The sequence below is a fragment of the Hibiscus syriacus genome, unplaced genomic scaffold (genome assembly GCF_006381635.1).
Source record: "Hibiscus syriacus cultivar Baekdansim isolate YM2019G1 unplaced genomic scaffold, ASM638163v2 tig00110063_pilon, whole genome shotgun sequence".
In the NCBI taxonomy this organism is placed as follows: Eukaryota; Viridiplantae; Streptophyta; class Magnoliopsida; order Malvales; family Malvaceae; genus Hibiscus; species Hibiscus syriacus.
This window is the reverse complement of record NW_024062583.1, coordinates 204373-276461: the sequence shown is the minus strand read 5'-3', so window position 1 is coordinate 276461 and position 72089 is coordinate 204373. Positions and strand designations below refer to the sequence as shown.

Here is a 72089-nt window from a genome sequence, read left to right as displayed (position 1 = left end):
TCTATAGGGTATCAGTACATCCCTTAACTGGTGTATTGATACACTCCCTATGTATCGATACCCAAATTACATTCAAAATTTTTCATTTCAAGGGGTATCGATACACTCCTGAAGTTATCGGTACCCTTTGAATATCTTCTTGAATTTTACTCTTGAGGTGTCGGTACCTGTTGAATGGGTATCGATACCCCCTAACCCAGAAATCACATTTTTAGCATGAAAATCACTTCATTCTAGCTTAATTATGTCATTTTTCAACCCCTTCATATCATTAACTCACCTACCCATGCTTAACTTATTTTCTACTCATTCAATACATTCTTAACTTCAAAATCCAATCCTCTACATAAAATTCAAGAATCACACTCAAATTTCAACATGTTCTAATCTAATTCTAACACTTCATACTCCTTAATTAGATTGATAACAAGTCAAATCCAACTTCTAATTCTAATTATAAATTCTATTTCAAGATTTCATTCAATAACTCCTAATTTTTAATCTCTCCTAACTCCATCATCTTTTGATTTTAAGATAACTTAAGCTTTCCTTAAGCTTAATTATCATCTAATGATCAAAACCAAACTTAGATTTCAACTAATAACCAGCTAATGATAAATCTCACCTTTGCTTTGAGCCTTCACGTGTGAAGAAAAGAGGAGAAGAAGAGAACTCTGGAAGCCTTTATTTTCCTTCCCCATCACTCCACGTGGCTTAATATATACTTAACCAAATTTAATTATTTACTTGCCAAATACCATTTTGTCCTTCAAGTCCATCTTCTTTGCAATTAAATCCTATACCAAATTTACAATATAAGCCCCTAAACTATTTAATTATTCTACTTTAGTCACCAAATTCTAAATTTTTACAATTTAGTCATTAACCCGATATTGAGGATGTTACAACATGGCCAGCCTAAAATGGCCATTTCAGAAGAGAAAAGACATTCACTAGTCTCTTTTGGAGGGAGCTAATGAAGTAATTGAGAACTAAAACCCTGTTTAGTACTGCTTACCATCCAAAAACAGATGGACAAACAGAGAGGATCAATCAATGTCTAAAACAGAGAGGATCAATCAATGTCTAGAACAGTATCTGAGAAAACTTTATTTTTTTCAACCTAAGCGTGGGTTAAATGGTTGCCTCATGTTGAATGGTGGTACAATACCACCTACCACACCACCCTAAAATTCACCCCTTTCAAGCTCTATATTGGCTTATTAAGAAGAATATTGGCTTATAAAGTCAAACAGTTTAGGAATAAGACTATTCATTTGGTCAAAGTTCTATGGAGAAATCACAAGATAGAGGAAGCAACGTGGGAACATGGAGAGGATATGTGGAATCAGTACCCCCATTTATTTGTGCAATAAAAATTCGAGGATGAATTTTAATAAGGGGAAGATTTGTAACATCCTTAATACCGGGTTAGTGATTAAAGTGTAAGATTTTAAAATTTGATGACCATGTTAAATAAGTTGAAAAGTGAAGGAATTAATTGAAAGATGTTGGTGAACAATGAATTATATGAATGAAGAGTAAAAGGGTAAAGGGGTCATTGAGCAAGGGGTAATAATTAAATAATTAAATAATAATTAATGGGTATTATAATACCCATGTGAATCATAATTTGGGGAAACATAGTTTCCAGAATTATCTTCTTCATATTCTTTTCTTCTCCAACGTGAAGCCACAAGCCAATGCAAGCTTGATTTATTTTAGCTAATCCTTAAAATTCAAGAGTGGGTTTTGATCCTTAGGTGATACTTAAGCTAAAGAAAAGCTTAAATTGTATTATAATCAAAAGATGAAGAAGTTATGAAAGATTAAAGAGAATGGGTTTCAAAGTGAAATTTTGAATAAGAGTGTTTAAATGAATTTGGAGGTTGAATTTGACTTGTCATCTATGAGAATAAGAAGTTATATGTGTTAGAATTAAGTTTGGATAAAATGGAAAATGAGGTAAGATTCTTAGTTTTAAGAATTTGGATGAACTATGGGAGATTATAAGGTGTTAGAATGTTGGAAATTAGTTATAATGGTTATAGATGAGTTTAATAGAATAATAAGGATTTTATACATGAAGTATTGATGAATTTTGGGTGAAAATAGTCTTTCTGGACAGGTGCATCGATACACTATGAATGGGTACCGATGCACTAAGACCAATTTTGAAGGTGCATCGATACATTAAGGGGTGCATCGATGCATGGGAATTTTGAACCTAATTTGTGTACCGATGCACCCATAGTGCATCGGTACACCCCTAAAGGAAAAATTGAATATTGATTCATTAAATTTGTTTAAGCTATTAGTATCAAGTTATAAGGTTTAGGCTTTTGATAATCGTCTCAGAAATTATGTTTATGTAGATATCGAGCCTAAACGAGTTCCGGAACAAGTGACAAGTAAGATTGATCGAGGGAAAAACAAGGAGACATAGGTGAGTGCATATGCATAGCATGATTATATAAATATATTCAGTTCTAGACTTGTTATAAGTCTAGATTTAATACTTTGATATATTATTCATTTCATATTATGAAACATGATATGAGTTTATACCATATGCATTATGTGACATGAATATGCAGGAAAAGTTATATGAGCTATGTGATAAAGGTATGGAAATGATATGTCTACGCGATATAAACTATGTGAATTATGAAAGCATATGTTATGTAGATGAGAACTATATGTATAGTTGGCATGCCAAGAGTAGAGGGTCTACGTGGTCCTTCGGGGCAAATTCTACGTGGTCCTTCGGGACATATATGTATGTTCTTTGGAACATGTATGAGATCTTTTGAGACACCTACTTGATCCTTGGTATATGTATATGATTTTTAAGGAATTTCTATGTGGTCCTTATGGACAAATTTTATATGGAACTACGATGCAATTCTACGTGGCAATTCGGTGCAAATTTATACGAGTTGTGGTGACAGTATTTGTGCACAACCTTATAATACTCACATACCTCAGGTTCTCAGTATTGTATCATGGGCTATTGAACTTATTATATGAATTCATGATGGTTAATTTGATCAGATTATAGGTAAGATGCATGATTATGCAATTTGCATGGATTGGATATATGATTTCATAATATTGCATTTCATTATGACATTTTCATTATATTTTATTGTCATTATTATTATGCCTCACTAATTCGATGACTTAGCATGTGAGTGTTTCACACATAGGATCAGAGAAGATAGACAAGCAAGGTTAGACAATTGGGACAACATTACTCCTACAACTATCAGATCAGAAGAAACTTAAACAATATATCTTATTATGTGAAAATAGGTTGGCATGTAAACAAAGTCGATAAATTAAGTATTTATGCTTTGATCGAGTTTTGTAATGTTTTAAATGCATTTATGTAAATGTAACTGTATAGCGATGAAAGGTTAAATTTTTACGAGTTTTATGTACGTTTTACAAAAGTACTGTAGCAGTGCATCGATACACTGTAGTAGTGCATCGGTACACTGTAGCACCATTCATGGTACTATTCATTACTCTTCAAAGGTATTGTTCATACTGTATAGTACTGTTCATAACATATAGTAATGTTCATAAATACGTGTTTTCCTTAAATTTTTATAATGAAACATAATTTATAGTATATTATTGTATTTTCTTAATATGAGTTCAAATGTTTTGTTATTTCATAAGAATATTGTTTTAAAAAGTCAATGTGATATTTCAGACTCGTATCCGGGTCAGATACGGGTTGGGGTGTTACATTTAATGATATCAAAGCTACGGTTTAGCCGATTCTAGGCTTAAATCGAAGTCTAGAGTGTCTTTATAGGTGTAAATGCCAACATAGATGTGAAAACTTTTGATCTGACAAGAGTAACAAGTATGTTGTTTTGCTAATAGAGTTATATGGTTGTATTTTATTAGATGTCCGAACATGATAGCTCTCAAAGTGAAGCGGAGATGATCGGCCCGCTGAAAGCAGTAATTCACCTGCCCTGACCAGGCAAGGTGAAGAACATACACCTTCTGGAGTGCCTGTAGATGATTAAGATGTGTTCTTTAGAACATTAGATGCAATATTGACGTGTTTCCAACCTTCTACTCCATCAACTCCCAGAGTAAATGTAGCAAAGGAGTTGAGAGGATTAGGAGCTCCCGAATTTAAAGGAGAAGTTGAAGAAGGTCCGGTTGCGGCGGATATTTGGTTAAATGATTTAAAAATCATACTAGATGGTCTCCACTGCTCTGAAGTGGAGAAACTGGACAGAGTTGTGTCTTTACTTAGAGGATAAGCCAGAATATGATGGACGAATGTCACCATGAGAATGTCAAGTGATCAAGTAACTTGGTATCTGTTCTTGGAAGAGTTTAAGCATAAATACATTGAAGATCAGTTTATCCAAAAATGAAGCAGAGTTTATGAATTTGAAACAGATGAATCACTCCGTATATGAATATGAATGTGAATTTAATAAGCTGAGTCGGTTTGCTTCGGAGCTTGTCACTACAGAAAAAGATGCTTGTGAATGGTTTGTGGAGGGCTTGCGCCCTAGATTGAAAGAGATGCTGATAGTACTGAACTTGTCATCATTCCAGGAGGTGATTAATCGTGCTAAAGCTCTTGAGAGATCTCAGAACGAGAGATTTCAGGACTCAAGAGGTCAAATATCTAAGAGGACAGGTGCTTCTTCAAGTACAACACCATCAAAAAGAGGAAGAGATTTGGGATTCCGACCTCAAGCTAGATCAGAATCAATTACATCATCTACTAGAGGAGCAAGTCATATGAGAGCTTGACAGACGCAATCCGTGGGATCCGGTACTGGGAGAGCCACTCAAAGTCAAGCGAGACAATGTCAGCATTGTGGGAAAATCATTTTGGAACATGTCGAATGGCTTCTGGAGTCTGTTTTCGATGCGGAGATGCCGAACATTTTATCCGGGATTGTCCATTAATGGTTGTTGAGCATGCACCATCTGAAAGAAATGTTTCTACTTCCCAAAGAGGACAAGGAAGAGGTAGATGGAGGAATCAATTTGAATCCTATGCACAACTTGAAATTCGCTCCACTGTACGGGTATACAATTTAAAGACAAGTGACGACCGTGATGATCCCGATATTATAGCAGGTACTTTCCAGCAGCATGATAAATTAGTATTGGTGCTGATTGATCTTGGTTCTAATTATTCTTATATTACCAGTAAATTAGTAAAGGAATTGATAATCCCTTTAGAAGCTACGAGTAATGAGGTAATAGTAACTAATCCTTTAGGGCATAGTGCTCGGGCAAACAAGGTCTATAAGGGGTGTCCCCTAAAGATTCAGGTAATTGAATTCCCTGCTAATCTGATGGAACTACCTTTTGATGAATTTGAAGTAATTCTGGGAATGGATTGGTTATTTTATTATTGTGGGAATGTGGATTGTTGATTGAAAAAGGTAGCCCTAAAGAGTTCAGAAGGGATAGAAGTAAATGTAATTAGTGAAAGGTCTAATCCTTTAGCAAATGTAATATCGACAATGGCATGAAAGAAGTTGATGCTACAAGGATATCAAGGTTTTCTTGCAAATGTAGTAGATACAAGAGTTAAAGAGAAAGGGTTAGATGAGATTCCGATAGTCAGAGAATTCCCTGATGTGTTCCTTGTTGAGTTGCCAAGATTACCTCCAGATAGAGAGGTAAAATTTCAAATTCAAGTAATGCCGGGAACAACTCTTATTGCAATGACACCTTATCGTATGGCTCTGAAAGAATTGTAGGAATTGAAGAAGCAATTGCAAGAGTTGCTAGAGAAGGGATTTATTCGACCAAGTATGTCACCTTGGGGAGCTCCAGTGTTATTTGTTAAGAAGAATGATGGTTCAATGTGCCTCTGCATTGACTATCGACAGCTCAATAAGGTGACAATCAAGAACAAGTATCCCCTTCCCCAAATTGATGACTTGTTCAATCAGATAAAAGGAGCTTCGATATTTTCAAAGATTGACTTACGTTCTGGTTATCATCAATTGAAGATTCAAGAGAAAGATATTCCGAAGACAACTTTTTGAACTAGATATGAACATTATGAGTTCATCGTAATGCCATTTGGAGTAACAAATGCACCTGTTGCTTTTATGGACCTTATGAATAGGATTTTTCAGCCCTATTTAGACCAATTTGTAGTTGTCTTTATTGATGACATACTGATGTACTCGAAATCACATGAAGAGCATAGCGCATATCTGATGATAGTATTGCAAATTCTCAGGGTACATTGTAGCAGTGCATCGATACACAATTTATATTCGTTGTTTTTACACATCAGTACACTGTAGCACCATTCACGGTATGTTCATGGTACTATACATACCGTATAGTGTTGTTCATAAATACATTTTTGCCTTAAATTTTTATAATGAAACATAATTTAATAGTATATTATTGTATTTTCTTAATATGAGTTCAAATGTTTTGTTATTTCATAAGAATATTTTTTAAAATATCAATGTGACATCTCAGACTCGTATCCGAGTCGGGTACGGGTTGGGGGTGTTGCACTATATGGATACAAACCTCCTACAATGGTATGTCACACAGACTAACAAGTACATACTGTAAGTGAATTTATGAACAGCAGATAAGAAATAAGACAACTAGTTAAGCAACAGTTGGAACATACTAGTAATCGAATGAAGTAACAAGCATACAAGAACATATCAGAGAGAGTTTTCAAAGTGGGGGATAAAGTTTTCCTCAAACTGCTACCTTACAGAAAAAAAAAACTTCCCTTGTCTTGCGCAAAAATATGAAATTAGCAGCCAAGTATTATGGTTCATACAAGATTGCAGAAAGAATTGGAGAAGTTGCACACCGTCTAGACTTACCAACGACATCACGACTGCACCCAGTATTCCATGTTAGTCTCCTACAGAAACATATTGGTGAATCAACAACATCTACAATCGATCCTCCTGCAATAGATGAAGACAGTCAGTTCAGTATCGAACCTTCGAAGATATTGGGAAGAAGAATTGTTAGTCAAAATAACAAATCGATCACTTAGCTGCTAGTTCGATGGGAAAATATGGATGAAATGAACGATACATGGGAAGATTTCTTCATTCTCAAAGGTCAATTTCCCACATTTGATCCTTGGGGACAAGGATCGTCTCAAGGGGCGGGTATGTCATAGTAGGAGAAGAAGGATGAGGAATCAAAGAAGAATTAGGGATGAAAAGGCAATGGTTAGGGATTGAAAGAATGAATTGGGGATTGAATCAGCCGGCACGTGAGAAGCATGGAGAAATTTAACCTTCAGCTGACCCAGAAGCTATGTGAGTCAGCCCAGACTTGGAAGCCCATTACCTGCTGAAGAGAAACATAATCAGTTAGCAAGGACAATCACATGGCAATCTTAGATTCTCAGTACTATTGTAAACAAATAAAACCAGTACCATGTATAGAATCAACTATGCATATTTTAAATGAAAATCAAATTCCTCATCTCTTCCTCTCTTACACCTACGTTCTTTCCTCTCTATTCTTCTCTATTCTCTTGCATGATATAACAGAATCAAGTTGAATACGGTGTGTTCCGAATTTGATCTTTGTGGCTTTCTTTGGATCAAACTGTTGCTTGCTTACTAATGAATTCTTCAAGATTTGTTTATTAGCTGGAGTTATTAGAATTAGACGAGGGATCATGAAATTTATTTAACTTCCAAAAACAAAGTACTAATTGTTTTTTTATGGAATCAAGTACTAACCGTTCTAAATAAGCTTCTTTGTGATCATAATCTTTTGTCATTTAAAGAATCAAGTATTTTTTTTGCCCATTTCAGAATCTTTCCTTTTTTTCTCTGCAATAATTGTCTTTATTTAGTGAGTAATCATTCTTTTATTATTTTTCTGAATTGGATGGTGCAGCACAGTCCTTCAAGTACTTTCAATTCCCCATTCTGGTGCTCCAGTTTGGAACAACAACTCATCATTCACGGTTGAACCCAGAGGTATTTTTCCCTTTGTTTATTACTATGAGAAGATTCATGACCTATTGATTGTCATATTCTTAGTCATGACTTTTAAATTGAGAAATCTTCCATAATCAGCATCAGCATTCCCCGCACTTTTGGTGTGCTTATGTTATTCCTATTTGATCATATGGTCACAATCACTGATATAGTACGTCCGTTGAGGTTTTCAGTTAGGATTTTTGTCAATCAATTAGAAAACAAGAAGACCATGTTGAAACTCTTTGTGGTCATAAATTTTTATTGAGTACATGGTATTAATTAGATGGATCCTACACTTCTTCTTTGACAGGTCCAATCCTCCTCGAGGACTATCATCTTGTGCAAAAGCTAGCCAACTTTGACAGAGAGCGGATTCCAGAACGTGTTGTCCATGCTAGGGGAGCCAGTGCAAAGGGTTTCTTTGAGGTAACCCATGACATTTCTCACCTTACATGTGCTGATTTTCTGCGATCCCCTGGAGTTCAGACCCCTGTAATTGTACGTTTCTGAACTGTCATCCATGAGCGTGGAAGTCCTGAAACCCTGAGGGATCCTCGTGGTTTTGCGGTGAAGTTTTACACCCTAGAGGTAAGAGTTCACCCGCCACCTCCTTTCTGTTACTAATATATTTCATTTTATAATTGTCTTCATTGGGTTTAAAGCTTAGTTCGTGAATACGGTCCAGAGTTTATCTTGCATTACTTCGTTGAAATATGATCTGTTTTCCAACCTGCTTATCTGTTATAATTCTAAACTTTTCATATGATAACAGGGTAACTTTGATCTTGTTGGAAACAACTTCCCAGTCTTTTTTATTCGTGATGGAATGAAATTTTCTGATATGGTCCATGCACTTAAGCCCAACCCTAAGTCTCACATCCAGGAGAATTGGAGGATCCTTGATTTCTTCTCACACCATCCAGAGAGCTTGCACATGTTCACTTTCCTCTTTGATGACTTGGGTGATAGACGTATGGAAGGTTCTGGTATAAACACCTATACTCTGATCAACAAGGCTGGGAAAGTACACTATGTGAAATTCCACTGGAAGCCCACTTGTGGGGTCAAATGCTTATTAGAAGAAGAGGCAATCAAGGTTGGAGAATCTAAAGCCATGCCACTCAGGATCTCTATGACTCCATTGCAGCTGGCAACTATCCTGAGTGGAAGCTTTTCATCCAGACAATAGATCCCGATCACGAAGATAAATTTGACTTTGACCCGCTTGATGTGACCAAGACCTGGCCGGAGGACATATTGCCCCTACAGCCTGATGGTCGCTTGGTGTTGAATAAAAAATTGACAATTTCTCTGCTGAAAATGAACAGCTTGCATTTTTCCCTGCCATTGTGGTTCCTGGAATCTACTATTCAGATGATAAGTTGCTCCAGACACATAGGCTTGGACCAAACTATCTGCAACTCCCAGCTAATGCCCCCAAGTGTGTTCATCACAACAATCACCTTGCTGGTTTTATGAATTTTATGTACATGGATGAAGAGGTACTTTACTTTTTTTTTTTAATTAATATCTCTTAGCAAATAATGGATTCCTGAACGTGCAAATGTTGAATTATATATAGTAATATATATGTGTGTTTACTAGATCGACATAGGTTTTTAACTTGCATTCTGTCATGATGACCAGTGCTCTTATCAGATTCTATTGTACTGTTTTACAGGTCAATTACTTTCCTTCAAGGTATGATCCTGTCCGTCATGCTGAGAGGTTCCCCGTCCCTCCTGCTCTTTGCACTGGAAGGCGTGAGAAGGTCAGTTCATCTTTCTGTCTTATTCTGACTGATTTTCAAAGTGGTGTTTGTGATTTCAGCCAAATTTAGTAGTGCAGTTCATTTTTTCATTCAATTGCATGAGCTTATATGTACTATTTTCTGCAATCCAATCCCCCGATACCATTGGCATGACTTTGACTTTTAAATTTTGATATTAAACCTGTACGTAAAGCAGCATTAATAGTAATTATTAATTTTCTTTTGTCCAATAAGCAATAATAACATAGTCTGTTTGTCTGGTTTCTAGGCGTAGGGAAGAGGATAGGGGAATAAATATACTTGTATTTAACTTTCAAGCTTTGCGTTCTCTCTTAACTTTTAGTTCAATATTATCTACAAATTTCTGTAACTTTTTTGTGTGGAAGTAATGGATTTGCCAAGTATTTTTTCACAGTGTATTATTGAGAAGGAGAACAACTTCAAACAGCCTGGAGAGAGATTCCGATCATGGGAACCAGACAGGTTACAAGTGGGCTTCTCTCAACTATTCTAAATGTAAAATAAATGAAATGAATAAAGATGCCTCAAATGTTTTTTCCGTGCTCTGTCTTGCTGCAACCATGCAAGAGAGATTCATCTGCCGCTGGGTCGATGCCTTGTCTGATCCACGTGTCACTTATGAAATCCGCAGTATATGGATCTCATATTGGTCTCAGGTTGATCACTCTTTCCTATCAATACTTGTCAAATTATATAACCATATGAGTTTATAGACCTATTCTTTGGATTTTAGCTTACTGATAATATTATTTTTGACAGGCATATGATACAGGCTGATAAATCCTTGGGTGAGAAGCTAGCATCTCATTTAAATGTTAAACCGAGATGTGAAAGGACCATCGACCTGTATACTTTGAAGTTGCTGGGGTGAACAAGGACTGAATACGGAGAGGCCGTCTGGTTGTATGGAAGCATAAACTTATTGTTGTTCCTTTTTCTTGCATCGTATCGTGTGTGTTTAAGTTTAATAAATGCCGTTAACATGACTAACATATGTTTTCGGAGTAGTCGGAGCTTGGGGAATGTCTGCTTTGTCTCCGTGTCTAGTATGTTCAACCTTCCTACTTACCAACTTGCTAGTAATAGTTTGCCTCAGTCGCGTGTTAATGCCAAGTGAAAATATGTTCAGAAAAAAGATTATGGCAATTGGCGATATCATATTTGGAGAATTAAAAAACAGCACTTATTTCTTTCATTCTAGTTTCAACGGTCAAGCATACTTCCCATTTATTGGCTTTGTTGTTATACGACTGATTGAAGCTGCTGTTTATTGGCAAGGTTGATAAAAGCAGCACTTTTTTTAAGATCAAAGATTAAAATTTCTTGAATAGCTTAATTGAACTACCAACATACCTAATTCTAAGCCTTAAATATTTTTTAGGGTGAAGTATACAAACCATTGATTATAGGATTTGTTTATTTATCTTTCGATTATTAAAGGTTTTAAATTGATTTCTTTTTTGAATCTTGATTATTAAAAATTATAAAATGATCATTTGACTATTTATTGTGTTTTATCTTTTTTAATAAAAAAAATTGATTAATTTTAGTTGAATGTTAATTCGTTGGTTGAGATATGATAAAATTTGATCTTAGAATTTCATACGACTATCATATCTCAATCAACATGCTAACGTTCAGCTCAAACTGTCAACAATTTTTTAGTGAAAAATGATAAGTTTCGAACATAATGAATAGTCGGATGATCATTTGTACTTTCTAATAATCAGGATTTGAAAAAAGCAACGTCCTATAATTAAAGATCATTTTATAACTTTTAATAATCGAGTGATTCAATAAAATAATATCTAATAGACAACGACTATTTGTATACTTTAACTTATTTTTTATTGGTAAGAGAAAAAGTAGATAGTAGTTTACTTCGACCAAAACGGTTTTGTTCAATTATTATAAATTTATATTAAAGGAAAATTCTACAGTGTTCGACGAGCGGCGATGAGCACCAATAATGATGAGCATCGATATATTAAATTGTAAAACGATAAAACTATAAGGTACTCAATGTATAACTATATTTTAGTTAAAAATATAATTGTAATTTTAAATAAATCATAATTTTAATTATTTTTTAAAATATTTTTTGTATAATTAGTTTAAATAGTAACCCATAATTACATGTAACATCCCATAATCTGGGCTAGTGACTAAAATAAAAGTTTTGAAACTTTGAGGACTGATTTTGAAATATTAGAAAGTTCAAGGATTAAAATGGGGAATATTTTGTACAGGATTGTTCAGTAAATATTTAATGAAGCAAGGATAAAATGGTCATTTGACCTATAAATGAATTAAAAATAAGATGGAGAGGAGATATATACACGTGGGAATGAAAGAAAAGGGAAAAAGAAAGATCCAGAGAACTCTATCTTCTTCTTCAGCCGTGGAACTTACAAGCAAATGTAAGATTTCTTGTTAGCTGATTTTTAGTTGAAATTAAGTTTGGTTTTTGATCATTAGATGATACTTAAGCTTAAGAAGAAAAGCTTAAGTTATCTTAAAACTATAAGATGAAGAAGATAATAAGGATTAAAGATAAGGGGTTTTTAAGTGAAATTTTGGAAAAGAGTTAGTAATTGAAGTTGTAAGTTAAATTTCACTTGTCATCAGTCAAAATAAGAAATTCAAAGTGCTTGAAACGAATTTAGAAAATGTTGATAAATTGGTAAGATTTTTGGTTTTCAAATTTAAGATAGAATATTGGATATTAAGATGAGTTAAGTGGTATAAGTTGGTTAAAATAAGTGTAGTTAAGTTTAAAGGGCTAAAATGAGGTTATATAAGAGGAATTAAGTAAGTTTGGGTGAATTTTTGGGTAATAAAATTGATTTATGGGCTATGGGTATCGGTACTACTTCATCAGGTACCAATACCTCAAGAGTAAAAATAAGGAAGGCGTTCATGAGGTATCGATACCCGAAGAACAGTATCGATACCAAGGTGTACCGATATCTTAAGGACAGTATCGATACCATATTTGAAACGGGTATTACAGAATACAATATGGGTATTGATACCTAAGCATGGTACCGATACCTCAACTAAGGAAGTATCGATACCCTACTGGAGTACCGATAATACTTTAAGAAGTAAATGAAATTTAGTCTTTCTTCTAGTCCAAGAAATTATGGATTTAATTATGATACTTGGAATGTTGATATGTATATTAAATGTATGATTATGTAGATATCAATCAAAGCAAGTCCAAACCAGTCGACAAGTATTAGGCATCGAGGAAAAGATAAGAGAACAATATTGACTAGTGAGGCCAAGTGAGTGCATACTAGTTAGTATATGATGTTTAGAGGGAATAAGACTTGCGACGAGTCTATTTCCTACATTATAGTGCATGAATTCATAAGTATAAACATGTGTTTATATGAGTATATGTGATATATGTTATTGTATATGTTATATAATTTGTATGTATTCATGTTATGTGATAATAAACCATGTGACTATGTGTGAAGTGGAGTAAAACATATAATTATATTAATATCAAAGATAAGTTATGTGATATGATATATGTGAAAAGTAATATGAAATGACTTGGAAAGTTAATATAAGTTATGCGAAAGTGATCTATGTGTCTATATGTGATATGTGATTTATGTGACAATGAGTTATAAGAAAATAAATGCAGTGATTACATGATCAGAAGAGATAAGTCATAAGATGTGAATGATATGATAAGAAGTTGTGAGCCTATGTGATATGAACAAGTGACTATGTGATAAGTATAAAGATAATGCCCATGTTATGTGTTATGAGAGGTAGAGGTATAGTTTTCACATGTGTACATGAGCTAACAAAGAGATAACAATAAACATATTTACATGTGATGTATATGCTTTTGTGATAAGAATTGTATTATATGATTTATATGATGATGTGTGTATTGTTTGATTAAATCAGTCATATTGATTAAAAATGTTAGGTACAAGAGGATATGATTAAAAGATATAAATGATAATAATATTGACAGTGAAATAAGGTTAGTGATGGAAATGATGTGTGATGTGTACATTATATATATAATGTTATATCATTTTGTGTGTCATCATGTGATGATATGTTTATACATGTTTAAGTAGTTAGAGTTTCCTTTATAAGTTTATTGTCTCACTAAGTCTTCGACTTAGCATGTGAATGTTTCAAACATAGGTTTTGAGAAGATTGAGCAAGGAAGAGTGAGACAGGTCAGCTCTCCTTTACAAAGTTCAAATCATAAAAGAATTTTGAATTTTGTGTAGTTCGTTATTTGAAAGTAGTTGGCATGTAATTAATGTTCTGAATTATATACGCCCTGATAAGTTTTGAAGATATTTTATTTGTAATAATAGGAATTATGGAATTTTATTGAATAAAAGTGGAAATTTTTCATGTTGGTATACAAGTATAAGTTTTGAAAAGTCAATGTAACACCTCGGACTTGAATCTGGGTTGGATACGGGTTAGGTTAGTTCATTCAATGATATTCGAGCTAAGGTTTAGCTGATTATAGGCTTAAACTGAAGTTAAATAAGTTTAGAAATATGTACATGCCAACACAAAGTGACAAATTTTCTGATCTGATTGTGTAAGGAGTATGATGTCTTGCTAATAGAATAAGATTAGTATGATATAGTATAAATTTGATTATAAGAATTTTTGAAGTGAATCGATAGGTTATAAACTTGATGGTGGTAGCAATTCACCTGCCCTGGCCAGGCAGGATGAAGAGCGAACACCTAGGAAGTGTTTTGGAAAAAAAAAACCTAGGTTGTTTTCAGAAGTTGAAAATATTAGAATATTGTTATAGGGTCCTCCACTATTCCAAAGTAGAGAAAGTAAATAAAGTAGTTTAGTTGTTATGCGGTCGAGCTAAAGTATAGTGAATAGATGTTATCATGAGAATGATAGAAATTTAGTGACGTGGAAACTGTTTCGGAAGATTTAAGAATAGGTATATAGGCTATCAGTTTATAAGACAAAGAAAGTTAGAATGTTTGAGTTTGAAATAAGGGAATATTATGGTGTATGAGTAAAAGTATGGGTTTGAAAAGTTGAGTCAGATTCAACTGAGGAAAATTTCGACCGAAAAAATATGTATATGATCCATCTGATAAGGGTTTCTACCATAGATTAAAAGTTGATGTTGACTAACAAGGTTATGTATTGGTAAGTCTATTAGAGTTAAAGAATTTGACGATGATATTAAATTAAGTTAACCAAGTATGGCTTGGATTTGGATATAGTCACGTATTATGATCATGTAGATATGATGTAGTGGAAGATAGGAGGATTTATCTGTTTGAAGGGAGCTTTAAGGAAATAGAGCAAGTGTTTTAATGGATTAAGTGATTATTTGGATTTGGTATCTGATGAATTAAGTGAAGGAAATACAAGTACAAGAGACGATAAATAATGAGGTTCTATATAAGTAAAGTTGACTATCAAAGTTATGAAGATGCGATAAAGATCGATAATCAGTGATGAGTATAAGTGATAGAAAAAGAGTATTGAAACAAGAAGAAAATATATGATTTATGTGTAAGAAGATTTTGAAGAATGAAAGAGATAAGGATTTGTATGGGATAAACAAATGAAAATGATGGAGTTTAAAGGATCAAATATGATAAAGGTTATGTTGAAGTATAAATTACAAGGTTGACTAGAAGTAAAAAAAGTATGTTGGGTGATATGAAAAATTGTTTGATTCTGCAAAGTATATGTCTTAATCATTTATGATGAAGATTTGAGGTTATGTTTCTTGGTCAATTAGATGTAGTGAGAGAGATAAGAATGATTTATATGTATTATGGAAGTTTAGAGGCAGTTAATTGATGAGGGAATAAAAGTTTGGTTATTATTACAAGACAATTAGAGTTTAAAGAGGAATTTGGTGATTTATGATTTTTTAGTGATAAGAACTGATGTTATTATCTACATGATAAATAACATGAAATGGATGTATAAGGTAAAAAGGTAGTTGAAGAATTGAAGTAATGAAAGTCAAGTTATTAAAGATAACACGAAAGATTAATTTGAGGGGAAACATGAGAATATGAATAGTATGTGTAGACAATATCTTTATCTATTAGTGCAATGAAAATTCGATGATGAATTTTCTTAAAAGAGGGGAGATTTGTAACATCCCAAAATTTGGGCTAGTGACTAAAATAAAAGTTTTGAAACTTTGAGGCCTAATTTTGATAGATTGGAAAGTTCAAGGATTAAATGGGGAATATTTTGTAAAGGACTGTTCAGTAAATATTTAATTAAACAAGGATAAAATGGTCATTTGACCTAGAAATGAATTAAAAATAAGATGGAAATGAGATATATACACGTGGGAATGAAAGAAATGGGAAAAAGAAAGATCCAGAGAACTCTCTCTTCTTCTTCAGCCGTGGAACTTACAAGCAAAGGTAAGATTTCTTGTTAGTTGATTTTTAGTTGAAATTAAGTTTGGTTTTTGATCATTAGATGATACTTAAGCTTAAGGAAAACTTAAGTTATCTTAAAACTATAAGATAAAGAAGATAATAAAGATTAAAGATAAGGGGTTTTTAAGTGAAATCTTGGAAAAGAGTTAGTAATTGAAGTTGGAAGTTAACTTTCACTTTTCATCAGTCAAAATAAGAAATTCAAAGTGTTAGAAACAAATTTAGAACATGTTGATAAATTGGTAAGATTCTTGGTTTCCAAATATAAGATAGAATATTGAATATTAAGATGAGTTAAAGTGGTATAAGTTGGTTAAAATAAGTGTAGTTAAGTTTAAAGGGATAAAAAGAGGTTATATAAGAGGAATTAAGTAAGTTTGGGTGAATTTATGGGTAAGAAAAGTGATTTTTGGGCTATGGGTATCGGTACTGCTTCATGAGGTACCGATACCTCAAGAGTAAAAATAAAGAAGCCATTCATGAGGTATCGATACCCTAAGAACAGTATTGATACTAAGGGGTACCGATACCTGAAGGACGGTATCGATACCATCTTTGAAACAAGTATTACAGAATGCAATATGGGTATCGATACCCTACAGGGGGTACCGATACTACTTTAAGAAGAAAAGGAAATTTAGTCTTTCTTCTAGTCCAAGAAATTAAGGATTTAATTATGATGCTTGGACTGATGATATGTATATTAAATGTATGATTATGTAGATATCAATCAAAGCAAGTCCATACCAGTCGACAAGTATTAGGCATCGAGGAAAAGATAAGAGAACGGTACTGACTAGTGAGGCCAGGTGAGTGCATACTAGTTAGTATATGATGTTTAGAGGAAATAAGACTTGCGACGAGTCTATTTCCTATATTAGAGTGCATGAATTCATAAGTATAAACATGTGTTTATATGAGTATCTATGATATGTGATATATGTTATTGTATATATTATATGATTTGTATGTATTCATGTTATGTGATAATAAACCATGTGACTATGTGTGAAATGGAGTAAAACATGTAATTATATGAATATCAAAGATAAGTTATGTGATATGATATATGTGACAATTAATATGAAATGACTTTGAAAGTTAATATAAGTTATGTGAAAGTGATCTATATCTCTATATATGATATGTGATTTATGTGAATGAGTTATATGAAAATAAATTCAGTGATTACATGATCACAAGAGATAAGTCATAAGATGTGAATGATATGATAAGAAGTTGTGAGCCTATGTGATATGAACAAGTGACTATGTGATAAGTATAAAGATAATGCCCATATTATGTGTCATGAGAACTAGAGGTATAGTTAGCATGCCAAGAGTTGAGGGTTCTATGTGGTCCTTCGAGACATAGTTGTCATTCAGGACATTTCTACGCAGTCCTTCGGAACAAATTCATATACCTCTAGTGGGACCTTATATGAGCTATGGTGACAGCATATGTGCACAACCTTTATGTACTCACATATCTATAGTTCTCACATATGTACATAGGCTAACAAAGAAATAACAACAAACATATTTACATGTGATGTATATGCTTTTGTGATATGAATTGTATTATATGATTTATATGATGATGTGTGTATTGTTTGATTAAATGAGTCATATGTTGATTAAAAAGGTTAGGTACAAGAGAATATGATTAAAATATATAAATGATAATAATATTGATAGTGGAATAAGGTTAGTGATGGAAATGATGTGTGATGTGTACATTATATATATATAATGTTATATCGTTTTGTGTGACATCATGACATAATATGTTCATACATGTTTAAGTAGTTAGAGTTTCCTTTATAAGTTTAATGCATCACTAAGTCTTCGACTTAGCATGTGAATGTTTCACACATAGGTTTTGAGAAGATTAAGGAGCAAGGAGGAGTGAGACATGTCAGCTCTCCTTTACGAAGTTTAGATCAGAAAAGAATTTTGAATTTTATGCAGTTCGTTATTTGAAAGTAGTTGGCATTTAATTAATTTTTTGAATTATATACGCTTTGATCAGTTTTGAAGATATTTTATTTGTAATAATAGGAAATTATGGAATTTTATTGAATAAAAGTAAAAAAATTTCATGTTGGTATACAAGTATAAGTTTTGAAAAGTCAATGTGACACCTCAGACTCGGATTCGGTTCGGATACGGGTTGGGGGTGTTACATTACAAAACCTTAATTTTTAAAAGTTGTGATTTTCTCATTACACAGTTACCACCGTTGCCGGTTTCGTCTTCCTCCTTCGATTGAATCGTCGTCGTTCATCCCTCCTGACGTGGACACTGTTCACCGCCGTTTGCGCAACCAACCTGTTAAAGTAAGCTAGAATAATTTTATTTTGATTCCAGCTTGGTGTTTCATCCAATCCGTCATCGGAGGGTGGTGGCTGACTGACAATGGCAGTGGTTGCCGATGTGAGACTTCCCCCTCTCATTATTTTTCCCCAATCCCATATTTCCTAAACCCTGACCTTAACCCTAATCCTAATTTTAAAATTTCTTCAGTTGTATAACCATAATTCCTTAATTGATTTCCAAAATTCCCTTCTTATAACCCCAATTAGAAGAATTTTACCTTAATTTTTACATGGAAACCAATTTTTTTTTAATCTAATTCTCGATTCCCAATTTTCAAACTGTGAAGGGCTTACCGGTATAATGGTAATGTGTATTGGTACTCGAGCATCCATGTATCGCTACCTGTAGTGTATCGATACCATAATTATTTTTTTTGTTTTTTTAATTCTTCTTTGTGTACCGATACACTCGTGTAGAGTATCGGTATGGTATGCTTGATTCGTTTGGTTCGACCTTATACTTTATTTTTTTTATATAGATGATGGATCTAAACTTAATGCCCTCAAAACAAGTTAAGATGATAGAGTGTAAGTGTTATATCAACATGAGTTCAGAAAAGACCAAGAACGAGATACATTCATCATAAATAACTGAATTTTTAATGCTTGTGATGTATTTATATTGTTGGTATATTTTTTTATTTTTTTAAGATTATTATTTGATTTTTTTTTTGTTTTATATACATATAGGAAAAAACTGAAGTTGTTCATGAGGATAAGATTAAAACTTTTTTCTGAGTTATCATAAGTTTGAAACACTCATTCAATCGGTGCACAAAATTGAAAAGGAATTTGCTAAAATGCATGGCCAATTCGAAAATTTAAAAGGAAAATTTGAAATATTAAATGGCCAATTTGGGAAATTAGTGAGCGTATTAATACCGAGTAATGTTAAAAGGAGAAGGTATGCATAGTCGACAATTAAAGGAGATTGCTTTAAATAATAGATTAGAAGTGACGAATTTACATAGCGTTTCGTTGAAAGATAAGAGTTAAAAATAAATCAGACATAGAAGAAGGAATAAGTGTTTCGCCATTGAATGATCAAACCGAGAGTGGTACCAAAAAAAGTTTGTCTCCTTTTATTAATTGTGATTGTGATTATCCTTCTCTCATTATAACATAGTGGCAAAAGGAAACTTAATGTTAACTCTGAAAATAACTGCAAGACTGACAGTGATGATTTTTCAAAAATTTCGGTCGAGGTTTTTAACTTTTAGTTTAGTCCCAATCGATTTTCTAGTCAATTAGTTACGTTGAAGGAAACACCAATGGTTAAAAAAACTGGGCCTAAATGTTTAACGATCTTACGGCTTTGTCAAAGATGAATGGGTCAAAATAAAGAAAAAGTTTGAGATGTTTGACCTCACGTTTAGATTTTACCGATGATCCGAAGTCGAAAGATGTGCCATTGAAAAAAAGAGCTAGAACTTATAAATCGAATACCAAGGTATGTATAAATCATTCTTTATTGGTTATATTTCATGTTAAAATTTGAGTTTAATGTTGTAGAAATGTTTGGAATAATTATGTTTTTCATGCTATATAAATATAAGGCAAGTGATTTGTTATCAGAATATGCCATTAAACTCGTACGATAAATGATGCGTACATGTAATATTTGGAGTTTTTAACGCCTGAAGAACGCAAAATTTGTATGAATGTTGCCACTTGGAATGATACAGCAAACACTGTTCACATGGCTAAAAGTAATTATTTGGACATCGCCAATGCTTGTATTGTTTTCCCAGAAATATGGTTATCTAATACGATATTATAATTTAAATCTTTTAATGTTATACATGATCAAATGTGAAGTGGGAGACTTTAGATGACTACGTTGAATTTTATCATACCTATGCAAAGGTGAAAGGTTTTGGAGTTCGAGTCGATCAGACAGTGAAAAGTTGAAATAGTGATCACACAATTGTAAAGAAAATAGTGTGTCGTAAAGAGGGATATAGAGAGGATAGTTGGAATAACCTTCGAAATAAAAAAAATGAGTCCAAAAACTCAGGGACGGAGCCAAAATTAAATATTGACAGGGGCCGAAATATTAACTATTTAAGAAAAATATAAAGACTTATTAGCTATTTAAACTCAAAATTTAGTATGAACAAGAGACCCTAGTGATAAGGGGATTGTTGTTATCCTTGAGGTCTCGAGTTCAAGCACTGCGTATGTAGGGGTATGAGTGTTCATTGTCAAATAGTTGAAAGTATTTGTACATATACTACCTTGCATTAACCTTAAATTTATAATAAAAATTCAAAATTCACAAGACAACTTCTAATTTGTCTAATATTTAAACTTACAATGACCTAAATTGTAACTAGACTAAAAATTTGAGAACGCGTACTTATCATTCTTTAGTTCGACCACTACTTGATTAAATATTTAATAAAAAATTTAAATTTAAATATTTAATAAAAATTTTAAATTTAAATATTTACATGAACCAAAATTATATCGAATATATAAATTTTAACAGGGGTCGGGGACCCTTGGGCCCTAAGGGAGCTCCATCATTGCAAAAACTGAACATCCAAGTTAGGTTTGGAGCATTTATTAGATTCAAATTGGATGAACGTTTTCAATATTGGAAAGCTGCAAAATTCCACGCTGAATATGACCAAGAAATGGTTCAGCCAACAACATAAATTTGGTATGTAATTCATCTAAAAGTTAATTTGTTACATACTAAATGTTATGTTATATATTTAATGTTCTTTAATGCCTTATTTTGTAGGTCATTCCAAAAAATTAATGGGTTAGACTGAATTAAGATTAAGAGCATGCTCAACTTTGGGATTGGAGCAAGTAAGATAATGCAGAAGTTTGTGAATAGAGTTGGTTCAATTGATAATGTTGGATTTCTACCAAAGGATTTGTACAACTATCTATATAGAATCAAACGAGAGAAAGTGCAAGATGGTGATGCAGAAATGGTGATGACATATTTATATGGAAAGTAAAAATATGATTCTTTCTTTTTGTGAGGCACACGAGGGATGAATTTAGAAAATTAGAGAAGTTATTTTGGGTTGATGATGTATCACGCGTAGACTATAAAGAATTCAGGCATGTTCTTGCATTTGATATGACTTACAAGTGCAATGCATACAACATGTCGTTTGTTGTTTTAATTATTGTTAATCATCATTAAAACATAGTGTCATTTGGATGTGCATTACTTGTGGATGAGAAAGAGGACTCGTATGTGTGGGTTTTACAACAGTTGATTGAAGCGGGAGATGGCCATAAATCTCTTACTGTTATTACTGATAAAGATAAGGCCATGGAAAATGTTATTTCTGAAGTACTACCCGGGGCAAAACATTGATTATGTTTATGTCATATCATGAGCAATGTACAGTCTTATACTAATCATAGTTTTCTTGATGGTTTTTTAGATGCTTTGACAAGTGTAGAACTAAATCTAATTTTGAAACGAATTGGACATAATTAGTGGAAAACATAAATTGAAATGGAGGAAATGGGTTCAAGAATTGTATTAAGATAAAAAGAAATGGAAAAAAGCATATTTACAAAGATATTTTTATGCAAGTAAAAGCATATGCACTTGATTTGTAGTGATTATTATATTTATTTTCTACATTTAACAAATATATATTTTGGTATGCAACAACGAGGACAACTCAACAGTGTGAGTCAAGGAATAGAACATTAAAAACTTGGTTGGGTAAAAAGGTAATGTTGTATCAGTTTATTGAGAATTATCATAAACAACTGCAATCTTTAAGATGGGAAGAAAGTAATCAAGACTACAAAACAAGTTATAAACAACCTTGTTGTGATAGTGTGATGTCAACTTTAAAACGTAATATAGCCCAAGTACATATGAGAAATGCTTTTGCTATATTGTGTGGAAATGACATACGAGGGTTATTATTCGGTTAAAAAAATTGACGCACATAATTCATATATGTTTTATTGGTTAGAGCATGTTGAGAAAGATAAATTGTATATTATACTGAAATATACCACACATGATACCATGATGTACTGTTGTTATTTGAAGTTGGAGTATGTTGATTTTCCATGTCGGTATGTGTTTGTCGTGTTAAATATGAAAAGGAAAAAATAGATACCTCAAGGATGTATAATGAAACGATGTACTATTTATGTGAAGAAAGATATTGGATTAGAAAATAAGAATGCAAATTTTAAGAATAATAATCTAACAATAATTCAAGCCAGGTATTAGACTCTAGCCTCTTATTATATGACTATATGTCAATGTGTGTCACAAACATTCAAACTTTCAATGAGGTTAAAGATCAATTTTTCAAAATTGAGTCTTAAATTACAAACGGTGAAAGTGGGATGTAAAAAGAGAATTGGTACAAGTGGATAGACTATTGGAATTGGCGGCCCTATAGTTCTTGAAACAGGAAGAGGAAAACTCAAGAGAACAAAGCGCCAAGCTTCATCGTCTAACCAAACACATGTTTCATATAATGAAGATGTCAAGTTTACTTTCATAAAACCACTAAACCTCCTCTGAACAAGCCTTCTGATCAGGATACAAGGCATATTGATGCACCTGAAAGATCAACATTAGTTGGATACATGCCTGACACATATAAAAAAGATGACATATCTGAGGTAATTAAATGTGAAATATAATAGTGAATACTCTTTGTTGTTATGTATATAGATAATATTTTTTTCACAGGTTGCATATACTAATGAATTGAGAATTATAGAAAATATCCAACTATTTTGGATTGACAACCAAATAAAGATTGATAGCGTACGGTCTATATCTGAGGTAATTACATATGAAATTATAAATATAATAGTGAAGTGAATCATTGACTTAAATAAACGCGTTATTTTTTTTATTGTTGCGATTACTAATTCTATAATTTTTTACTCATGATAAACAAGGCTTGGTCTTATCGCATGAAGGATGATGGTTGTGGTTGTCCTTTTCTATATCCACCGGTAGATCAAGTTTAGTTTTATTATTCCAAATATTCAAGAATTACAAATTAGTTATTAGTTATATGCACGAAGTTTTAATATTTCAAATTGTATGAAGTTCGTTTTCTAGTTTCAAACTTTTATCTTATTTGCAATTAAGATTGAGGATGTTTTATAATAAGCATAAGCATATTCAAGAATTTTCCAATAATCAAGCTATTTTCCATTAAATTTACGGTGTTTTTTGTTAATAAAAATTTTGCAATAATCTAGCTAGTCATTAAATCTTGAAAATCCAAGTAACATGTTAAAGTATCGATATTTTGTGGGTATCGATACTCTATAATTACTATCATATTTTAGTATGATTTTAGGATATCGATACGTGGACGATATCGATACATGTGGACAACCTTGAAAATCCAAGAAGTGTCAAAGTATCGATATCATTGAGGTATCAGTACCATATAATTCAATTCTTTTTCCAGTGTATAATTATGTTATCGATGCGTGTGGTGTATCGATACCTATGTAATAGGCGTAGCGGTACTCGGTCTTACCGTACTACACATGCTTTTTACCTATAAATCCCTCTTATCTGATTTTATCCAAATTATATCAAACTCTAACCCTACGAACGCAAGTTTCTCTATAAAATCCACCCATTTATCACTCAAAATTCAAAAAATTTCATTGTTTTTGTAAGACTTTCAAGGGATTTTATCTCCATACAGCGAATCATGAGTACTAATTACATATTTGTCGTTTTCCATAGATATTATTTTATTTTTTATTTAATTTTCTCCACTATGTTATTTTTTATGGGTTTTTGGATTCTTGACTGTATCTTTTTCAAGTTTATAGGATTTAGGGTTTAGGTTGAATATATAAGTTTAATTTAATCAAATTTAATAATTTTATGTAAGTGTTTTTACATCTACAATTAAAATATAAAATGGACTAAAATTGATGATTATTTGTATATGTATGTTATTTTTGCAAGAATTTGATTTCAAAATGGCACTAAAATTGAAACTTACGACTAAACTTTGTCATTCAGACAACCCATTTTTGAGTCAACTGATAAACAAACCTGAACCTCAACCAGTTTTATCAAGTTCTTTTGACACATGTTTTGATGAACCAATAATAATAAACCAAAGATAACATTTTTTTAAAATTTTTCAAAAATTTTATTATTAGGGATGAACGTGTTGTTGATTTTGATTTTATGTCTGATCCCAAGTTTAACTTTTCTTATCTTGGTCTTATGAGGCGTTGGAAATATTGAATCTTTCTTAAGCTTAAGCCACAATATTTCCCCACTTTAACCCGAATTTTTTATTCAACGTTCATTGTATTGTTGATGAACCTAATAACACTATTATTGTAGTAAAGCCTTATCTTATGGGCAAGACTTTTTAGCTAGACACCGAAATAATTACCAACCATCTAAGTCTAGAAAACATTGGTTGTTTTGATGGGAATGAACTTATTCCTGGATCTCCACTCACTGGCTCTGTTACTGCCCTGAACGCCCATGATTGTTTTCTCCATTTGATTATCACTCGGTGGTTTCAACCATCCGGTGGTAAGTATTCTACCATTAGAACTGTCGATGTGTGGTGGATTCATTGTTTTTACACTAGACAACACATCAATCTTGCTCAGATTATTTTTGCTAACATAGTTTATATCGTCACCAATAGTCTCACCTCTATAGTCACCTCTTTTTACTATAGTTGCATCCTAAGTCATATATTTATTAAGGAGAACATATATTGCTCGGTAGATATTCATTTCCCTCTAGGAAACAATATTTATGACTCATCTCTTCGAATGGCTCATTTCGAACTCATCAACAATGAGTAGATTCCTCGCGCTCCACGGGCAGCTCCAGCACCTGCAGTACCTCAAATGGCTCATCCGTGTTATTTCGATTCAGTTTATGAGCTTCTTGACATCTTAGAATATTCGGTTCAACTTCTTTAGGATGATGACGGGGACAATGTTGATGGCGACGACGATGGATTGGGGGCTTAGATTTATGGATTATTTTAGATTGTATCTGTTGGAATATTTATAGCTTTATATTTATGGACCTTGGACTATTATTTTGAAAACAATTCAAATTTATTTAGGAATAACTATACAACTTAAATATGTATTAGACTTTTTAAATTTGAAATTGTTCAAATTTACTTTGAAAACTGTTCAAATTTATTTTAATTTGCTTCAAATTTTCAAGTGTTATTCAATTGAAAAAAATTAAAGTTCCCAAAGAAGAAAGATGAACAACAAGATATCAATACTTAGATAATTGGAGCATACATTTTGTTTGTTACTGTAAACTAATGATGAAAAGTTAATCAAAGTTCAAATACGCCAAGCCGAGTATACATTTAGGGTATCATGGACAACCTTGGAAATCCAAAAAACATTGAAAGCATCGATACCTCTGAGATATCCGTCCCACGTAATTTAAGTCTTTATCCAGACAATAATTATGGTAACGATACCACTGAGGTATTGGTACCTTTAAAATCCAGAGGTTCATGCAAGTATCGATATGGGTGGTGTACCGGTACCTAGTAGATCTTATTGGGTATTATTTTAGTTGTTTATAAAATCTACGAAATCAAATCAACACATATTATTATGAAGAATTTAATATTGCACTTTCAAAAATCAAAATGATCAACTTCATTGTGTTTGTTTGCGACAAGTTTTGCCAAAATTCTCAGTCGTTCAACTCCCATCTGTTGTGTCTACACAATAAATTTATACCGTCATTCAATATCACACAATAGTTAAACAAAACTATAGGGTATACTTTACCGTGAAACTAATCTTCGACCAATTGCCTTTTTTATTGACTTCTATATACTTCAATATGTACATGTCACATCCATCTTTGAATCCAATATCAGATAAAGTAATTTATTACAAAGAATACATAGTCCAAAAATAGTATCTTTAGTTTTAAATATAAATAACATACGCATTTAGTTGTTTCGGTAATCCAAGAAAATGGATTGAAAATTTTGAAACATTTTCAAATTATCTACCCATATGAGCATGATCTCATGGATACGTGGAGCTTTACTAAACTGTTACAATAAGTCAAAATTTATAAATTTATAGTTGAAAACTACAAAAATTCTATTAGTTCGCATAAAAAAAAGAACTTACAATATTTTCTGCAATATTTTTATTGACTTCATTGACTCCAAGAGAGTCCAAAACGTAAGTATGCCCCTCAACAACATCCACAACTAATAAAAACCAATGGTTGTTAGCTTCATCATGTAAAGGCACGTATACCTGCAAAATCATGTAAGGTAAAAATCACATTTAACCATATACACGCAAATAAAATTTTTAAATATAAATATACATGTTTAACGTGACTACTATCAATAGGCATAAAGTCTTCTATCCAATGGGTATGAAATTTGAAAAGGGTAGTATTTTTTCCCATCTTCTGAGCATGTGTGGCATATTCGGTAAGGATACTTTGAGACAAACAGTAAATATAAGTGTTAAGAAATCATAAACTTTAAATTATTCGATCTTTATCCCATAAATTATTTTTTACCTAAAAGGACAAAGACATATATAACTTCTTTCGTATAGGGGCTTCTCTCAAGTGCAAATCGTACACATACATATCGATAAACTATTAAATATTTGAAAACAATAAAAACAATTATATTAAAAATAGACAAAAATAATTAATATTGATCATGTATAACATTAAAAATTTAAATTGTAATACCCAATTAGATAACCATATTTATGAGAAAATAGTATGAGCATTGACGACGTTTAAATAATTACTCTTGGCCATGTAAATATTGTTGGATGTATCATTCCAAGTGGCAACATTCATACAAATTCTGAGTTTTTCAGGCGTTAAGAACTCCAAATATTGCATGTACGCATCACTTATCTTACCGATTTTTTTGCCATATTCTGATAACAAATCGCCTCTTGTATGTTTGTACTGCATGAAAAACATAACTCTTACAAACATTTTTACAACATTAAACTCAAACTTTAATATGAAATATAACCAATAAAGAATAATTTATGAATACCTTGATATTCACTTTAGATATTCTATCTCTTTTTTTCAATGCCACATCTTTCGACTTCGGATCATCAGTAAAATATAACCGTGCAGTCAAACATTTCAAACTTTTTATTTGTTGTGACCCATTCATCTTTGACAAAGCCGTAGGAACGTTAGATATTTTAGGCTCAATTTTTTAACCATTAGAGTTTTCTTTAACATAACTAATTGAATAGGAAATCGATTGGATCTAAATTGAAAGTTAAAAACCTCGACCCATCACTATTAGGCTTGCAGTTATCTTCAGAGTTAACATTAAGTTTCCTTTTGTCATTACATTCTAATTAGGGAGAAGGATAATCACAATCACAATTAATAAAATGAGACAAACTTTTTTAGTACCACTCTCGGTTTAATCATTCAATGGTGCAACACTTATTCCTTCTTCCATATCTGATTTATTTATAAAATTCTCATCTTTCAATAGAACGATGTGTAAATTCATCACTTCTGATCTATTATTTAAAGCAACCTCCTTTAATGATCGACTATCCATACATTCTCCTTTTACTGAATCATCATCCTATATTGAACTTTTAACATTACTCGGTGTTAATATGCTCACTGATTTCCCAAATTGGCCATTCAATATTTCAAAATGTCCTTTTAAATTTTTGAATTGGCCATGCATTATGACAAATTTCTTTTCAATTTTTTGCATCGATTGAATGAGTGTCTCGAACTTGTGATAACTCAGAAAAAAAGTTCTAACCTTATCCTCATTAACATCTTCAATTTTTTCCTATATGTATATAAAACAAATAAAACATTAATCTTAAAAATATCTATATGACAAAACAAATGCATTACAAGTATTAAAAATCCAGTTACTTATAATGAATGTATCGTACCTCATTCGTGGTCTTCTCCGAACTCATGTCAATATGACGCTTATACTTCATCATCTTAACATGTTTTGAGGACGATAAGTTTATATCCATCATCTACATAAAAAAATAAGTATAAGGTCGAACCAAACAAATCAAGCATATCGTATCGATACTCTACATGAGTGTATCTGTAACACCCTACACCGGTATGACACACAGTCGATTGATTTAAGGTGCTACACGGAACCACTGAAGTGGCTAACCAACTTTAAACTTACTTTCTCATGCATTAAAACAACCATAAAATAAACTAAAATATAATAAAAATCTTTTCACTGAGGAGCTCCAAAATAAAATATTTACACTTTAAAAATATTACAGACCAACATGACTAAATCTACGACTCAGCTGGACAATAATGTTTACAAATATACATGCCCAATAAAAATGCTGAGATGTACATCTGATCTGCACTGGACTGGTTTGAACCTTGGTCTATCTACTTCTTCCCAACTTCTTGATCTGCTAACCTGACCATGGAAACACCCGTTAGCTCAGTGCCACACGAATGGCAAAAACATACTAACTTTAATTCACTGAAAGGCATAAACATTCAAGTATATTGCTTTTCTATCTAGTCTATTGATCTGTTCTGTACTACTTTAGTGAATATACTTGTATACTCACTCTATACTCTATGGTAGACATCATGGTGCGGCTGAGGGTTCTACATGTCGGAGCTCATAGACCCCTCTAGTCTACCGAGAATGTGGCCCCCGAAATCTCTGCATCGGACACCAAACTCTCAACTAGCTCACTCCTTAAGTGTCGGACCTTGCGCCCAAACTAGTCAACTTAAAGTGTTTTACGCACTCTCTAAGGATATATTTGGACTGAATCTATATTTTTGACTCTGTCATCTTTTCTAAAGGAATTTGGGTATCCTGGTCATTTTCTCGGACATTCAAACAAGGCTAGTATTATTTTATCTTACTCTATTCTTATTTCTATGTTTGAATTAAACTTTCTTATCATTCTCACTTGTAGTCTTATTTGATGATAAAAAGAAGTGTTCGGGTACCTCCGGTCTAATTCCCTTAAAAAGTGACATTTTTGCCCAAAACAGACTGAAAGTATCAATACTCGCCCAAGAGTATCTATACTCTGCAAGTTTTTGATACTTTATGAAAGCACCGATACTTTTAAAATGTTATTCTGCCCAGTTTTGAAACTTTGAAACTTTCTTGGAGTTTCAAAACTATGACCCAAAGTTTCGATACTCTTGCCCATAAACTCACGAATCTACCCAAAACGAAGAACAAGTATCGATACTCTACCTACAGAAGTCATAAAAGAAGTACGAAAACTATTTTTCAATCCCAAAGACCTTATTGAGGTCCTCAAACATGCTTATCAACAAGGGTCATAATAGAGGCTTATTAACATGCTTATAACATCAAAAGAACAATCTACCATGGAAATTGCTAAACAAGCTTTAAACTTAACTTTCTAACACATCTTAACTTTCCATGATCTACACTTGGTATAAGAAAACTATAAGTTTGTTACCTTATTTCTTTTGCTGCTAAAACACCTCTTGAATCAACTAGGAGACACCATACCTTCAAGAAAAAACCATTTTGAGAACAAAATCTAAAACTCACAAAATAGAGCTTGAAATAAAGCTTAAAGGATTAAGAGAAACATTCTCACTTTAGATTAGCAGCCCCATACTTATAACTCTTAATATCTCAACTTAGAAGGAAGAAGAAAGAAATGAATTATAGAAGAAAGAAATGAATTATAGAAGAAAGAAGAGAAGTATTTGGCGAGGAGGTAATGGGGGTGGTTCACGTATAAGATATAAAAAGGAATGGGTTTTCAGCTTTTAGTTTTAATTATGGGCAAACTACATTATTAGTCCCCCAACTTCTAAATCATAAAACTTTTATCGCTTAACCATAATTCCCTTGGGCCTCAACTCAAGCCCACTAATACTAAACTTGGTCCAACTAATTTATACAATCTTTTGGGCTCAACTTTGGGTCTCGGGTTAACCCTGACTACTAACCCGAGATTTGATGTATTATAGTATCAATACACTAAGAAGAATTCAGAAAAACATAAAAGAATTATGGTATCGATACACTACATATACCAATACATGGTTGGTCAAGTACCAGTACACACTGCCAGTGTACCGGTACGCCTTTCATGGTTTGAAAACTGGGAATCGAGAATTGGATTAAAAAAACTGGTTTCAATGTAAAAATTAAGGTGAAATTGTACTAATTGGGGTTTTATGAAGGAATTTTGGAAATCAATTAAGGAATTCAAGTTATACAATTGGAGGAATTTTAAAATTAGGGTTACAGTTAGGGTTTGGGGAAAAAGAATGAGAGGGGGAAGTCTCACACCAGCAACCACGACCACTATCGATGAAGGCGTCGACAGCTGGTCAACCACCACCCTCCGGTGACGGTTTGGACGAAACACCAAGTTTGAGTCAAAATAAAATTATTCTAGCTTACCTTAATAGGTTGGTTGGGCAAACGTCGGTGAACAACATCCACGATTCAATCGAAGGAGAAAGACGAAACTGGTGACGACGACGACGATGGCTGTTTTAAAAAATAGAGTTTTGTAATTAAGAATTACTATTTGAACTAATTATAGAAAAAATATTAAAAACAATTTAATTAAAATTTTGATTTATTTAAAATTACAATTATATTTTTAACTAAAATATAATTATACGTTAAGTACCTTATAAATTTATCATTTTACAATTTAATTTATCGGTGCTCGTTGCCACTCGCCGAACGCACAAGAATCCTCCTATATTAAATATGGGATCAAACCCAACTCTCCAAAAGCATCTAGTTGCTTAATAATTAAACCAAATCATTTTTATCAATAAATGGTTGTGAATATAACCTTTTAATGTAATTAATTGTATCATAGGTTGAAATTTTCTTCCGTTAAACTTACTTCAAAGATTATTTTCAACCATTTATCAAATATAACGATTTGATCTCGTAATTAAGCAATTGGGAGCTTTTTGGTTAGCTAGTTTTGATCCCATGTCTAACCAATAGTGTATTAGGGTAAGTTACCCCTTGTGTTTCATGGATGATATTTTATCTACTGTAGTTTTCTTCCACTCCACAAATTCCCATGTATACATGTTCTGTTTTCTTACTGGGTAAGGATACTGGGGAAAAGAAGAGTCAAGGGTAAGGGTAATCTCTCAAGCTTTGAGATTGAAAAATAGATTACAACAACATCAATATATTTTTCCCATTTAATATTTCTTCTTGACCTTCCCCTCGTATATAAAATTTATGTTTGACCGATGATGGTTGGTGTCGTAACCGGTTTTCGTCCGGGCACGAAAATTTTATTTTTGGCGGGAAAATTGATGTGAATAAATAGTTTTGAAAATAATTTGGGAGTCGCCATCGGCCTTTTGGATCAGGTAGGTCGAATACCTAAAAATTATTTTTTTTTTAAAAGAGTTTTAAGAAAACATCAATTAAAAAATTGAACTGATCTGCGTTTATAACCAAAAATTCATTCTTTTTAATAATAAAAAGGGGTTCATGGTCGGTTACGTTTAGGGAAGGATTAGCACCCCTATAACGCCCAAAATTGGTACTTTTTAATTATAAATTGTCTCTATTATTAAAATTTAAAAATTCAAAAATATATTTAATTTATAATCATATTATTTCAAAATTATATAAAAAAAATATTTATTTATTTAAAAATATCAGAAAAGAACTTCTAGGTGCCTTAAGACAGCTCTTTTCTTTGATATTGATAAATATTAATTTAAATAATATTATTTACTTTTTAATTTTAAAATATCAGAATAGGACATCCAGATGTATTAAGACTGTCCTTTTCTTCGATATTAAAAATAAATATTTAAAAATTACTATTTATTATATATATATTTATGAAAAAAATATTTAACAATATAATAAAAGAAAAATACTACTAAAACAATATATTTAAAAACAATAAAATAAATGAAAACATATAAAATAACTGACTAAATTACAGTAAAAATAAAATCAAAAATCTAATTCATAATTAATCAAAATTATAAGGATTAAATATGTTATTTCTTTATTTTATTTATTTAGTGACTAAAATAAAATTATCTAAAATTCAGATATTAGAATAAAATAAATTAAAAATATAAACTAAGGATTAAAATATTATTTATTAAAATTAAGGGATTAAATCTGCTATTTATCCTAAATATATTATTTTAATATGAAGGACTAAAATAAAAGAAATTAAAATTAGACAACTGAATTAAAAATATTATAAATTCAATTTAGTGACTAAAATGTAAATTTTACAAATTATGAGGACTACGGACAGGGTTTAACTATTGTATAATTACGCGCATAGTCCTTCCCGAAACGACGTCGTTCGGGAAGGACTATAAAAGGTCCAAACCGGCTGGCCCTTCGGGCCAGCTATCTCATTTCTTTTTTTTTTCTCTCTCTCAAACAGAGAGAAAAGAGTTCTCTGGCTTCTCTCTAAACTGAGAGAAACCGTCCCGGTCAGCCACCGCTACCGGCTCCGACCACCGCTGCCGGCCACCGCTGATGGTGGCCGGAAATTACAAAAATCCACCAGAATATAGATCGGGACGGTCTAAAACCGTTTCCGGTGTTCTTTTTCCTTAAAAAGCTCCCAATCGGAGCAGATCTACAAAAAAAATACCTTTGGTTTTCGTTGTATCCAGCGACGGTTGGGGTTCTCCGATGACAAGGTAAGCTTCTTTCCTCTCTTCTCTCCTTTTTTTTTTCCTTGCTGCGTTGATGTTGACTGAGATCGTTGGTATCTTTTAGTATATTTTTTTCTCTATTTTTTTTTTCTCTCTGTGTTCTCTGTCTCCTCTTTTTTTCTGTCTCTGTCTCCGGTTTTTTTTTTCAGGTTGGGGTGGTGGCTTTTATAGCCACCACCGTTGTAGCCGTCGGACCGGTCCGAAGAAGGGATCTCGGTGAGTCACCGGACTGCCAGTGGTGACTCACCCCGTAGCTATGGCGTGGACGGCTGGTGTTCTAGCTTCTGGAGTCTTCGGTTGGGACGTGGCAGCGGCGGAGGCGGCGAGATGGCAGCGGCGGCCGCGTGTCCCTAGGGTATCAGATCCTAGGGTTTCCATCTGGGGCAATCTGGACCGTTGGATCTCTCAGATCCAACGGCTGTGATGAGGCGGCCGGCTAGATTAGGGTTAGGAAACCCTAACTGGAACCCCAAATGTTTAGGGTTTCTGGTTTGATTTGGACCGGTTCTGGTTTGTTTGTAACTGGGCCGGTCCAGTTGTAATTGGTCTGTAATTATTTATTTATATATATTTATTTAATATATATTTAATAATAATAATAATAATAATGATAATAATAATAATAATAATAATAATAATAAAAAATATGGATAAAAAATTAGTATCTTCAGCTGCCCCTCTTTGCTCATTCTTGTATTAACAAGAATAGGGCAAAGATGAAAAGATAATAAATTTTTTTATCCATTTGGCTTTACTTTGATCATAATGGATATATTGAATAAATTCTTCTCTTTCTTCAGATGAGTTCTTCTTATTATGAACTTTCTGCTGGGGATGATGATCCATCAAATGATGAATTCAAGCAAAAGATTGAACAAGTTCTTCTCATTATGAACTTCTTCTTCCTTCTTCAGATGACGAGTTCTTCTCATTATGAACTCTACCTGGCAATGTTGATCCATCAAATGATGAATTCAAGCAAAAGATTGAACAAGTTCTTCTCATTATGAACTTCTTCTTCCTTCTTCAGATGACGAGTTCTTCTCATTATGAACTCTACCTGGCAATGTTGATCCATCAAATGATGAATTCAAGCAAAAGATTGAACAAGTTCTTCTCATTATGAACTTCTTCTTCCTTCTTCAGATGACGAGTTCTTCTCATTATGAACTCTACCTGGCAAAGATAATCCATCAATTTGATGAATTCAGAAAAAAGGTTGAACAAATTCTTCTCATTATGAACTTCTTCTTCCTTCTTCAGATGAGTTCTTCTCATTATGAACCTTCTTTGGAAAGACTGATCCATCAAGTGGATTCGGGTAAAAGGTTGAACAAATTCTTCTCATTATGAATTTCTTCTTCCTTCTTCAGATGAGTTCTTCTCATTATGAACCTTCTCTGGAAAGACTGATCCATCAAGTGGATTCGAAATCTTTGCTAAAATCTTTGAAATTTCTGTTAGAAATTCAACAAGAATAAAAATGAATGAAAATGCATCTATTTTTGCAAATGCCTAAATATGATGCATGAATATTAAGTTGTTTGATTTCAGACTGGTGAATTGAGTATTTCTTCAATTGTAAAAACCCAATATATCTGTCTTCTTCAAATCAAAGAATCTATCATCTTTGACAAATGTAGATGTAGATATAATGTCACAAAACCTCTTGAGAATAAAACTCAATAGTATAAACTCTTGAAAAGCTTGCATTCAGGCAACATGTTGATTCTGATAACAACTCATCTGATTATGAAGTGACCTTTCAAGATGATTTCACAGATATCAATAGTTCTTTTAATACCGAGAAATCTTGAATTCTGATTCTGATGAGGAGAATAAACTCAATAGTATGACTAAGGCTACTGATGTACTTCTTCTAGTAAAAGATAGGAAGTCATTATGCAATGATCCCAATTACAAGCAAAGGCAAAACTTGGGCTATGATTTTTGAAAAGGAAGAAGCAGAAGAAGCTTGAAAATAAGCTTCTTAATGAAGATGATCATGCAGTTCATCTTTCAATTCCAACGATCGGTTCTGGGGTTCCTACTGAATCAGATCAGATAACTCAAAGAACACTTCCAGAAGATGCTATGAACACATTCATCTTCCGAATTCAATGATTGGTTCTGCCAAACCAGATCAGATAACTCAAAGAACACTTCCAGAAGATGCTATTGGCAAATTCATCTTCTAAACTCAATGATTGGTTCTGCCAAACCAGATCAGATAACTCAAAGAACACTTCCAGAAGATGCTATGAACACATTCATGTTCCGAATTCAATGATTGGTTCTGCCAAACCAGATCAGATAACTCAAAGAACACTTCCAGAAGATGCTATTGGCAAATTCATCTTCTAAACTCAATGATTGGTTCTGCCAAACCAGATCAGATAACTCAAAGAACACTTCCAGAAGATGCTATGAACACATTCATGTTCCGAATTCAATGATTGGTTCTGCCAAACCAGATCAGATAACTCAAAGAACACTTCAAGAAGATGCTATTGGCAAATTCATCTTCTAAATTCAATGATTGGTTCTGCCAAACCAGATCAAATAACTCAAAGAACACTTCCAGAAGATGCTATGAACACATTCATGTTCCGAATTCAATGATTGGTTCTGCCAAACCAGATCAGATAACTCAAAGAACACTTCCAGAAGATGCTATTGGCAAATTCATCTTCTAAATTCAATGTTTGGTTCTGCCAAACCAGATCAAATAACTCAAAGGACACTTCCAGAAGATGCTATGAACACATTCATGTTCCGAATTCAATGATTGGTTCTGCCAAACCAGATCAGATAACTCAAAGAACACTTCCAGAAGATGCTATTGGCACATTCAGCTTCACTATGCTTATTTGATGTAGAGCCAGAATTTGTAGATTCGAAGCATTTCCATGTTATTACACTGAAAAGGGCTATATTCATAATTCTGCCAATTAAGAACAGAGTTTCTCTTATTCTGCTTCCTCCATGTGCTGATGCTTTTCCATTGACAAAGAAATAATGGCCTTCTTGGAATCCAAGAACAAAGTTGAATTGTTTATAAACATGTACAGGAAGTGCCAAATTGACAGAAAGGATCTGTAAGGTTCTTGAAGCTTATGTCAATGAGCCACCTTCGAGTATCCAAAAGTATGTTCTTGATGAGTGCTGAAAATGGAATCTAGTATGGGTTGGAAGGAATAAAGTTGTTCCACTTAAACCTGATGAGGTGGAAATGCTTCTAGGTTTCCATGAAAACCATACATGAGGAGGAGGATCTGCTAGAGACATGTTCCCCGATAGTATCAATGTCTTGTCTCTTTTCTCTGAGATCAATGATGTAGAGGTTGTCTTCTACTGTCTTGGCATACTTTTGAAAACAAATATGCAAGAACTGAATAATGATCAGTTGGAGCAATTGATGAGTAGATTTGGAGGATTCAACCTTGTTGTCGATGGCATCCAATGTAACAACCTTACTGGAAGAAATAAACGTCATCAGGATGAACTAGAAGATTTTCGTTGGTGCATTTCCTTGAAATGACTGCCACAGTGACAGTTTCTTCTGCTGTTTCAATATATCCCACTCTTTTCGAATCATGGAACAGTTTAGTTAACAGTAAAACTGGTCATCTTCAATTTTTGGAATCCTATAAAAAAGGCCTATAAGGATATATTCTGTTCCAATATCTTGTTCTGTGCCATAAGTCCTCAAATTCAAATTCAGCAATCTTCTGAAGGACATAATGAATATCATCTTGACAAAGAAAATGATCGGCATAGAAGAAGTAGCAATGATGTATCAAGACTTGAGCCAACACCAGAGTGCAGGTAGTGACTTGTTCATGGCTCTATGATGTAATCTTCTAGAGAACATGAATTGATGGCTGGGGAAAATAATCTGTCTGGTGATGCTTATCGCCCTCAGCATGAGATAAACGATAATCTTTCTTGATGAGCTATTAATAATGTCATAGGAGAGTGTTACAAGTTCAATTTTCCAGACTTTCTGACTTTTTGGACCACTTGCCTTTAAAAATGTGAAGTGTTTCATCATTCTGGCCTCGTTCATTCTTTTTTCTACAATAGAGGTAGAATAAGCAACAATTGCTTTAAGGACCTTCCTCATTTGAGACTGTCCTGTTTGAAAATATTTTTTTCTTCTCCTTTCTTTATCGAAGAATGAAAGAATTTTGCAAAGTAATGCACTTCTCAAGTTCACATTAGAATCAAATCATAAATAATGAGTTTAATGAATATCAAATAAATCAACTACACTTTTAAATCAATCAAAAATCATAGTCCTATAGCAAGTGTCAAAAATATTAACTGATTTAAGGTATAGGTTGGTTCTGGTAAAGTAGGTTCTTTCAAGTTGGTTCAGTATGTTGCTTCGGGCTTCCACTAACTTGAAGAAATGGTTGTTTATGCTCATCTTATAGAGATACTTCTTGATTCCAGAATCTCAGGAACGTCTTTGGGATGTGTGGTGCTTCATTTAAGAACTTAAGATCATCTCTTATGTCGTTTGTTGCACCATTCAATATTCAAGCCGCCTTTTTAGGTTTTCAACTCGAATCCTCCTTTGGTTCTAAGATGTTATTTAAAAAATTATATCTTGAACTCTCCTTTATCATTTTTCATATCATGCATTAAAGATTTTAAAAACCAATTTTTGCAAATAAAATCAATCTTGAGAGGCGGAATGAATTCTGAAGATATTCTCTTTTACTTAGAAATCCATGTATGATTAAAATGGACTTTTCAGGTACGTAACGTAGGCCATGGCTTATGGTTTTGAAAGAAAGGGATAAAAAGGCCCAAATAAGTGTTTAAGGGTAATCAAACCAAGGATCAATTCATTCTGATGCCATCAATCTTGCCTTGCTTAACTTGGATCTGCTTTGTTGGGGATTTTTCCATCATTTGGATCCCTCTAAACTGTCAAATTTTGGATTCATTTCCATTTTCTCATATCTCCAGCATTTCTTGCTCTTCTTGTTTGTACTTGATCAACCTTGTAACTTGAGGCTCAATAAATCACCCATCTTGATTCAATTTTCCTTTTTCTTTTTTTTTTTCCTTTTTTTTTCTTCTTTCTTTGCTGGATGAGTATAATACTTCAATTGCTTTGAGCACCTCCTTTCCTTTTGTATTTTGAAGGTTTTCCATTATTCTTGATTGGATTGATCTTCAAGCACTCTGTATTTGACATACTTTGTAGTTCAAACTTTCATGACTTCATGGAAATTTGTCTTCGTAATAAAACTGTATTGACAATCTTTATTCTTGTGAGCCAATATCCTTTACCTTGCCCCCCAATGTAGAGGGTGATCCTTGGTTAGGGTTGAATTAGAAGAAAAATTATTCAGGCTCAAATGGGGACAAAAAAGGATATATATATATATATATATATTAAAGGATAAATGAAACAATGCCGTTCATCATCTCATACACAGAAACCTTTGTAAAAAGAGGTATCCACAGGGGGATGAATATTCAAGATTAACTTTATTTACATGAAAAATGTAATTAATGCATGATATATTTATTTCAATCAATCACTTTCCCCTTGTTCTTTGAGTATGCCCTAATCACTCGAATTATCATCAATGAGTTGGTCCATGATGCCTCATCTCGTCTCTTCTTGCAGTAAAATTCACGAATAGTTGAAAGTTTGGTTCTTTTGAGGTCTTTTGGTTTATGATGGTTTTGTATTTGGAAGGACAAATGTGTGACTTATAAAGTAATGTATATGGTGGAAGGTAGTATCATCAATCAATCGACTCTACCCGAGAAGGTAAACATCCAGAGTTTGTGTCTCAAAAACAGGTAGAGACATTTCTTCAGAGTCTCAGATAAATGTAGTGTCAGGATTTGGTTTTGGTAAAGGTCGAGTAATTGGTGTTGGATGGGATATGGAAGATATAATTTTATCACTTGCCAATAGATCTATAACTCTTGCAAATTTAAAAGAATATTTAATCTACTTGATACTCAATAATCTCAAGATTAAACTTGATTCTTTGTTCATAACCATAAAAGCAACACAATTTATTTTTTTGCACAAAAGGCGGAGAAAGAAACAAAAAAACAAGTTCAAACAAGATGCTGAAATAGAAAGTACTATAGTGGTAGATAACACTTCTACTTATTTATTTATCATGACTCATCACTCCTCTATTGTTGGGTATGTACTTGGCCCAGGATTTTTATCCTTATTTGCTCCCCATTTCTTGATCATTTCTTGTGTCAAGACTCCCTTATCGACGAACGTCTCTATTTCCTTTAACAGTGACCAATAATTCCCTGTTGAATGTCCAGATACTCCCAAGTGAAAATTACAGAAGCTATTTTGATCATAGCAATGAGCATAAGGCCTTGGTGACACCTTCACCAATCTTGGTGTAATGTATTGAGCTTTAACAAAATGAGGGTACAGGTCTGAGATAGATTCTTGAAACACCTTTAGAGTTTTTCTCGCTCGCGAGGCTATCACTTTCTTTGATCGTTCTGAACGAATGAATGCTCTCATGTTATCGAGGGGGTTCTGGGTGCTCATTTCACCTATAATTGGGGTAGTGTTCACCAGACTCCTTAGATTGCCCCTTGAGACCAAATCTTGAATCTGTCTTGAATTACCATGCTCTTTAATAGGTTCTTGATCATCAGACACTATCACATCGAACTCATCATTATCATTCAAAACCTTATTCATAGCCTTCACAGTGGGATCCTTTAAGGGTTTCTCTCCATGGAGTACAACATTTATCAGGTCCATCAGTTTTGTCATTTGCTCTTTTGAATCATTATGGGATTTTTTACTTGATCAATCATCTCTTGTTGAGTCTTGATAAGTTGCTCTTGTAGTTTCTCAATTCTACCAACCCTTGCTAAAATCTCATTCATGGTTCTTATCCTTGTTTAGGAAGACCAAGTTAGCTCCACTTTGATTTCAGAAATTCTATCATGGAATTCTCCATGAATTACTCTCATGTTTTCATGTTTAAATGTATGTAAAATAGTTTAAAACCAAATGTAATTATGTAAAAATGAAAATGTAAATACAAACGTAAAAATGCAAATGCAAATTCAAATGTAAATATGTGAATGTAACAATAAAATGCAAATTGTATAGTACAAAACAAATATAAAAGTATAAATGCACAATGAAAAATGCAAAGATGCAAAATGCAAATGCATGTATGAAAAGGTGTTTACTCAAGAGTGATTATCTTAGAACAGATTTCATTGAACACAAAAGTTTCGGTACATCAAACAAAACTTTACATATAGGGATATCTTCACTTCTAACTTCTCCAAAGCCCAGTTAGTTTCCATTTATGCTCAAAAGTTGAGTCTTCAGTCTGCTTCATCTCCTTGTAAAGTCAGCTAAATTTATCATTTAAGAACCATATTATTTGTCTGGACTGCAACTTCTTCCATGACATTCTCTTTCATCTTCTGTGTTATTTCTCGGAGTTGCTCATTTTCCCTTGTAAGAGATCCTTTCTGTCCAAGAAGTTCTTGAACAAGATCTTCATATATGTTGCAGTTCTTTTTCAGCTTGGTGACCCCTGTGATCCACTCTTGTGGGTACTTCCTAGGCCAGTATTTGAAAAGCTTGACTGATTTTCTGAAAATCTTCATGCATAGTTTTCATTTCTGTGCTCAATTTCTTGTTTTGGTCGTTCAAGTCCTTCAAATAACATGCTTGAGCTTCATAAAAACCTCCACTAATCTGAATGCCCTGATTGATGCTCTTACCATAGACTGCTTTTGGTATCAATCTGGTAGGATCTTTGTGTAATACTTTTGGTATTAATATAACAGGATCTCTGTGTGCTTTGCTTGCTTCTATCCTCGGAGTTTCCTCAGGATGTCTTTCTTTGGCCGCATCATATTTTGTTTGATCATAAAACTTTTTGTCCATTTACGATTTCTTTCCAATATGATGAACAGTCTTTCCAGTAAACACCTTTTGGTTATGCCATGATCATGTAATGCAAACAAAAGAAATCAAATATAAACAAGTTTAGAGCAAACAATATGTATGAAAAAAATGAGAAGTGAAAAAAAAAAATTGGTTAGTACCAATTAATGGAAAGAAAAGATCCTATTTATCAAAGTATAAATCCTAACCTCATGCTTTCTAGTTCCATGCTTTGTTTGGAAAAATTAACCTAACTATATGATTTCTAGTTCGCAGGCATTTATTCAGAAAAAAAATAATGAATAAATTAAAAGCTAGAACTTATTTCTCCTTTGTGTACACTTACGGACAGAGGTTCAATATTGTCTTAGATCAGGTGAAGTGCTAGGGTTTATTATATGCAAGGTTTCAGATCTAAGAATAAAGGTACTCGAACTGTCCTTGTTGATGCCCCCTTGGGTTGTCAACCCTCAATCCTAGTCCATTACAGACTTAAGCGGATCGAGTTCAATTCGAGGGGATACATTTCTCTATACCTGACACGGAGAATAAATTCTCACGAAGACATAGAGCATATGAACCCCGAAAGTTACTTGCTAGGTCTGACACGGAGAATAAATTCTCACGAAGACGTCGCTTTCACTCCCACTTAAAAGGGACAACTCAATTATAGAGCTTTATGTTATGTAATGCAATTGTTGTGTGTGAGGAGAAATGTTCATACTTCTGACAAAATAAATAATGAAATAAAATAATTGCAAATAAAATACAATATATAAATATTATAAAAATAATAAGTAAATATAAAGATTTTGAAAAGAAAGAATTAAAAATTAAATATATAAATTTTTAATTTTTAATTTTTAATTAATGGAGACAAATTATAATTGATTTTTAAAAGTTTGACCATCCCCAGCAGAGTCGCCAAGCTGTCGTAACCGGTTTTCGTCCGGGCACGAAAATTTTATTTTTGGCGGGAAAATTGATGTGAATAAATGGTTTTGAAAATAATTTGGGAGTCGCCATCGGCCTTTTGGATCAGGTAGGTCGAATACCTAAAAATTATTTTTTTAAAAAAGAGTTTTAAGAAAACATCAATTAAAAAATTGAACTGATCTGCGTTTATAACCAAAAATTCATTCTTTTTAATAATAAAAAGTGGTTCGTGGTCGGTTACGTTTAGGGAAGGATTAGCACCCCTATAACGCCCAAAATTGGTACTTTTTAATTATAAATTGTCTCTATTATTAAAATTTAAAAATTCAAAAATATATTTAATTTATAATCCTATTATTTCAAAATTATATAAAAAAATATTTATTTATTTAAAAATATCAGAAAAGAACTTCTAGGTGCCTTAAGACAGCTCTTTTCTTTGATATTGATAAATATTAATTTAAATAATATTATTTACTTTTTAATTTTAAAATATCAGAATAGGACATCCAGTTGTATTAAGACTGTCCTTTTCTTCGATATTAAAAATAAATATTTAAAAATTACTATTTATTATATATATATTTATGAAAAAATATTTAACAATATAATAAAAGAAAAATACTACTAAAACAATATATTTAAAAACAATAAATAAATGAAAACATATAAAATAACTGACTAAATTACAGTAAAAATAAATCAAAAATCTAATTCATAATTAATCAAATTATAAGGATTAAATATGTTATTTCTTTATTTTATTTATTTAGTGACTAAATAAAATTATCTAAAATTCGGATATTAGAATAAAATAAATTAAAAATATAAACTAAGGATTAAAATATTATTTATTAAAATTAAGGGATTAAATCTGCTATTTATCCTAAATATATTATTTTAATATGAATGACTAAAATAAAAGAAATTAAAATTCGACAACTGAATTAAAAATATTATAAATTCAATTTAGTGACTAAAATGTAAATTTTACAAATTATGAGGACTGCGGACAGGGTTTAACTATTGTATAATTACGCGCATAGTCCTTCCCGAAACGACGTCGTTCGGGAAGGACTATAAAAGGTCCAAACCGGCTGGCCCTTCGGGCCAGCTATCTCATTTCTTCTTCTTTTTTCTCTCTCTCAAACAGAGAGAAAAGAGTTCTCTGGCTTCTCTCTAAACTGAGAGAAACCGTCCCGGTCAGCCACCGCTACCGGCTCCGACCACCGCTGCCGGCCACCGCTGATGGTGGCCGGAAATTACAAAAATCCACCAGAATATAGATCGGGACGGTCTAAAACCGTTTCCGGTGTTCTTTTTCCTTAAAAAGCTCACAATCGGAGCAGATCTACAAAAAAAATACCTTTGGTTTTCGTTGTATCCAGCGACGGTTGGGGTTCTCCGATGACAAGGTAAGCTTCTTTCCTCTCTTCTCTCCTTTTTTTTTTCCTTGCTGCGTTGATGTTGACTGAGATCGTTGGTATCTTTTAGTATATTTTTTTTCTCTGTTTTTTTTTTCTCTCTGTGTTCTCTGTCTCCTCTTTTTTTCTGTCTCTGTCTCCGGTTTTTTTTTTTTTTTTCAGGTTGGGGTGGTGGCTTTTATAGCCACCACCGTTGTAGCCGTCGGACCGGTCCGAAGAAGGGATCTCGGTGAGTCACCGGACTGCCAGTGGTGACTCACCCCGTAGCTATGGCGTGGACGGCTGGTGTTCTAGCTTCTGGAGTCTTCGGTTGGGACGTGGCAGCGGCGGAGGCGGCGAGATGGCAGCGGCGGCCGCGTGTCCCTAGGGTATCAGACCCTAGGGTTTCCATCTGGGGCAATCTGGACCGTTGGATCTCTCAGATCCAACGGCTGTGATGAGGCGGCCGGCTAGATTAGGGTTAGGAAATCCTAACTGGAACCCCAAATGTTTAGGGTTTCTTGTTTGATTTGGACCGGTTCTGGTTTGTTTGTAACTGGGTCAGTCCAGTTGTAATTGGTCTGTAATTATTTATTTATATATATTTATTTAATATATATTTAATAATAATAATAATAATGATAATAATAATAATAATAATAATAATAATATGGATAAAAAATTAGTATCTTCAGCTGGCATTACAACAGGTGTTGATCATGTTAAATTAATATTATTATTCAAATCCAGAAAGAAAACTGTTTCCAGAAGCAAAAAATTGATGGAAAAGGAAACTGGTAAGTATTGCAAGTGGCAATTGATAGAGAATTGCCAAGTTTTAGCTTTAAGCAAACAGACATCAGTGGTCAGCCTCAGCTTCAGCGTGGACACCGCCCCCCCCCCCCCCCCAAAAAAAAAAACTTCTCTCTCTCAATTCCAAGGAAATGACTTTCAAGATCAAGTGGTGCACACTCAGAAAGCAACTTCTTTTTTTTTTTTTTTGGGTTTTTCAATTTGAACAATTTTGATTCAGCGATACCCTCCATTATTAATTAAGCAAAGGATAGCATCGGAAAAACAAAAGCAGATTAGTTGTTGTTGAAATAGTCTTTCCATCGGCAATTTCAAGGCGCAAGGGCATGATTTGTTTATGTTTGGCGTGGGGACTGCTGCCAGCAGTGTTAGACAATGATTCAAAGGTCGAATCTTTTTTCTTTAAAAACATGGAATGACAAGAGTCTAAATTCTCTAGTGAGTCTCAGATTATATCTATGAGCATTAGACACAACAGCTCGTTTTGAACAGAGACAGCCTGTTCCAAGCTCTTAAGCTGATCTTTCTTTGTTTCTCACGTTCTTGACTCGCTCCTGCTTCTTCATACAATTTTCAACTTTCAAGAGACGATAAATAAATATTTCAGAGAATAAACAATAGGGTATGCCCAATGGTGGTGTTGTAGTACTCGTTTGAGATTTGGGGTGTCTTCGAAGAATATCCACGTACTACTTGGTGAGTTGCTGTCTTTTCTCCTTATTTTTATCGGTTTTAGTGGTTGAAAATGTTTTGGGTTATATCAGTCCTTAAACCAGATTAGTTTTTATTAATTGTTTCGAATAAAACGAGAACCTTGAACAAAATATGCTGAATCCTGAAGGAATCTGCTGATTATTGTTTTTTTCCTCGTTTTAATTTTAGCATCATGAAATATGGTGCTCCTCATATTGGGATTTATCCATTGATTGATTATTGTCTTACTTGCTGCTGATTTGCATCTTGTTTTTTCTTTGGTTTTGACTGATTTTAGATGCAGAACAGAAAAACAGAATCCTAATCTTTATATGATTTCTGTGCGTAACATTTATTTCTGTCTTAAGTTTTTTAGCCTATCGGTTCTTATGATCCTATCCTAGTTGGTATTCCAATCCTGAAGATTTTGATCTGTCACATTTTTCACTATGAACAGATTACATAGTGAAGTCAGGAATCGATACTAGAAGTTATTCTCGTGAAGATTCATAGTTGACACAGGAACATCCTCCGAAATTGTCATGGAAGATTCCATTTTCTCACCAGGAATGTATTTGGATTACATGGATGAATTGTTGTTAGATGGATGTTGGTTGGAGACAAGTCCAACTGAGGGGTCTGATTTCCTTAATCCTAACGTTTTCTTTGATCATGGATTCTTATGGCCATCTTCGGACTCTATTGCTGGTGATTTTGGTGGTAGCCTCATTCAAGGAGAGAATGAAATATCAGTGTTGCCTGGATATTCACATATGAATCAAACTCATTCTCAAGGTACTAATTTTAGCCACAACATGGTTGATGATGTTGAGCCAACTCATAATCTAAATGGTGATTGTATAACGGAGGCTTCTGAGCTGAGTAGAAGATGGTGGATCGGACCCAGAACTAATCAAGGTCCTTCAACCTCTGTCATGCAGAGGTTAATTGGGGCACTAAATCATATAAAAGATGTTGCACAAGAAAAAGACGTCCTTGTACAACTATGGCTACCTATAAATAAAGAAGGTAAACGTGTTCTGACGACCAATGAACACCCCTTTTCACTTGATCCCAACAGCCAAAGGCTTGCAAGTTATAGGAACATCTCTGTTAAATATCAGTTCTCAGTCGAGGAAGATTCTAAGGACATGGCAGGATTGCCTGGCCGTGTTTTCTTGAGTAAGATCCCTGAGTGGACTCCTGATGTCCGATTCTTCAGAAGTGATGAATATCCTCGAGTCGATCATGCTCAACAACATGATGTCCGTGGAACCTTTGCCCTTCCTGTATTTGAACAAGGTAGTAGGACTTGCTTGGGTGTTATTGAAGTTGTGATGACAACTGAGAAAATCAAGATTCGGCCAGAGCTGGAAACCGTTTGCAAAGCATTGGAGGTCCTTCCTTTTACCTGTTTGATCATTTTAATTAACTTGTTATAACTCTTGGAGAATTGCATTTGGAGATTATTGGCCAGTATCATGCATGTGATTAATGATTAAATTTCTAAAGGAACCTTTTTTTCTGCTTGAAGAAGCTTGTTGAGTTTTTATGCTCGTCTCTTTATGTTTTTCCATTTAGTTTTCTTCGTTTCTTTTTCATGATTTTCCACCATTTATACTGTCTTAAGCTGTTGCAATTAACTTTGTGTTTATAGTTGCATTTTGGAGCATTCAGTTTGAATCCTGATACTGCTACTTCATCCTGTTTTTCTTCATAAGCAGGCTGTCAATCTTAGGAGTTCTATAACTTCCACTACTGAAAACATAAAGGTAATTTCTCTCACCGTTTTGAAATGAACTGAATTGTTAAGTTCTCAATTTGTTCTTGCATTTAAGGATTAGCCTCACACTTTACCAGGCATGCGATCGTTCCTACCAAGCTGCCCTACCGGAGATCAAAGAAGTTTTAAGGTGTGCTTGTGAGTCGCACAGATTACCTCTGGCTCAGACTTGGGTTTCTTGTATGCAGCAAGGTAAAGAGGGTTGTCGGCATTCCATCGAGAACTACATTCATTGTGTGTCTACTGTGGATGATGCTTGCTATATAGTTGAGCCTGATATCCGGGGTTTTCATGAGGCTTGCTCCGAACATCACTTGTTAAAAGGTCAGGGTGTTGCTGGGAGAGCATTTATGACTAACCAGCCATGCTTCTCAACTGACATAACCTCCTTTAAGAAGACTGAATATCCGCTTGCACACCATGCAAGGATGTTTAAATTGCATGCTGCTGTTGCCATTCGTTTGCGATGCATTCACACTGGTGAAGCAGACTATGTCTTGGAGTTCTTTTTACCTGCCTACTGCAGAGATCTTGAAGGGAAAAAGGAAATGCTTAATTCGCTATCCAGGGTTATACAACAAGTATGCTGTAGCTTACGAGTTGTCACAAATAAGGAGCTAGAGGAAGAAACAGATTTGACAGTTGGTGAACTTATAGCCCCTTCGGACGGCATAACAAGTACAGAAGAGTCATCAAAAGAGCAGTGCACTCATCATTCAGAAAAGTATTCAAGAGAAAATCCATCTTGGACTGCAGGTCTCACTGATGTTAAACAAAGCAGTAGTAGTAGCACTAACACCACCACGGTACACAGGAAAGAGAAGGCAAGGGTGGTGACAGTGACAGATAAAATATTATCTAAGGTGAAGAGGCATCAACAACGTATTAGCCTACGTTTTGGATGTGGAGACTCTACTGTTAATGAGATAAGCTTTTCAAGTGTGGCTAAGGGAAAAACAGGAGAGAAGAGGCGCAGCAAGGCAGAAAAAACAGTCACCTTGCAAGTTCTCCGCCAATATTTTGCTGGAAGTCTAAAAGAGGCAGCGAAAAGTCTTGGTGGTAAGTATCTGTGGATGTTTCGGTTTAGCGTAGGCTTGATAGATAAACAGCCTAACGTTTTGTGCTTAAAAGAAGTTACTGTTGAAAAATGGAGACAAAAAAGGTTAAGGGCTTAAATCAGCATGTCACCATGTTTGTTGCTATTTTCTTTCTGTTAGTTTTCTGGTATCTGTATGTTTCGTAAAGTATAGATATATAGCATGGCATGATATACTGATGAAAATAAATGTAAACTGTTGGCTATTATTTCTCTATAGTTTGATGTCATTTACTGTTTTCTTTCAATATTTTTCAGTGTGCCCCACAACCTTGAAAAGAATCTGTAGGCAACATGGAATAAAACGCTGGCCATCTCGAACTATCAAGAAAGTTGGACACAACTTACAGAAACTCCAACACTACATTGATTCAGTACAAGGTGCCTCTGGTGCTTTTCATACGAGTGCCATGCACCCAAACTTCCCAGAGACGGCTTCTCCAAGATCATCAGGAAAGAGTGCATTATTGGCCTCAAACTCGGGGATGAATGGCAAGCCAAAGCAAACAACCTTACAGCCCGAGGGTGGTAATTTTGGTTCCCAAGCTGCTACTTCAAATTCACCTTCCGCCTCATGTAGTCAGAGTTCCGATTCAAGTCATACTTCTTCTTCTGGGACGCATCAACTTTCAAAATTTAACATGTCCAGTAATGAAGGTCTTATAATAAGAGAGAAATCTGGGGATGGTGAGCTGAAAAGGATTACAAGTGAAGCAGAGCAGCACACCTCAAGTCATGGACTCAGCTTTAGATCACAGAGCCTTACATATTTTAAGGAACAGGTTGCCCCTGACAGCATTCATCCCATAATTACAAAGAACACCAATCCAATTGCTCAGGATTTGGATGCTCAAAGGGTAAAAGTCACCTATGGAGATGTGAAGATACGTTTCCGCATGCAAAGTAGATGGCAATTTAAGGATTTAGTGCATGAAATTGGAAGACGGTTTAATATAGATGATATAGCTGGATTTGATCTCAAGTACTTAGATGATGATTCTGAGTGGGTCTTATTAACATGTGATGCTGATTTGGAGGAGTGTATTGATGTGAATGGATGGTCTGAGGGCAACACAATTAAACTCTTATTACAAGTTTCTCATCGCCATTTGGAGCAGTCTTCAGGCAGCACAGCTCCTTCTTGATCTGAAGTACCGCCCATATGATTCAGATTCGGTTCCAATCGAGAAAACAATGTTTTCGAGAACAGGGATCTCAATTGTTGAATGCATTGGTGAAGGAAAAACTCGTTTCTGACTTCCTTTGCATATAACATTGGAAGAAGTAAAATAAAGGAGCAAAAGAGAACTTTCCAGGAAACACTGTAATAGGATGGGGAGAAGTGAAGTTGATGCCCTGGATAGCTATTTTCAGCCACGTTTCCCATGTAATATATTGCATCAGGACAAGAAGATATCTCCAAAGGTAGGCTAGTAGAACAATGAATGAATGAGCCTTTTTCTAACCTTACCTGTACGATATTCACAACGCATGCTATTGTTTCCTTAGTTTACCAAGAACAATGCAAGTCAACTTTTATATGATGAAAACTATGATTCTATATTATCAAGATATTACTTGCTTTGTGGATGTACATGAAAAACATTGCTGATTAAATAAGATTAACAAAATGTTCCCTGCTTGGATCCAGAGTGGAGCAGAGGAAGGAGACAATTTAACACTGATCTAGAATTAAACACGAGAAGTGCATATATGCGTAAGAACAATATTTATGATTAGTACCACTAGTAGCATTTCTTTGCTACCCAACAACTCAAAATATAACAAGATGTTAGATGCCAGATGTTGGCATATAAATCTATAATTTTTAACCTATGAAAGAACTTGATATATATCTAGTTGAGGAACTACTGCGCCTTAACAGACCTTCCAATGAAGAATACAGTAAGTAAATTCATATACGGGCCAAGACCTAATATTGCAATTAGCGCACACATGCCAGCCACATCATATGGTAAGTGTTGGTTAATTATCACAGTTGCAATGCTAAATCCGGGAGCTGGGGTGAAGCAATTGGCACACTAGAACTAGGTGAAACAGGTGCCAGGAATCTCACATTAAGATCAGGGGCAAATGGAAGTAAATCCTTCTCATTATAGGAATTCCGCAGAAGCCCGACATTAGTTGCCGCATGCAACCCCATTTGAGACAAATAACCAACCCCAGACACACCAATAGAACCATTGAAACCAGAGTGTGGTAAAAGTCTTTGCTGAAACTGATGAGACGGTGCAGAAGCCAAATCATTTTGAGAAGTTAGACCACTGACAGTTTCTTTGTCTTCTTTAACTCGCAAAGGAGTTATACTTGCGGCAATGGAGTTTGAACTAGAAGTAGCTGCAGATAAAAATATGCCAGGAGTATTATCGGACGGAGGATTTGAAGATCTTTGCTTGTCAGAGAAGGAAAATTGAGGCTGCCCAACCGTCCTGTTTTCTCCTACCCATCCAGGACCAAACTTGAGCCCGGTAGGCAAAACACTTTCAATTTTTCTTGAAGCAATTTTCCAAACAACAGGTCCAAGATTTGCAGCAAAACGTGCCAAGCTTGTAGCATAACCATTTTCTGCCCTCAAACCAACCTGATAGAAATCAGAAGGGGGAAAAAGGTTACCACTTACCAATGGATGCAAACATAATTGACACAAAATAAAATTGAGATAAAAAAAAAGTAGTTGTCAATGTGGTTGCCATATCATATAAGGGATCAAGCAGTCTATTCTTCCGGTGATCTGGATAGTTTTCTATTCTCTATAAACACTAGTTGTCAGAATATTCAAAAACCCTTTTGGATAGACATATAAACATATAATAGGATCAAATCACCAGAACAAACCTATCTATACTTGCACCAGAACGTTTTCATGCAATTTATTATGACAGTAGGGTGGAAAAGGTCGACCAAACATTCCATCTTATAGCTCATTATTAATCCATTAACTAATGCATTAATGACCATTATTTGCAGCACACACACCGGAACTAGTTGCTTCAGTTCTCCATCCAAGGTGGAAAAGATATGTTGCTCATGTCCAGAAGTCAACGAATGGTTGTAGGAGTCCCGCCTGTTCTCATCTACTGCAAAATGTTTCATCCCATACTTCATCACAGCCTTCACAACAGAAGCTACAAAATGAGAGAAAAAATAGCTCAATATGAATATAAAAAACATGCAGTAAATAACATTTCACATTTAAAAAGGTTAAGAATCAGACTGTTAAAATAGCGAACCTGGAAATTCATTCTCCCATTCAGTTGAACAGCTGGCATAATTTTCTTTGCTAGGAGAACCCCAGGAGGACCTGATTAATGTATCAGCAGGCCATAGCTTGCGGGAAGTACGTTCTTTCCTCAAATTGTAAGTGTTTGAAAGGCTGGAAGCATCTCTACCAGCAGCTAGAGTTGCATTTGAGGGATGCTCAGAACCAACACTGTCAAAAGATGATGACACCAATGACTTTTTGAGGCTCTTTCCAGGTGGTCTTCCTCTCCTCACAACTTTAGGTTGGGGTTCACCTTCATCACTATCTTGCCTCAAATCCCCAAAGTCATTTTTAGCCAGATCTTGTATTGATCGTGCCTAACAAACCACTTCAGATGTTTAAACTAACAGAAACCAGAGTGTCGTGACAAAGGAATTAATACAACTAAGACCTAAACAAACCTGTCGAAAGTAAATTGTATCCGGTGCATTATACTGCATTGCATTCGAGCATATTAGAAAAACATCCATCTGCATGGGAAAAAAAACTCGCATATTTCATTTCTAGTTCCAGAAACATCAGGTATCATGCCAGAAAAGCATATGCAAGAAACTAAATCCCAAAAACAAAGTTTTGTTACATGTTTGTAAAAACTAAAGACTATCCTCAATGGAAAAGTCCAGTGCATACATACTGACTTGAAAATAATTTCAATGGGAATTTCATCTTCTCGGTTAACCTCAAAAAGCAACTCACAGCATATACAGTTGTCTGCTAGGGAAGATAATGATGTTATGATCCCAAGCTAAACAAAACAAGTTCAGCAATAAAATTCACAAATCATGGGCATTTCCAATTGGATTCTACGTCATATAAACATTGATATAAAAGGGCAAATAGAAATACGAAATACATACAAAGAATATAGTGCAGTACATGCTTAGTGAAACAAATTAAATTGTAAATAACTCATAGGATATGCAGGGGCTGAGAATTATTGTAATTGGTTTATGATTGTGTATTTTTTTCACAGGCATTGTAGCAAAAGTTTGCTGTTAGTTGGAATAAAGCTTACTTATCCAAAAGCCAAATTAAAGAATTTTGAGGCTTAAGTGACTAAAATGCTATAACAGACAACTGGACTTAAAATGACAAACTAAAACATTATAGCCAGCAACATTGCCACTTAATCAGCATATTCATTCTACAGAATACACAAATCAACCAAATCCAGAAAAACAGAAACTTAAACACCATTAAAGGTAGAACAGTCAAACAACTTAATCAGACATCCCTCTCCACCTCGCCTGAGAGTAGACAGATAGATGAAAATTGCATCCATATTAGCAAAGAGAAGGCTTGCAAAACAAACCTCAAATTGTTCCAAGGTAGTATAAGCTCCACCATCAAGTTTTTTCCTGACAGTCAAAAAGTCCATTGGGTGTGCAATAATGCCATGGTAATCAGGAAGCTGTATCGAGTAACAATCCAACATTATCTCATGAACTGGGATTTCTCTTTCCAATAATCTACATTATGCAAGAATGAAAATGAAAATCCACCTCTTCAGGATCCACTGGCTCTGAGAATACCCCGTAAGTGTCTTTCCTGTAGAAACAATCAAAATCCAATAAACATAAGATAGAAAGAAAAACAAATGAACCAAAAAATTTTAAAATAAAAATATTACTTTTGAAGCCTGTCAAGAATGAACACCAACAACTTTTTGTCTGGCAAAGGAGTCGTGGGGCCAGACTCCACCGGTGACCCTGTCCACAAATAAACCACAAAATTAGTTTATTTACCAAAACCCAAAACCTCTTTTTCTTTTTAAGAATCCCCAGAAATGCCTTTTTCATGAAAACCGAGATTGATTTATACCATGAAGAGTGTCTGTCGCTTTCGGTAACTTTTCTTCCTGTAAATAAGATAAACTCTCGTATCAATAACAAACATATATATATATATATATTGGAAGAGATATTGGCCTTGATTATTTTCCTTGATCAATGAAGAATCAGTGAGGAAAGTTACAGTAAAAATGCTACAATAATGCAGAACAAGTACCCAAAAGAAGGACTTCGAAGTATAATTAGTAAAGCAAAAGACAAAATGAAGTTTGTCAGAATGATGGTCTTTGCATCTATTGTTTTGCTCAAAAATAAAGGTCGGATTAGATGGCAGACAATAAATTATAAAATAGTAACGGAAAAATCGTAAATCAGGAAAGAAAAGAAAACTGTGCTCAACCCAACCCGTTCATTCATCTCCGTTTCAATTTCCAATTATAAAAATTCGGCGCACGAAAGTTCGAAACCCAAAATATAAACACTAAAAATAAAATATCCAAAAAAGCAGGAAAATCATTTTTTTGTTTCTATTTTTAAAACAGCGCTTCAGAAAACCCGCGAATATAAATATATATAAATGTTTTAATGTAGGATTAATCACCGTCTGGTCAGATCCAGGCTTGACAGTGGTGAACTTGCGACGTTTGAATGACGCGTCGGGTTCGTCACCATCCGCAATAGAATCAGATCCAGGGGAGGCCGAATTGTGCGCCAAAGCAATCGAATAATGCTGATGAGTACCGGAAGAATTGAAGCCAACCAATAGTTTATGCTTCTTCTGTTGGCGGTCATCGTCGTCGTCGTCTCCTCCGGAAACCGGGGAGCCACCGTTGAGATTGGAGTGGCGGAGAGAGGACCGGCGGGTCAAATTGATCGAAGAATTAGGGTTAATGTGATTAGGGTTTTTTTGTTGCGGTTGCTGTGGCTCCTGCAATTTTTGTTTGAGAGAACGTTTTTGAAGTCACACCACCACCACCCATTGTCTCTTTTTTTCTTTTTTTTTTTGCTCTCTAAACAACCTTTGGTTTCATTACTTCGTTTATACCAGTTTTGTTATACAGCCACGTCACCTTTGTCAATCAAAGATTGATAAAATTGAAAGATGGATGATCAAAATAAAAAGGAATAGTAATTCAATGATCATTGATATAATTTGCTTTCTTTTTATTGTTACTTTTATTAGGAACAGAGGGGTAAAACACAAGATGCAAGCATGGAGGGGAAGTCACGTGAAATGGACGGAAGTACACGTGCCCAATACTCACGAGAAAGTGTGAGGGGCAAATTTCATTTTCTATGTACTTGAAAAATGAAAATTAGAAAATACAAAGATAATTTATGTTTTCCACAAACCAAGCCTCTAGTAGATAGCAATAAGCTGCAAGCCTACAAATATTAGTTTTTTTTCTTTCAAATCAAAGTTTATGGCATAAATAATCGTAGAAGTCGCATGATAAACGATTTACATTAAATCTTGATTTAAGCTGTGTTTAAATCAACCCTAATAATCCACGTCTAAACTCTTAAAGCATAACATCGATCCCACGTCTAATCTCTGGAGAATTCTATTACAACCCTTGAATACTTCAACTCGACACTTTTTGTTTTATCCCTTTAGATGATGTTGCTGGCAGGGATGGTGCTTCTGAATCAAATTGGCTGGTATCATTCGTGTCATTATCTTCCTTATTCACACCAACTACATCTTGCAAAGGAATACCATCAAGTGCTCCTTTGCCTATGAGCTACCCAATTGACCCCCCCCCCCCTTTAGCGCCTATCTTTTCTCTATCTTTAGCAAAAAGCATCAACTTATCGTAATTAGCAATTCTTGTAGTCATCCATTTTTTGCATCAGTTTTGACTGGCAAACAAGTAAGCATAATAGGTGCAGGAAATTAGTTCCATTAATTAATAGAATCAATTAAATAAGGCAGATAATTTGAACAATAATACTCCACCAACCTTCACTAGTGCTTTCCAATGTTCAGGCTTAGCAGTCCACATTTTAGTGTCTAGACTCCAAGCAAAACCACTTCTGCACTTGAAAAGGTCACAACACTCGAAAAAGTCATGCTTCAGAGACTTTATTCGATTTTTCAGGTGACCTTTCTCAATTGGTATCCCAATCTTTTCATGCAATTCATTTACCATATTTTCATATGCCATTGTAGTGAAGACCTTACCAACCCTGTTTCCCAAACTCTGTTGGTGTAAGAGAGCATCATGAGGACATAATCCATAGGCTGTGTCCACTACAAAACATCCCTTTTAATAATATTCTTAGATTTACCAATTATGCTTACCTGCACAGTCAATAAGATCTTCGGAATGATAACAATTGAAGGCATTATGCTCATCTAATTATAGGAAAGAATCAAATACAACCAGGTAGTTAAACAGGATTAAGAATAGATCTTCACTTCAAATGATTAACCGAATAAAAATAAAACACCGTCAAAAATAGAATCCAGAGGATGTGTATGAATTAACAAAAAAGAAACACATCCCCTTTTAAAAGAAACTGAAGTGCACCCTTAGATATGGGTATTTCCTCAATGTGCATTCTGTATTATAGCAATTAGCGTTTTTGCTTATGATTTGCTTTCATCCTTTACACCTAGCAGTAACCCTAAATAAAATAATATGCTACCATTATAGTGTATTAGTGTAAATTGTAGCACTAGCACTCATGCACCATACATAACCCAAGTTGATCAAAGGTCGTTGACAACTTATTCCTCAGCCTATACTAAGCATTATCTATAAAAATAGTACAACAGTAGAATACACAATAGAGAAAATAAGTAAACATACACTAATAAAATATGAGTCACCTAGTTCTTAAAAAGTGAGCCCGGCTTCAGATTTTGAAGCAACAAGGCAGGCTAAATACATAAATCAGATCAAATAATTATTTGTTTTAAAAAGAAGACAAAAAAATGGATGGATGAAAGAAAATGGCCTATTGTAATTTGTAATATTTGGTACAACGAGAAGGGCATTAGGGCATACTTCTCAACAGGTAAACTTACCTGAAGTTCAGAGATCAAGTGTAAGCATCATGCGCCCTAGCTTCGCACCACAATTTAAAAGTCATAACTATCATTTGATGAATTAATTAGTTATTTAAACTCATATCAGGATGAACATAGATGAAAAAGATTCCCTTGAAGGGATATGGAGCCATCGTTTATTTCCATTTAGGAAAAAATGGTTAAGCCATGGCTTCAAAATTTGAAGCAACAGGACACCCTAAATGCACAAATCAGATCAAAGGAATATTTTTCTTTTAAAAAGAAAACAAAAGACTAGAAGGGGAATGAAAATGATCTATTCTAATTTGTACAATGCAGTGCAATCGGAAGTGCATCAGTACATATATTTCTCAACAGGTAAACTTACCTGAATTTCAGAGATCAAGTGTAAGCATCACGCGCCCAAGGTTTGCACCACAATTTAAAAGTCATAACAACATTTTACACGGATTCCTTTTTCTCCCTCATCCCACCACCAACAATTTAATGACAAATAACCAAAAAATTGCATTACCGTTTGTACATAATGAGATGAAAAATATAAACCGGAAGCACAAATCTATAATCATTAAGTGAAGGACTAACCAAATAAATGGTTAGCTAGAAAGAAGAGCACTTTGATAAACAGTAGTCTTACATGCGCACATCCAACTCTTATTTTTGGGTCGTGGTATCGAATCCCATAAAGGACATTTTATAATTCGAAGGTTTATTACAGAAGCTACTCTCAACCATTGGAGCAGTCTACTATCCTACCTCCCCTTATCTCATTACATATGAGAATAAGAGTCAGTTAATTTAAGGACAAAACCGCTATTGTAAACAAAATACGCACCCTTTAGCAAAAAGAGGTTCGTCCATAGTCATAATACACAAAACATCCCTCAAACTTGACATTAATTTAATGAGACCAATGACCAGGTGAGCAAATGGAATTAAGAAACCCTAATTCCGATAAGAGGGTCGGGTAACAATAATAGCAAGTAATAAAAGGAGAATAAGAGATTCAGAGAATAAGAGCAGGACGAAATCAAAGGATTAATAGATGAAAGAAAACCTGTTTAAGGACTGGAGAGGGCCGGCGAGCTGATCTTCGTCTGCATCGATTGGAAACTGAAGCCTGGCAACTACAGGTAGTAGGGCAGAGAGCACCTGATGGACCCCGAGCAGGGGGGGGACCAGTAAAAACTCTTAACTGATGTAATATTACGGTACGGGCCTTTCTATTAAAACCATGTAGTATTGCTCTCACAAGTCGGCCCATTTTTCTCATGTCTATTTCTAAGATTTTGTCTCGTCGTTTACCGAAAATTCCAAAATCAAAAGAAAGAGTTAATTGCGTCTCGTTTCAAGTTATGAATCAAATTTTTAATTTAGTCTTTAAATTTTAAAAGTATTATAATTTAATCTTTAAGCTATTCATATCATTTCAACAAGTTTTTATATTAATTTAACAAATTATTTTTACATTAAATGTCTACTTATATATATATAAAGTTTAATAAATTTTAAATATTCTACAATATTGTATGAAAAATTTAAATCTAATATGTTAAAATAACCTAACCAAATTTTAATGATTATTTTTTACATGACAGATTCAAACTGTCCATATAACATGCGCATACATATTTAAAATTTGATTCAAAAAATTTTAAATATGCTCTACACTAAACTTGAATCGACGTTTAATGCTTAAAAACTAACAGAATGACATGCTTGAAATGATATTGATAGTTTGAGACTAATATATAATGTTTCAAAGTTTATGGACTATTACAAAAGCTGGTCATAGTTTGGGGAAACCTCATGCAATTTAACTCCAAAAGGAATAAAAAAGACGAGAATAGAAAACAAATAGAGCAGACAAAAACTATAAAATTGGCTCCCAATTTTCTATGCATAAAATCTATGACATTTACAACAATGTTAGTATTTACAAGCCCCTTGCTTATAAAATCAATAATCAGTGTTTATAATATTAATATATTAATCGTAGCATAAATCATAATATTAATTAACAAATATTTATACCAATAATTAATATTATAACATTAATTAAAGCTATAACACTCATTATTTATAATTAAAGTATTTTTTTATAAAACAAATATAATTATATTCAACGTAATTTATACCAAACATTCTTTGCTAGGATTACTTCCCATTGCAGATGCGTATATGAAGACTGTTCAACTATGTATTTATTTATTTTACATGCATTGCATTTTATCTTTATTTTTAATTTTCTGACTGTCGGATGTCTTCCATAGAATCTGCTCTCAATCCTGACATTGGGGGCAGCCTACTACCCTACCTCCCCTTACCCCATTGCATATGGAAATAGGGTTTTGTTATTGTTGTTGTTGTAATTATATATTTAAAAAATTAATCAAATGCTTAAGTTGGAATTTTAGCTGTACATGAGAGGTTTTATTAAATTTTATGGGATATATTGATATTAAAATCAATGATCAGTGAGATGATATTAAGTTCAATTGCGCTGTCGTCCTTCAAATAGAAAAGATTGAATTGCTCTGGAAATGAAAATTAGAGGATGGGCTGAGGGCTTCGGCATTGGCATTGGGCATTAACCATTGATAATTGGGCTACAATTTAAGATTCTATTCAACAGAACTGGACTGGGCTAGATAGCGCGTCCAGTACTGTTCTTTTTTGATAAACAATGAGAATAATTTTATTCTGAAAGTTGATTAGTAAGATTAGATAATATACCCTTGAGATTAAAATCAATGAAAGAATGAGTATCTAGATTTACTTGTCACAGTAATAGATAGAGAGATTTATAACTATTGTGAATATTAAAAAACATATATCTACAAAAAAATATTTTATTATATATACTGTATAGATAATAAGAAATTATTTGAATTATTTCCATGCCAATTAATAATTTTAATATCAAATAACTAATTATTTTATTTAATATTAATTTCATAAATATAAAATATATATAATGTATAGTAAAAAAATTTAATAAATTTAGGGTCAACTGCATAAATGACCACCTAACTATGGGGCTTGGTCTCAAAATGACCATCACTTTTAAATTTGCAACAATATGACTAGTGGAATATTTAAATGATTTCAATATTGCCATGTCTTTAACATTTAACGGAAATGTTTATGAGACAATTAACAAAATTGGTATAATTGGAGTGTGGGTCCTTGTAAAGTTATGTATTCGTGGTGCTGGCACCCTGCTTTGTTTTCTTCCATTTTGGTCACTACTTTTATATGATTTGTTTCCTTAAATTTTCATTTAATGCAATTTGATTCTGATTATATTTTTAATAAATAGGCTAAATCTAATATTTAGGAAACAATAAAAATATTTTTATATATATTATATATAGTTAATGATAGAAATAAAAATAGACAAGTGAGGACTAAATATAGGCCAATTGATAATATTTATATTTATTTATTAATGATTATATATATGAAATTATATTAAAAATTAAATTAAAAATTTATTGAACATACCTGAATTCCTAAGCACAATTTAAAATCAACAGATAAATTTATAATTTGAATCTTAAATATTTTTCTTATGATTATAATTTGAATATTAAATTATTTTTAATGATTTCATATATATAACCATTGAAAATAAATATGAAAACAATAAATTTAGTTTAAAAATATGAAAAAATAAATATTTAGTCAAATTCTCAATTGATCTAGATGTAAGTTCTCACTTATCCATTTTTATTTTTTTATCATTAACTATAATATATATATATATATATATATAATTTCTAAATATTAGATTTAGCTTATTGGTTAAGGCTTGCTTGGTTACTAGTTCATTTTGAGTTCAAATCTAATTACATTATTTTAATTTTTTTTGTATAAACTTGAACAAGTTATATAACATAGGTATTATCTCAATAACAAGCGTGAGAATTAGTTTAGTGGTTAAGGCATGTGTAGGTTGCCCTTGGAACCCAAATTGAATTTCCTTGGGTGTCAAAACTCATCTTCAATTATTGTCACTTCAATTCAAAATGTGACACATGTCACTTTTTGTTTGGATTGAGAATTTATTAAATTAAAATTAAAAAAAACCCTCTAATAAGATTGTAACATGTGTCACAATTTGATTGAAGAAATAAATTTATTAATTTAAATTGAAATTAGGACCTTATTAAAAATTAATAATTAAAGCTAATCTTGATGGTCAAATTGATTAATTCTAAAATCTAGGGGATTTAATCTATAAATTTAATACATGATTGAAGAAATAAAAGATTTTAAAGTTAATGCTTAAATTAAGGCATTAGACAAATTAAAAACAGAATCATGATCAAATTGCATTAAATGAAAATCCAAGGAAGCAATGGATGAAAACAAAGTAGGGTTCCAACACCACGAATACGTAACTTTATAAGGAATTGTGCCCTAATTATACCAATTTTATTAACTGCCACATAAACACTTTCATTAAATGTTAACAACAGATGACTATATTGAAACCATTTAAATAATTATGTAGTCATATTGACACAAATTTAAAAATAGTAGTCATCTCAAGACTAATTCCATAGTTTGGTGGTCATTTATGTAGTTTACCCATAAATTTATTAGTATGTAATATGAGATCTATTATGATTTTGTTTCTAGTTATAATAGTTAAAACAAAAGTTTTAAAATGATAGAATAATTTTTGAGTGAGATAACTTTTCTAAACTCTAGTTAAAACTTGGCGGTGCAGTGTGGTGAGATACTGTAAACGTGCCTCACCACACCATTAATGTTTCAAATATAAAATAACTTCTGTGAGAAAATACCCTATCCTAAGATTCGATCTCATTGAAGTCAACTCTATATATTGCACTTGCACAATGTACAATATATGACCAACTAGTGAGAATCCTAGTAAAATTAATAAAGATATGTCAAGCCGATCAGTCATTAATGTTACCTCAGCTTCATAACTTGGACTGGGGTATGGTAAGTCCATAATTGCAGCTATATTTACCAGACTCAACATACTCTATTCATCAAAATGCACATCCCGCTAGCTTCCCCACATCTTATCAAGCGAGGGTTTTGTAAAGAACAAAAGATAGCTATACGCAATTGACATGATTATGTCCAACCCTATCTCCTGGAAAGTTTTAGCTGCAACATAATAGATATAAAAAAATTTAAAAAAAAGGTTCGGAATGGAGAGTGTGATTCATAGCGCAAAGCATTTGTGTCTAACCTTCGATCTTGTAGTCCTACATCCTCCCAAATCCGACTGGTTGGGGGAATATGCAAACTTATCAATGAAATTTAAATTGGCAGTCTTCTTCGTGCTTCAGACATTAACCTGTAACAAACCCTATGTTAATTTTAGCAAAGAATTCCAAAGGGCAGTATGCGATATAGCGCCTAATTGGAAACTTATCTTGCATGACTGCTGAGTGGATGAAGGCAATACTATAAAATTTCAGCATTTTATCCGTAAAATTCACAGTTGTCTTATAATGGCATATACACAAGAGGTCAATGGTGGAAGAATCATTAGGCCCAGTTGTCATAACGTCTACGCCCGTTAGACTTAAAAAAATTAGTTTTGGGTTGAAAATAATTTAATTTTGGAGTCGTCACCAACCATTAAGTTAGGTACGTCAGAAACCTTAAAAGAAAAAAAATGGTATGCGCTTTACCAAAAATTTATTTTTAAGAGTTCGGGAGTCAATTACTTGTGGGGAAGGGTGAGCACCCCCACAACTCCCAAAATTTTGGTACCTAAACGATTAGATGTTGTTTAAATATTGGGAATTACAAACTCGAAAACATATTTAAATTACGATCCTTCTATTCATTTGACTTTATTCAAAAAGTGTCAATTTTCGGATAACAAATGCCCTTTTGTGTGAACAATCCCCGAGAATGTATTTCCTTTGTAGTTAGGAGACTTTCCCACAGATTCCCCTCACAAAAAGACATTATTTCACATTTTTCACAAAAATAAAATAAACTAAAATAAAACAAAATGAAAATGAAAATAGGTAAAAAAAAATCAAAATAAATAAACGTAAAGCAAAGAAAACTATTGAATAAAAACATTTGTGCGAAAAATCCTCGAAAAGATACCTTCCCTCGTAGTTGGGAGATGTCTTCGTAGATTTCCCTAATAATAAAATTTTCCATTTACATATTTCAGAAAACAAAATGAAATATAAAAAAATAAGATAGGAAGCAATAATATCAATGTGCACATAAATAAAGGGAAAAATGGCACTAAAATCCCAAAAAGACTAAACATTTATTACAAATAAATCAGAGCCAATATAACATAAATACCCTAAAATACCCTAAAAAAAGGTTGTGGTTGCTGTTAGGGGATGAAAGAGAAGTCTCGTTTTCTCTTTTTTGTTGTTGTTTTTCTTGTTTGTTTGGATATTTTTTCTTTTATTCTCTCTATTTTTTCTTCGTCTTTCAAATACTCCAATGGTTCCTTTTTTTGTTGATTTTTCTCGTGCTATGATGATATATAGGCTAGGGATTAGATTTCTGATTTTTGGTGGTTGAATCTTGGATTTTTGAGATTATAGGGTATTTTAAAATGGGGTTTTGATTTGGTTCACTATTTATGATATTTTGTTGATTTGGTGGCTGTTGGTGCACTGTGGATGGCGACATCATCTCGAGAGTAATCGACGGTGGCTCACGTAGCGGTTGGAGAAGCGTGTGCATCTCACGTGCCGGTGGACTGCTCAACCTCTAAATGGAATCAGTGGTTGGATGAACTAGGGTTTAAAACCCCTAACTAATTTGGGTCAGGTCAGCTGTTGGGCCAGGACGGGTCGGATCGAGTCCTGGGTTACTATGTTGTAGTTGGGCTTCGGGTTGGGTGATAATGGGTTAAAAGTATGGGTCGTATTTGCTGGATTTAATTTGAAATATGGGTTCTGGGTTTGTAATGGGTCGGTTCGGGTCTCTAATAGGGTCGGGTTAAGTGATGGGCCTGGAACCGGATCTGAATTGGGTAGGCTTAGTTCAGCTGCTGGGCTTGCTTATAATCTAGGCTGCTGGTTGAATTGTTTGGGCTTCAATTGGGCCCTGTAAAAAATGTAAAATAATAATAATAATAATAATAATAATTAATAAAATGTAGAACCCGGACAAAAACAGGTGTCTACAGCTGCCCCTCTTTGCACATTCTTGCGTTAACAAGAATAGGGCAAAGACGAAAAAGACAACCAATTTTTGTATGTTTCCCTTTTTTCTTGAAATTTGATATGTTTGATGTTGGGGACGACACTGGTCATACGTGATGAAGAGTTATGGTCGTCTAAAGGTGACATGACTCCTACGTGATGAGGAGATCTGGTCGGTGGATGACACGGTTCCTATGTGATAAGGACGACATAACATCTTTAGGAAGGGTGGTAACACGGTTCTACGAGATGTGGATGACTGGTTATCTAAGGGTGACACGGCTCCTACGTGATGAGGAGGTCTGGTCGGTGGATGACACGATTCCTACGTGATGAGGACGGCATGCCATCATTAGGGATGATAAAACAGTTCCTACGTGATGAGGATGACATAGCATCTTTAGGTATTTGTTTCAAGGGAAATAAACTCAAAGATGATTGTTTCAAGAGAAGTTGTCTCAAGAAAGACAAATTTTTGTTTTAAGAGAAAAAAACTCAAAATTGTGTTTCAAGAGAAACTGTCTCAAGAAAGACAAACTTTTGTTTTAAGAGAAAAAGACTCAAAGATTGTGTTTCAAGAGAAACTGTCTCAAGAGAGACAACATTTGTTTCAAGAGAAACAGTCTCAAAGTTTGTCAATTTTGTTTCTAGTGAAACAATTTTAGGATTTGTGTTTAAAGGTGAAATTATCTCAAGCGAGACGAATCGGTTTTGAAAATCTCAAGTGAGATTAATTTTGTTTCAAGTACAATAACTTTGAAATTTGTATTCCAAGAGAAACTGTCTCAAGTGAGACAAAAAAAAATTTTGAGAAAAATTGTCTTAAGCGAGACAAAATTTTGTTTTTAAAAGAAATTGTCTCAAAGGTGATAACCAATATGCTTGTTCTTATATGTGTAGAAAATGTCTTCAGAAGATCTGATTGTTGACTTTAGGAAGTCAAATCATTATTAGAGACATCTGGTCATTTTCGAACAATGATTCCTAAAAGATCAAAATTATACATTTTTGACTGACTATCTTGGATGTGATGATGGATTCCAAGATGAAATTTATTTGATGTGTATGGATGAATTATTGAATTTGTCCTCAAGAGAGGATAAAATGTCTTTAATGCACATTATGATGAATGCAAATATGTAAATTTCATGCCTCATGTATGTATATATTGATGTATGTATATGTTTATCTGTGAGGGGAATGGTTACGTGAGCAGTCTTTATTCTATCCCTGACTCAGTTTGTCTTCATTTCCACCAGGGTGTACTCTTACAAACCTCGACCTGAGACAATTTGTTTTCTTTGCCCCAAAAATTGGCTTCCCGTCCCCAGCTTCGATCTTGAGCTTTAGAGAAATATTCGTTGAATTCCAAGATACTTCCCGAGAACTTATCTTGTTTGAAAATGTTTTTCTTCCTTTGAATTTTCAAAATTTTGAAAATATCAAAAGAATTTTGGAAAAAAATTGCCTCCTTATAAGTTTCACAATTCAAATAAATCATAAAACAGTAGTTCATTGGATATCAAAAGAATCAACTGCTCTTTTAATCTTTGATAACTGCAAATCTTTGAAAAATATCAAGATCGAAATGTTGGTTTAGAGGTTGTCTACCTAAATTCTAAGGTTTGTTTTATCGATTCGGTCATCGTGAAGATCATGGCATGCCCCTCTTTCTTGGTTTGGCATTTTGATCACAGGCGGACAAAATGTCGCAACTAGCATAGTCAATTGCTAGACTCTTTAGAACACTTTGTTTTCAGTTCTCTGAAATCTTCCATTTGTTCAAGCTTCATAGACTCCTCTAGTCAAGGCAGTGCAGAAATATCGGTCTAAAAATTTGATTTCTGAGTGCTCGTGTGAGTTCGACTATAACATGTGTTCCTCAACTCCCTTAGTCCATCTTCACTGAAACTCATTAGTTAGTAAATTTGATTTAATTTGCCATTGTTTGGCTAGTTAAATTCAACTTTATTGTACATATATATTTTATAATTGCCTTTGTTTGGCTAGCTGAAGGATTCATGTCGTCACAAAGTCTTCGACTTCACAACCACGTGGAGCAAACACCGAATTGCCAAGTACCCAATCAATGTAATGGTTTGAATGCAATCTATTTGTCAAGATGTTTCTCTGCCCGACGACGGAGAGTGCAAATAGTACACCCCCAAACGGTGTAATTAGTCTCGAAAAAGTAAGTGTTTATCCTCCATGAATCAGATGAAACACCAAGTTGTAGAGTCACTACCAATCTTTTAATTCGGTGAGATTGGTCACCAAAATGTCATATTATTTTAATAAAAATTCCTAAGAATAATATTAAAATAATACAACTCGGGTCTGCTTACCAGAAAAATGAGTTTGGGAGTCAGTTACGTATAGGGAAGGATTAGCACCCCCATAACACCCAAAATTGGTACCGATATTTATTAATTAATGTCTTTGCAGTAAATAAAAAAATTTATATTTAAAGCTTAATATAAATAAACATCAAATAATACATAATATAAATATTACTAGTCCTATTATTATATTTCATATTAATACTATGTAGATTAAATTATAAAGTTATCCTAATATATAATTATAATAATATTATAATTAAAAATAATAATTAAAGATGAAAACATAGAATATTAAAATTAATTAACATAATTCGAAATATTATTAAAATAGTGTACTAATAATATAATTTATCCTAAATTATTAGATAGATCATAGTATAAAATATTAAAAATATTAAGGACTAAATGTGATATTTTACCCTAGAATATATAAACATATAGGTGGGACTAAAATATAAATAATTAAAATTTAGAAACCAAATTAAAATACGAATGAACTGTTTTCGAGACTTAATTGTAAGATTACAAAAGCCAAAGGACCATGGGTGTAATTTACCCATTTTTTAATTACTCAGAAGGCCCTCCCCAAAATGACGTAGTTTGGGGAGGGTATAAATACACCCTAATCGGCCATTTAAGGGCATTTTCTCCCATTTCCTCTCTTTTGCTTTACTTCTCTCTAAGATTCCCTCACTGGTGGGAATCTGTCCCTTGACCGGTAACCATAAACCACCGTACTCCGATGCCGATAACCCCCGCCGACAACTATTCATGGTGGCCGAAAATACAAAATCACCACCTAAAGCGTAGCTCTCTTTTTCCTCTACCCGAAACCTCCCTTAGTTCTTCCTAAAAACCTCTCGAATGGCTTAGATCTGAACTTTTGCCTTCAAAATTCGGCAGTTTCCAACGACGTTTGAGCTTTGTCTACGAGCAAGGTAAGTCCTTTCTTCTTCCTCTTTTCTGTTCGTTGGTTGTTGTCTTCTCGCTATTATTTTCGTCTTTCGTTGTTTGCTCTTTTTCTCTTCATCGTTCTTGTTGTGTGGTTTTCGTTGCTTGTTCTTGTGTTTCTTCTTTGCAGGTTTGGTGCCCTTTCATAGGCCACCACAGTACATTCTTTAGATCGGTCATAAGGGTGTCATCCGGTGAGTCACCGGAGCTATGGTGGTGAGTCACCCTAGGGTTGCAACGTGTGCGACTGTTGTTACTCTTCTAGAGTGTTATACTGGATTCGGATGAGATTTAATGGTGATAGCGACAGTGATTAAAACTAGAGGTGGTGACTACTAGGGTGAAAACCCTAGCTGATGGAAGATCCGGGCCATAAGATCTCATTCCATCAGACGACTGAGAGAGCTGCGGCTTTGGAGTTGTGTGGGAAACCCTAGCAACTGATTTGGGTTTCTCATGGGCCTGCTTGATATGGGCCTAGCTTGGACTGTTGGGTCTGAATCGGGCTGTTAGGACTTGGTTATGTTGTAATTGGGTCTTCGAGTATTCTTTTGTAATAGGGCCCTGATTTTGTAATATTATTTAATAATATTAATAATATTAATATATAATAATAATAATATAGTAATAATATAATAATATAATAATAGTAATAATATAATAATATCAACTCGGACGAAAATGAATGTCGACAAATGCCCCTCTTTGCTTATTTTTGTGTAAACAAGAATAAAGTAAAGATAAAAAGATAAGAAATTTTCGTCCTGCTGACTTATTTCTATTAGGAAATCAAAATTAAAAACATCATACCTAAGGTTTTACAGGTGACCCGGAGGCTTTACAAATCACCCGGAGGATTTAATTTTCTATAACATTAAATGAGAAACTTTGAAAATCGCTTCCTCATTTTCATGCGAAAACATCCTACCTTGAGGTTTTACAGATGACCCGAAGGTTTTACAAATCACCCGGAGGATTTAATTTTCTAGAACATTAAATGAGAAACTTTGAAAAATTGTTTCCTCATTTTCATGCGAAAACATCTTACCCTGAGGTTTTACAGATGACCTAGAGGTTTTACAAATCACCCGGAGGATTTAATTTTCTAGAACATTAAATAAGAAAATTTGAAATTGCTTCCTCATTTTCATGTGAAAACATCTTACCCTGAGGTTTTACAGATGACCCGGAGGTTTTACAAATTCGTGGGAAATAATTTACTAGGTAAGAAGCCTCTTACTTTTAAAAAATTTCATTTTTAGCAAAGATTAAATGAGAAACATTGAAAATTGTTTTCTCATTTTTCAAATAACTTGTTGGTTGGGCATGCCTAAAAAATATTGCTTCTTCTATGGATTACGTCCATATTTCCTTCAGATGTTTGTCTCTCCAAACATGCTTCATGTACTTGTGATTTGAATTCTACCTTATACTCGTAAGGTATTTTGTTCCTACATTTTCATGTGAGAAATGTATTTATGCGCATGCAATCAATGTATCAATGAAATGCATGATCTTTTATGCAAATGATGTTTTTATGAATGTAAAATATTGGTTCAATCTTCTCTTGACTTCAAAGTTTGATCTTCTTCCACTTGATCATTCCTTTGCATTTCTTTTTTTGAATATCAGTATAGCAACTTATGCTATCAAACTTGCATTTCGAAAGAATTATCTGATCCACTTGTATTTTAGTGTCTTCCCTTGCCTTCATAAGAACTGTTTCATTTATGGAACTCTTGCCATACTCAGAATTATGACTTTGTTACTCTACTTTATCTTTGATAACACCAGCTGTCTTTACCTGAACTTGTATAGAAACCCGATAAAGCTTTATGTCTTTAAAAAGAGAATCTATCATCTTTGCAGAGTGTAGATGTGACTATGCCAAACTTAGTAGAGATTAATCAGGAGAGCAATGTCTGTTCTGATTTGACTCTTAAAACATATCCCAAGAAGGATTTATCCTAATTTCTTTCGTGTCTCCACATCTAATCAGATCTCGAACATGTCGAGATATTTAACAACAACCCATCGTTCAATCTTAGTTGAATCCACTAGTTTCTTGTTGTTAAAGTTCCAATGCTCCTTCATAGAAAGAAATCTTTATCATGATTGAGTCAGGAATATCGCATGATTTCAACATTGGTTCAGCACCATAATTACTGGTTCGTAAACATTTGACTACACACTCATCCTTTCTTGTGGCTTCTGTGGGGATGATGTAATCACATGGTGGACAGAACAGTGATGTATGGTCAACTCTATTGTCATTGTTTTACCATTTTCATTCTTTATACCTTTATGCCTCAGTGGAAATATTTGCTCAAATCAATGATATTTCCATAAGATGATATGGGTTTAGCATGTCCCAGCATTTGCTTCTTGTTGGTGTGAGCCTTCAAAAATGCTCCAACATTGATGCGAACATTCAAAATATCCTACATGGATCATTTTTGTCTAAAATGGGCCTTCGGCATACCCCACATAGATTATTTTTGACTGAAAATGGGCCTTCAGCATACCCCAACCTTTTATGTGAATGTGAGCCTTCAAGATATCTGAACATACTAAATTGTAAGGCTTATTATCAATGTCCATTTGATTTGAATCTCCTGGTCCTTACAAGGTCCAACCTTTGATACTACCTCATCATGGGTACTCATAGCTTGATTTGTGCTGTAATACCCCAAAAATTTAGATAATGACCAAAATGAAAATTTTGAAAGTTTGATGGTTAAAGTAGAATAATTGGGAAAAAGTTTAGGGAATTAAGTGATAATTTCCTAAAAAGAATTTTATTCCATAAATAGAGGATTTACTCTTGAGAGTGGGGTTTTATAGAAATCATATTTATGGATTTGGAATTTCAGTAAAGAAAAACTAGAAAGGGTTAAGGTCCGATAAGGAATCGGTAATTCCGATCGAATTGGAATTTTACAAACATTGGAAGGATGTTATAAAATGGTTGGAAATATTATTTTAATATTTTGGATAAGAGAAATTTGGTTTTGAATTGTGCAATTTTTCAGATTTAACCGAAACAGTGGAATTTAGTGACTAAAACGCAAGTTTTGAAAATTTCATGGCATTTTCGTAGGTCAAAGTCAAATTAATTCATATTTGACTTATAATGATCAGGTGGCTTGGTTTTATGGTGAATATGGAAATTCATTAAGGGCAAAAATGGAAATTCTTATGGAATGGGAAAAAATTCCATTATGATATTATATTAAGCATGTGCTAGATATAATTAACATTAGAATAAGAATAATGGGGGGAAATTTCAGCTTCTTCTTCATCCAAGGGACGGAACTTTCAAGCAAGAAAGGTAAACATTTTAGTTTTAATTTTGAAGTTATTTCTTGAGAATTAGACTCAGTGTGATTAGGAAAAATGTTCTACGCTCAATTCTCTACATTTTGACATGAAAATTACTAGGGTTTCATGTTCAAGTTCATCTTGAGTTGATGAAGGGGATTTTGGTTCTTGTGTTTAATGGGTTTTGAAGAGTTGAGTGATTTTAAAGAATTGATTGTAAGAATTTATGAAGAACCTAAGAATGAAGTTAAAGAAAACAGTTTGGATTTTGAATCTGGCAGTAGGTTCGAAAATTCACAAGAAATTATATAAAAATAATTTGGAGGATATTTTTATATATTGTGTTCATATATCAATCTAGTTTTGTTTAAAACAAACGGAGATCATTTCAAGCTGTATACAAAAAGATATGAATTTTTAACCAAGGAGAGGTCATAAAAATCAGACAGCAGATTCTGCACAAAACAGATTCTGTTGATCAACTTTGAAAATTCACCATAAATTGTACAGAATGAATTATAAGGATTTCTTTATATGGATAGATTCATATTCGAGTCTAGTTTTTAACGGAAGAATCGGAATTGAATTATAGTGTGTGTATCAATGCAGAATATTGATTCCTTAAAGGTAGTGTGAGTTGTCTGAATTCTGGAAAATTGATGGGTTGTTGTGTAAATTGGAAAAGTTGGTTTCAATGTTAAAAGGAATTGTTAAGTACTGAGTATTTGGTAGAATATGAGTTCCAAATATATTATGGAGTTATTTTTGGGATATGTTTATGTTATTACAATACTAACATATGTATCATTATGAATTTGTGATTTATACAGATTATGATTGATTTGCGATTGAAGCAAGTCAAGTATAAAAAGGGTTTATTGTGGAGCATAGTTAGGAACACATATTTGGAAAAATTATAAAGTGTCAAGGTGAGTGCAATACATGCATGACATTATATGTATGTTTTATACATCATCAGGAAGACTTGCGATAAGTCGACCTTGTTTATGTTGACATGATATTTATGTCATTTATCATATATTTGATATATTCTAAATATTCAAAGGTTGAAAATAAAATGCATTGATCACTGATTTTTGCATATGATGTTATCATGAACATATATGATTTTTATCATGAATGTTATTTTGGGTATGAACTGCCCTATTGTTAAATATTGATAATATACTTTGCCATGGATGGATCAAATAAAATAGACTGTACGCCCAAGTAAGTCATTGAGGGACAGGGTATAGTTGGCATGCCATAGAGTCCAGCAGTAGGCTGCATATTCGAGAATACACTAAAGGATACCTAGTGTATATGGTGGGCACGACCTTATGTGTCATATTCGGGAACTGTACTTAAGGATACCTAGTATAGATGGTGGACAAGACCTTATGTGTCATATTCGAGATTGCACTACGGTGCAAGTATTTGACTCGTGTACCCAGGGTCCTCAGGGTTGTATATTGGGCTACTGTCTATTGTTTATGGTTATTGTCTATGGTTTATGGCTATGGAATAATGGCAAGTGTATTGGTAAAATAAGCTTACGAGCTTATGGAACAAATGGTAAGTATATTGGTAAAATAAGCTTACGAGCTTATGGTTAAATGGTAAGTGTATTGGTAAAATAAGCTTACGAGCTTATGGAACAAATGGCAAGTATATTGTAAAATAAGCTTACGAGCTTATGGTATTAAATGGTAAGTGTATTGGTAAAATAAGCTTACGAGCTTATGGTTAAATGGTAAGTGTATTGGTAAAATAATCTTACGAGCTTATGGTATTAAATGGTAAAATATTGCACATGTATGTAACATGATCTTATGGCAATTGTTTTTGGCATTGAAAATCATGCATGAATTGTATTGCACTGTTTATTGTTTTATTTGCCTCTCTAAGTTTATACTTATCGTGTGATGATTTTCATGCGTATGTAAAAAGCCAATAGTGGATTAAAGAGTTCAAAGTGACATCAAGCATCGAGAGGTATATTTCAATATCAGTAAGACATCCTACGATGGAATTTGATTTTAGATAGTGGCATGTAATTTGAAAATGTTCAATTTATTTGTTGAATAAATTTTGGAAATTTTTATATTGATGAAAGGTTAATTTTTATGAATTTATATGTATTTTCGGAAGTTACTGTAGCACTTACTCTAGCATGAATAGTAACCACGTTTTAAGCAAAAT

General features: G+C 33.5%; 2 protein-coding genes, 1 long non-coding RNA gene, 2 other non-coding genes and 1 pseudogene across 5 annotated transcripts; 2 read left to right on the top strand and 4 right to left on the bottom strand.

Annotated features, from left to right (window-relative positions):
* Positions 1–7899: 7899 nt before the first annotated feature.
* On the top strand, positions 7900–10718 carry LOC120214440 (annotated as a pseudogene).
* A 34334-nt stretch (positions 10719–45052) lies between these two features.
* LOC120214439 (protein NLP4-like) lies at positions 45053–49526 on the top strand. The gene is made up of 5 exons (XM_039212332.1): positions 45053–45109; positions 45564–46503; positions 46831–46878; positions 46967–47948; positions 48244–49526. The coding sequence occupies exons 2-5, from the start codon at positions 45649–45651 to the stop codon at positions 49128–49130; spliced, it is 2772 nt and encodes a 923-aa protein (XP_039068263.1). The 5' UTR covers positions 45053–45109; positions 45564–45648; the 3' UTR covers positions 49131–49526.
* Positions 49527–49868: 342 nt separating this feature from the next.
* Positions 49869–54019, bottom strand: LOC120214422 (the record flags this gene model as incomplete). The annotated part of the gene is made up of 9 exons (XM_039212320.1): positions 49869–50587; positions 50983–51131; positions 51237–51585; positions 51670–51738; positions 52581–52679; positions 52771–52816; positions 52899–52977; positions 53090–53126; positions 53660–54019. Coding segments are annotated over 9 exons (1797 nt in total), but the record flags the coding sequence as incomplete, so codon positions are not given.
* A 997-nt stretch (positions 54020–55016) lies between these two features.
* Positions 55017–57261, bottom strand: LOC120214437. The gene is made up of 2 exons (XR_005524866.1): positions 56093–57261; positions 55017–55262 (listed from the first exon to the last, which is right to left on the bottom strand). It is a non-coding gene; the product is annotated as an uncharacterized LOC120214437 (long non-coding RNA).
* Positions 56058–56119, bottom strand: LOC120214447. The gene has a single exon (XR_005524867.1). It is a non-coding gene; the product is annotated as a small nucleolar RNA snoR101 (small nucleolar RNA).
* Positions 56426–56489, bottom strand: LOC120214449. The gene has a single exon (XR_005524868.1). It is a non-coding gene; the product is annotated as a small nucleolar RNA snoR101 (small nucleolar RNA).
* Positions 57262–72089: the final 14828 nt, after the last annotated feature.

What these genes read in the sequence shown, in the direction of transcription:
- LOC120214439 (XM_039212332.1), top strand. Translation starts at nt 45,649, where the DNA reads ATGGAAGATTCCATTTTCTCACCAGGAATGTATTTGGATTACATGGAT. An exon ending in CCGTTTGCAAAGCATTGGAG is followed by an intron (nt 46,504 to 46,830) that starts GTCCTTCCTTTT and finishes CTTCATAAGCAG; the next exon opens with GCTGTCAATCTTAGGAGTTC. An exon ending in GGCAGCGAAAAGTCTTGGTG is followed by an intron (nt 47,949 to 48,243) that starts GTAAGTATCTGT and finishes AATATTTTTCAG; the next exon opens with TGTGCCCCACAACCTTGAAA.